We start from the raw sequence: 72,089 nt of genomic DNA, 5'->3' as shown, positions 1-72,089 counted from the left end.
AGTTGTTGTGATCTTCCAGTAACATGAGTTTCCCCAACAGGTTTTTCTGAATCTCCCAACATCATAACACTCAGGGCATGGAGTTCTACTTCCTTCTATTTGTAGTCCAGAATAACTGCATTGATATATATGATCTCAACAGCTGAACTCAGTAAATTGTTCTTTAAACTTTTGCATAGGTAAGAAAACTATGTTGGCCAATTTACCAGGGAAGATGTCCCTGCCTTTTCTAGATATGTGGACCTCATCTCTCCCAGCAGGTTGCATGCATCAAAACAAAGACTAGCAATTCTAAGCCCTGGTTATGACACCAACTACAAATTCAGATATTGATCTGGATAATTAATCAACTTCTGCCTGCTCCCGTTTATCTGACTGGCAATTTAACTGACTAGTTGTTCTGGGTTAAAAAATGGTAAACAAACCCAGAATGTGTTAATATAGCTATTTTTTCAGTACATTACAAATTATTTCCTCTATATCACTGCCTGCTATTCTCTAGTTATTATTTTCTTTAAACTTGTACTACTAGAATTAAACATGGTACTTCACAGAGTATCACTGGGACATGCTCAGTGGTCTTTTTTAGTAAGGCTTTAATATTTTTCTCTTTCAAATGGAAGCAACTTGTTATCTGAGGTCACATTATTCTTCCCTTTTGTGAATAAGCTCACCCATGCAGGTTTATGCTTCAATGATATCTGCAGCTGCTGAGCTCCTAGCTGATAGGAGAAATTCTGCTACTCAGTCCCTAAATTCATGATCTTGCGCTTTCTAATATGGTATTTTCCCATTTGCCTTAGATCACTGTTCATACAGTTCATACTCCATAGGACTCCAATCCTCTTCTGTTTTAACAATATCTCGAAGATTTACATCATCTGACATTTTGTTAACAAGTTCCGGATTTCAGTGTAATGAATTAAAATATTAACAACAGGAGCACTAGTCTACTCTCAGTGTCTCCAACCTGATTCCCACTGCATCAAAATCAATTTTCATATCTTCTGGCTCTACTTTTAGTACAATATCATAATTTATAATATTTAGGCTTTATTTGTGGTAGTAGTAGTTTTTATTTCCTCTAATTCTGTTTGGTTAATTGCAGTTTAATATTGAAGTAAAAGAAAGATTCATTCAGTGTTGTACACACAAAAGTATTCTTTCTTTTCCTGGAGATTTCAATTAGCTGTCAACTACATTCTTTCAAGTTTGAGTGAAAAAAAGTACAAACAGAAAAACAGTGAAAATGAAAGCAATTACATGTATTCAGTGACTGCATCATCATGCTTTTACAAATATTGAACTAGTGCAAGTAATCAGAAGGAGATACAATGTGCTCTCACTGCCAATTTAAACTACTGAAAGAAGTATTGCGAAGAAATCCACAGAAGAGAGCAGAGCAGAGCAGAGCAAATTCCTCTGTGACTGAAATCCGAAAGAAAGCTGCTAGCATATAGAACCGCTAATGTTATTAATCTAAGTGACAAGCAAAAAAATAAAAGATAACAATAGATGCTGACAGTGCACACTATGAGCAGTGAATCAATTTACCTTGACACTGATAGTACAGAAAGGACATTCATCTGATCACATGATTAAATATCATGTTATATTCATCCAAAGGTGGGGCAGCACAACTTTTTGTTTCTCTTTTTTTATGTGACAGCCATTTTCTTTCCTTCCTCCCTTCCTCCCTTCCTCCCTCCCTCTCTTCCCCCCTCCCTCCCTCCCTCCCTCCCTTCCCTTTGTCTTCCTTTCCTTTCCCCAGAAACAAAGAATATCTGAGGTTGTGAGAGACCTCCAGAATCTTCTTGATCAATCACAAGCTCAAAGCAGGATCATCTTGGGGCATTTGCTGAGGACCCTGTGTGGACAGCTTTCGAAGATTTGTGAGGATGGTGACTCTACAACCCCTTGGACAAACTGTGCCAATGCTTGGACACCCTCAGAGGAAAAAAATATGGAGTTTCCTGATATTCAAATAGAACATTCTGTGTTTCTGTTTGGGCCTCTTTCCTCTGTCCCTTTCTTTCTCTCCCTTCCATTCCACTTCCTCCCTTTCTTTTATTCTCATTCTTTCTCTTCCTTACACTTACTTGCACTTTCTGGGGGTTTAAATTTTTTTAATAGTTTCACTATCTTTGAATAATTATTAAGCTTTTATTTTATTTTGATAAATTTCTGGAAAAACACAGAGTGAAATATATTCCTTGCCTCATTATCTTCATCACATCTTCACTACCATGACACAGAGAAATTCTGAAAAATGAGAGCATTCTGTCACAAAAGGTTCGGTTCATGCACTGTGTTGACCAAAATATTTACTCAAATTTGCAAAATTATACATTTACCTTAAATGGAACTCAGATCATCTTTCTGTGTGGTTTCTGCTTTTTACAGCACTCTCCTGGGAGGAAGAGATATTTGTGTTGAAGAAATGAAACTTACTGGCTTCAGAATGAGTTCTGTCATCCTCAAGATATTATATATAAACAAGATATACCCAAACAATTCCTCTACATATGCTTTAAACAAGGGCAAAATGTATCACCTATAGCAGTCGCTACGCTGCAAATCCTAAGAAAAACTTAGTCAGGATTTCAGGTGCTTAGTTTCCAGTGATTTAGCTGGAAAATTTTATACAGAAAATGGGCTCTTCTATGCTCTAAAAAACCAGAAGAGACCTGCACTACAGTTTTTCTCTTGTGTGCATTTGGAGAACTAGAGCAAAAACATAGGGAGAATGAAAGCTCCTTTTTGAGTCCAATTTTACTTGTCAATAATGCACAAATTATTCTTGATCTGTTTGATTTAAATCTGTTTCAGAATTCTGAGGATTTCTTTTCTGAATGCACCTTTACTGTACTTATTATCTATACTGCACTGGTTTAGAGGTTTTCTAGCCATTTTAACAGAGGGGTGAATGTTTTCTATTTTGACAGACATAATCTATTTTTAATAATCAGTACTTCTAATATTATTTCACAAGCTTTAATTGTGTCACATTGTTAGGGGGCACTAGGGGATAACCTGTGCTTCCTGGTATGTTCCTTTATTGTAATACAGTACTAACCTTTTTAGGCTACAAATGTACTTACATATTTTCTGTTCTTTTTTTAATAGAAATTACTGTGAGTAATCCAGTTGACCCCTGCACTAAAAATATCATTCAATTTTCCCTGTAGATCCATTTCCCTAGAATAAATCAATAACCCTTGTCTGAACTTCCTGCTTTACCCAAATTTGAAGCAATACTTAAACCCAATTATTGTTTTTCTCTTTAAAATATTCAGCATGAGGCCTTATTTTAAAAAGAGCTGCCATGTTGCATTCTTTTTTAATTATCATCTGCTTTCAAAATTAATCATAACAAAAATAATATTTTACCAGTAGAGGGAGGTATGATACTGTAAAAATATTTTTAAGATATGATTTATTACTTGCTAGAGGAAAAAAAAATAGGGTTTCCCTGTGTTAATTGATCACAGCTTGAAAATTATTTCCAGGGCAGCAAAAAATGTAAGCATCCAAATGGTAATGTTAATACAATATTTAAAGCCCAAGATATTTTCTGGAGACTGAGAATACTCATAACAACAGAAATGTCACCAGATCCACTGGGATTGAGATCAGATCCTTTTGTCACTGATTTCCTTAATTCATTAAATTAACAGGTAGTACATACAAAGGTTTTGTGAAGGGGATCACATTTCAGAATATGGGTGTCTGAATATGAGCTTGAGTACATTTTTATTCCAATGAAATCATGTCAACCTTATTGCCACTGCATTTAGAAAATTGCATTAAAATATTTATAGTCTTTATAGTGTGATTAGAAACTCTGCCTCTCAATTAAGTGAGATAGGCCTGTGTAAGAAAAATAAGTCATCAAGCTAACACTACTAAAACTACAGATAAGCTACCTTGCCTCTAAAGGCTTAGGCAGTAATGCAGCTCCTTGACTCCTAATTTAGAGTACCTTTGTAATCTAACAATTTAAAGAGCTCAGTATTTCCCTGCTCGCATTTTTTTTTATATTTAAGCTTGTTGGTTTGCTATATCTCTGCAATTGTCTCTCTCTTCTGCAATAAATTGCATCACACAACCTCAGGATCAATAAGGACGCAAATGACATCCCTAAGTAATGCCATAAAAATACAAACAAGCAACATATCCTTTAAGTAGAAAATAGATTGCATTCACTAACATGTTCAACTACAATCTTGCTGTCTACAGTATGTGAAGGGCTACATCAAGATTCTCATGGGACAATATTTTAAGGGCTTGGGTTTTGAGCTTCATGGACTGACATATATTTCAAATGAAATCTGTATGCAAATACGATAGAAATGTATTCGTCTGCATTCCTTCCCCTTTCCTTCTTCCCTTAAAACAATGTAGATTATTTAAAATATGTTAGGAAGGCAAAGACTAAGGAATTTTTCAATGAGAAGTTCTCTAAAAAATAGCCTACCATAGCAGTGATACAATTACTATCCTTTTTATACTATCTATGAAAAAACCTAACCTCCAAAAGCAGAGAAAGTTAATTCACCACATTTATTATTTTAAACATATAAGCATGGCACATAGAACTTCTTTGTTCCTCATGTCTTCTTGTCCAGTTTTTTCAGCTATTAGGCATTTCATAGAATATATCAGAATAAAGTTTAAACTGATACAGCTTTAGAAACTATATATAGGGAGAGGTTTTTTTTTTTTTAATGGGAATTCCACAATTATCTCTGCAGAATCATTATAATAAGAGAGCAAAACCATCCATACGGTTGCATACAGTTTAACAAAAAATGTTCACCCCTATGACCTTTCAAATTTAAAGGTATCATGCTTTATCTGAAACAAACTTTGTTCCATTAGCAAGTAGCTGATACAAATTGTTGTTTTGCAGTCTAAGCTGCCCAGAATAGAGAGTCTTTCTTTGGGTAGCTCTTTTTTACTTTTAAAACAACCGGAACTTCAAAAGCAGCAGAACTGACGGATCTTTCAACAACCTGTCATATTACTTTGTCTAGTATTCTCTGTTAGTACTGCAGGAAGAAGTAGAAGATAAAATTAAAAAGTGATGCACAATATCTTAGGGGCTTCTGGTTTTTTTGTTTTTTTTTTTTTAATAATTATGTAACAGCAATAAAAAATAGTTCTGACTTCAGTATTTTTGTGTGGACTATTCTGTGGACAGCTTTAATAGCCATTTTTAGTACATTTCAGTAAATACTATTTGGAGCTTGAAAAAAACCCTAAAATACTGCTTGAATAAAAAAAACCATAAAATACTGCCTGTTACCAAGAATGTTCACTATAAGATAAATTATATATACAGAGATGTACATTAGAAAATGCTATTAACCAACTAAAAGAAGACTTGTTACAATTATGCAATATAAGATAAATAAACATATATTTGATTTGCTTGTACTGCTTATCTTTCACTCACAAATATATTACACAAAAATACTGTTCACTTAGCAGCTGATTTGATTGAAGCTGCAAATACTGCATCTAAGTGTTGTTGAAGAGTAACCTTTGTTGCTTAGTAACACCACATAAAATCCAAGCAGTGACATAGAAAGCTAGAATCCTGCTGACTATTAATCACTGAATTTTCTATGCTTATGAACATTTTGCTTAGTTCAGTTCAGTATATTTTACTAGTTTTAATATTTCCTCTTGATATTCACCATCAGCATTATCACAGTCCTTTTTACATTAATACGCATCTATTATTATTATTAGGTCTTATATAATAGAGTTTAACACATTCTTTTTAAGTAATGAAAAGCAAAATTCGAGTATATTAAAAAAAAAAAAAAAAAGGAAAATAAAAAGCTTTATCTTCCTATACAGAACATGGAAAAGAAAATATCTTTCATCAAACACAAACATCCTTATTAGGGAGTGATAGGTAAAAAAATGTGGTGCTTCTAGTACTGTGATTTTATCTGATTAGCACACAGTGGTGAAAATTTAGCATCCTGAAATTTAAGTGTTGTATTCTTTATTAGAAGCTGTCCAAGATATAAAGGCAAAAATCTTATACAGGATTTTGAAATAGGGATTTGGAAGTAATTTGAATTAATTGCATAATGAGTTTAAAAACAGATCCCTCACCCAATAACTCTTCATATTTCTTGCTAAGTTATTGGGTTTTCAGCATTTACATTGGAGACCTGAGGGCCTTTGGTGTTGCGTCTGAGTAAGCAACCTGGGACTACATCAAAAGACTCAATTTCTTTCAGATACTTGAAGTAAAAATGCTAACTTCAGGTGGAGAAAGCATCACCATTCAGTTGCTCCATGCAGAGGAGGTGTTTCAGAACCATAACTCCTTCCCTTTTGGGTCAAGTAGTTGCAGCATTATGAGAGAACATAGATTTAAATTAAGATGGTGCAATCATACACTGATACAGAGCATGAGTTGTGATTTCAATTACAAATATCTGGAGTTTCTAAGTTGATCTTAAAAGTTGCTGAAGGCTAAATAGTGATGCACAAGGTAGAATAGAATAATAGAGTAATCTCTTGAAGTTTTATTTGAGAAACAGGCACACAGAAGAACAAGTTACTTCATGAGTAAAATATACTTTGACTATTTCTCAAAACTATGTATATAAAGATTTCTTATTATTTTTGTCATATTTGATGAGGAGAATGGACAGGATTGCCACCTGGACATGATAAACAACAATATGCAAATTGGAAACAATGCCTCTAAAATAAAAATATGTCCATGATAGAATAGCAGGATGATCTCCCTTAGAGAACTCTGGACAACCAATGCATCACACTGTATCAATAAATCTGAAAAGTGATTTGATAAATATCGATGCGTATAAAGAAAACAGAAAATTGAAGTATATACATATGTACAACTCTGAATTTGCTGGTCCTTACGTTTTTAGAACAAATATTTAAGGAAGAATTCTTAAAGTCTTGAAGAATCAAATGCACATGATGTGAGCTTACATAGAGCATACAGTATCATGTGAAAATAGCTGGGTTTTTTACTAAAGAGAAAATATTAAACTGTGGAGAAGTCATACTTGGAATTTATTAAGGATTAGGACCAGTCACAGTATCTCAATCTCGTATTCTGACTTTGGCTCAAAGGTTAAAGTGAGGTAATGAAATTAGATGATATCACAAAGTTGGCAGTCATTTTGAATGGAGGGAAGAAGTGAAATATTATACATAAATAAATGAATAGTCTTAGAGAGTGAAGTAATAGGGCATGGGGGAATTTATGAGAACAAAGTGAAAATCCATTCATTTAGACAGTCAGAACAAGAATCTGTAGGGAAGTCTTGGGCATGCAAACAAACTGGAAATAAGAAATTAATTTTTAAAAGCCCAGGTAACTATCCAATTATAAGGATGATAGTAAATCAATAATGGAATAAAAATGTAAAAAAAGTCACTGTGGTCTCCCAAATCAGTAACCAAAATACTTCCAGCTAAGCAGAAATATTAGTACCTTTGAGCAAGATATCAGTGAGACCTCAATTAGAGTCAGTGTACAGATATAAATACCCAACGTGAGAAAGAATCATGGCTATTATGTAGACTCAAACAATTAAATAAATAAATGAATATCAATTTAAATTTAAATTTGAAAAAAAAACCCCTTGTTTATCACAATGTACTTAGCAAATGAAGATTGATTGAGACTTCTTTTCTGACTGCTGTGATTTTTCAAAAATGAAGGATAATGGTTTAGAAACCTAGCAGAAATTACATTGACCTGTTATAGGATTAGGACAGTGACCTTGGAAACAGGGACAAGGCCAAAGTGGAGATGTTTAGCTCATTCTTTGCATCCATCTTCACCCCCATGACAGACTAAGGGGGTCTCAGTACCCTGGGCTGGAGGACCATGAGTGGTGAGAATGATAAACTTACAGTTGACCTTGAATTTGTGTGTATCTGCTGCTCCACCTGGATCCCTATAAATCTATGAGTCGTGATAGGATTCATATATGGGAATACATAGAGAGCTGGCTAATGTTGGCATGAAGTGTCCCTCCATGATTTTTGAATGGGAACTTACAAGAGAGCTGGAGAGTGACTTTTTACAAGGGCAGTTAGTGATAGGACAAGGGAAAACGGCTGCAACCTAAAGGAGGGTTTGCTTAAATTAGATATTGGGAAGAAAATTTTCACCATGAAGGTCGTGAGACACTGTTGTCCAGAGAGGTTGTGGACTCCTCATTTCTGGAAATGTTGAAGACCAAGATGGATGGGCCACTTAGTAACCTAGACTGGTGGAAGGCTCCCTGCCCATGGCAAGGGGATTGGATCTAGATGATCTTTAAGGTCCCTTTCAACCTTAATTATTCTATTATTTTATAAAAAAATGTAGTCACTAGTGACAGATCCTATTTACTTTCTTTATTTCTTATTTACATTTCTCTTTTATAAATAAATAAATAAATAAATAAATATATGTGTGTGTATATATGTGTGTGCACAATTTTAAATTACTATTGCCACAGGATAAATGTGATCTGTGACATCATTTTTCCTATCTTAAAATATAACTGTTCTCTGCATTTTTAGGATTTTTAGACCCCAAAATTTCAGGGCAACAATAAAGTGAAATTTGTATGTTTTGCAGCGATTTTGGAGGACAAAATGAGAATAATCAAGAAGCCTTTATAATCCTTCCTATTTTCAAATAGAAACTTTTTGAGGAAGATTTGCATTTACTGTCTGGAAGTGCAAGATTATCACAATGACAACTCATTCCATAAGTTTATCCAAAACTCAAACTCTTTAAAACACAGAGGATATAAATTTTCTCATTGGTTGCAATAACATTTTCTCTTCCAAGAATGGTGAAAAATCTTCCAGACTCTTGAATTTGTGTACCTAAATAAAATGTGATTTATTCTTCCATTTTTTATTCCATTATCTCACATCTCTGTAATTTCTTACAAACATTAAAAAAATTATATTGAACTTTCAGATGAAAGATACACAATGACCAGAATTCTGGCTAGGAGGGTGAAAAGTGCTGGAAAGATCAGCAGGACAGAGAAGATGAGGAACACTATTGAGCAGCATTCACTCTCAGATGTTGTAAATCGTGCTTCTGACACTCAGTGATTCAGAGGTGATGACTTCATATTAGTAGAATATTTTTTCCTCCATGAATTTATGCAAGAGATGAATGCAGATAAGTACTAGGGCGTCTATATTGTCTTAGACTTGCAATCCAGCTTTGTGTTACCTTATTGTGAAAGGACCCGCACGAAGAATGGATAACGTGACATCCAAACACAATGATTTTCTTAATTGCTCTTTTCGGTCTGAGTTATTTTCACCATTGTTGCCTTCAATGGATTTACCTATGAGTCCAGCTATCCCATCTGGATTCTATTTCTTGTTTTCAAGCCTTGAGTGGATATAGGCTTTAAGCATTTACAGTGAGGCTTTGGCATTCAGTTTTGTTTTCTGGAAAGATTCAGCCTTCAGTTTTCCACTTAGATGTCACCAGGTTAATTCGATGTTCCTTATTTAATATATTAGAATGAACTATTGACTAATGTGTATTGTCTTTTCGTCAGACTTAGGATTGAGATTTTTTTCTTATTCTCTTCACTTATCTTTTTCCAATCATAGAAGTTTTAGACCTCATGCCTCAAATGAGAATTGTTTTGTGACTTTGACCATCTTTCTTCATGGTCATATTCATGATGTGTTTAAAACAGGAATCCACACATTTGCTTCTATTTTTTGACTACCCCAGAACAGGCTCCAGTTTTTCTTTACTGTGAGGTTTTACCTTTACTGCAAGGTTTTACCTTGGGGATAATAACCAGTTCAGAATGACCGTGTTATATATTTGCTTTTTTCCCAACCACTTTATACTTGCCTACATTAAAATTAATTTTCCATGCTGCTGCAATGTCATAAACACTATTTTTGATCTTTCTGCAGTTCTACATGGTCTTGCTGTATGTCCACATTGTCTAGAACGACTCCATATTATCAGCAATTTTTTCACTTGCTCACATCTAGTTCATTTATGTATACAAATTACAGCACAGATACTTGCTTTTCCTGAAGAAAATTTCATTATTGTCATTGGCTACCTGTGAAAACTGAAAACTACAATGACAGATGTATTAGAATTGTGGGCAGATGAATAAATATGACATTTACAAAGTTATTTAACTACACTGCAAAGAGTCTTATTATTTCTACCAGTATAACAGTGTTGGATGGATATAAACCTGAGAGAAGGAGTTTTTTTCTATTTAAAAATTTAGTTTTCCACAGTGGTATGAAACAAGAATGCCATCAACAAGTAGTTTAAAACAGCTGGGGGATGGAAGAGCTCAAAATTTCTAGATTCAATAATTTTCATACCTGTTTCCTAAGCTAAATTGGAAGATTTTGTTATGGTTTTTGGTGATATTTTCTTTCGTCTGCCCATTACACATTGGGGTGTCCTTAAGTAAATTGTGTAAAGTGCAGCCAGAATGCAAAAGGGATTTGTGTGACCCACATCAATGCCAGAAGGGAAAATCCATTTTCAGTACAACATGAGACAAATTCTTCAAAACACATTCTTAAACACATTCTTAAATTCTAGTGGTTTTAACAATCCTATTCTTCTTGTCATTTTTATGCATTTATTTTTGTTGAGTAGATTGATTCCATCCAGTTTTTTCTCTGCATAATTGTATGCTAAACAAATTCATAATTTTTCTTTCAGCAAACTACATTGCCATGGCTATGCAATGTGCACACTACATCTATACTTTGAGTAACAAGGTCTTTAAGACTTTTTTTGTAATCCATTATTGGTACATTGTAATACCACTTAATAGCATAACACATGTTTTAAGCCTCTTCCAGCTGGCATGGTCAGCTTCTACTAACTCCCAAGTTCCCAGATAATGTGAATTTGATGATTGCTCTCTGTTGCAGAGATACAGGAGTGCATAGCAATGGAGCTAATCACTACTTCTGTAACTATAGCATTCCTATAAAAATTTGTCACAGTGACATGGATAGGAAGGGCCTGACTCTCATTTAAAATGCCAGCTCTCTTCTCTTCAATTTCAATTCTATTTAACACAAAGCAGAGGTTCTGATGAATACTAGCAGAAAGGCAAATCAGGTCAAGATGATGTAAGAATACAGGGAAATGGTAATGGACCTTATTTTTTTTTAAATTTTATTTTTGGCAGACATAGCAGTGATTTACATGTGTACATGAGCATCTATCTGATCCTTTCTTCCAGACAGTTTTTTACAAATTTGTGTCATCCAAGTATGAGAAGACACTGTAAAACTAAAGGATGAAAAGAACCCATATCAATTAAAAAGAAAAGCTTTTTCAAACTGACATATGTATGACACAATAAGAAAAGTATGGGGACAAAATATTGCATTAAGTACATTGAAACCTTGATTCATAGAAGAATCTTTTATATTCAAGATGCATGCAATATAAATATTAGTTTTTTATTTTCAATTAGTTATTTTGCTGATCCAACATTCTGGATAAAAAGAAGTGCTTATAAAGTGACCACATATTTAGAAATTGCTATGTTTAGTCCTAACATGCCTCTGCTAAAGATAGTATGCTATGCTGGGGCTTCCTATTTATTTTTGAGAAAGCAAAATTAAAATGATATCAATTAAATGCAAAAACTCAAATAAGACAGCTGGGGTAAGGATTCTGTCAGAATATATTTATGTAACATTAAGTTGTTTCTAAGGTCTTCCTAGTTTCAGCTATGTACATATCTTCATCTTAATTCATCAACCAGATTCACTATATAATTCAAGGAGATATATATTATTCCTAAAATAAAGTTCTTCTAATCCTTTTAGGTATCTATTCTAGGATGAGATAAAACATATTCTAGGAGTGCCCCTTTTTATTCAAGGAATAAAACCTCTAGCTGACAAGCTCAGATGTAGATGTCTGCACTATAAAAATTTAAAGGTAGATGAGGTAAATCCCACTATATTTGACTTATTTCAGTGGAAAAAATATGAATTGCTACATAATTCTTACTAAGCACCTGGTGTTGTGGAAGGAAATTGCATTATCAATTGTATTAGAAATAGTGGAGCTAAAGATAACTTTTGGCTGCATATGATTCTATGAAATATTGCATCTATTTCCTCTGTGCTACAGCATCATTTTTAAGGTGAAATAAGTGTTAAGATTCTGCCTGGAGAAGCCTGAAGAAGAAGAGGGTTGCATGAGTTATTCCTGCTCCATTAAACTAAAAGTGCCCTGAGCCTGTTCTCTGTCTGTGGTCACATAATAACTGATTTCCATACTGGTAAACATGCTGAGACACAGACCATCAGTAGATGCATCAATATTAGATTTTGATAAAGCTGTCTGACCCACAGTAACTATGGACCCATGCCTAGGAATTGCATGGAAAATGCCAGCAGGAATGGAAAAACATCAGGCCAAGGTCTGTTTTACTTTTTCGAGTCCCAGAGTCATGGAATATCTCCTAAAACTATTTGTACTTCTAGCATATATACTCTTTTAAAGCCCATAAATACTTCTGAGCCATACTTATAAAATGGGAATAATGACTGCATCATAGTTCTTTATGCTGTATCGCATTTCTAGTTCCTGTTTTGGGTATAAATATTGTGGGAAGTGAGAGTGCTTCATGATTTAGTTGGTATTCACTTGTTTATTCACGCATAAGAAATAGTATTTTTAATTCACAAACCCATCCAATTCAATCGATCAGAAAGAGGGGAAGAGAAGATCAGAAAGATTTTTATATGTCTCCTGATAAAGAATGACGTTATTCATAAAAGATGAGAAAACAATTCAAGTAGAAACAGTGGTCAAAATTAAAATAAGAATTCTGGAAACAGAATATTCTGGTGAATCATCAAAGGTATGGCTGTTTTCAGAACTTTATGGCATATAACACAAACATTCAAACACCATAAAACCTTAATCTTCATAGTTTTGACAGGAGAAAATGGTTGGCTGGAGATAAGAAAAAGAAATTATTGACAAATATACAAAAATTGCAACTTCAATGTATCTTCAGATAAGAAGTTGCATCAAATTAAAGCCTCTTAGGAAAAAGGAGCTCATACATATGCATTCTAGGATATCATACGTCATATCACAGAATAGTTTTTTCCTATCCATAGCTAAAATACATGGAATGTTAAATAGTCATCTGTTCCTTAAAAATTCCATCAATTGCCAATTTATTTTCAATTATAAAGTGAACAGTTTTACCAGAGTATTTTTTGCTAAGTTTCTTTTTCACTGTTCAGTGTCAAGAAGTATAGAAAGTCAGAAGTATAGAAAAATTCAGAGAGTATAGAGTTTTATAGAGTTTTTAAAATAACTCTCATATTTTTAAAGAAAGGTAATTGTAGCAGATAGAGTATTTTAGAAGAATTTGATCTAAGTTCCCTTTCACAAGTCCTTTAGAGCACTTTTCAGCAATTCTTTTTGAGATTCTTTGCTTATTGAGGGAAAGTTGTAATTAAGGTTTTAGATGTGTAACTTATTAACTAAAAAATCTATTTTCTGAATACTATACTACAAATTTTCATTTAGTTCACAATCCTTCCTTTATTTCTCAATGCTACTGCACATTTATTTTTATGGTGACATGGGTTTTGTTTAGGGTTTTTGTTTCTTTGTTTCGTAGTTGGGCTTTGGGTTTTATTGTGGTTTTTTTTTTCTGGCATTATTTGTAATACACATTTAAAAGTGATTAGATACAAACATAAAAAATGTCTTATCCCCAAAGTTTAGCATTTGTACTAAATCTCTACTGCATGTTAAGAAAAATTAATAAAATAGTTAGGCCATTCTTTTACAGTCCAATTAAAAAAAAACACTAGATTTTTTTTTCATTTTGATAGTATGATATTTTCCTACTTTCATAAAATTTTTTTATTCTTGGTTTCTAAGTTATCCATGCAGGTTCTAGGTTAGAACAGAGTTTCTTTGAGTTAAAATGTGACTTTTTTTTTTTTGCCTAATAGAGTAAACACAATGCTTAGCATGATGAAACATCATAAAAGCATTGTAAATCCTGTCTATGAGGTAGAGGTTTGGGGGATCTTTAGCAAAAGTCATTTAGGAATAACCAGTATAAACATTTAGTCATAATGATTGTAGTCTTTAGAAGCATATTTTCCAGCTGATATCGTAGAGCTGTCTTCCAGCTCATTTCAGGGGAATCTAAATTAGGCCTTATGAGCTCTTTTAATTCTGGTACTCTGTTCCACCATGTATTTACACATCCTTCATGACATCTTTGACAGAGCCAAGACAAAATGGTTTTTAAGATAAATTTTTTTTGGAAGAGAAAGATTTTTTTCCTGTACACTGGGATATAGAAATCATTCCACCACTCCATTAAATAAACTTGAACATTATATTTGTAAGCAACTAATATTAAATTCTACTTTTCTCAGATATCCATCTTTTGTTCAATAAACACAATTGCTTTATGAAAAACAAAGCATACTTTCTCACATCAGTGAAATGTCATTTTCAGAATGGCATGCAGTGTCTGCAGTCAGGCTCACACATAAAATTCAGCTGCAAAACGACTATTGTCTATTTTTTAATGACTCAAGTTTTGGTCCATAGTTCCCAAGGTGATTTATAGTTTATATTTTTCTACATATTTAACTACCTAATAAAGATAAAATAAGCATTTTGGGATAACAAAGAATAGAGGTTGAACCGAATAAATGTTTATTGCAGAATTTACTTGCAATATCTTGCCCTTTTAATGTCCTTAAATATGCCCCAGACCCCTTCTATAAGTTCATCTGACTTCTCTCAACAGTGCAGTCCATATGTCTCCTAATACCCAAAAATTAACAATGATAGTTATACCAAGCAGTCTGGCAAACTGTTGTCTGTGTATGAGGGAACAATTTCTCCCTATGAATTGCAGTAAAAGGCAATTTTGTCTAATTACATTGAGCATATTGAAATGCTAGCTTTTCCCTCATGAGTGCTAACACCAGATTTGTAATTGTTGATGGGACTGAATTTTAAATGTCCCTCCACTTGGGAATTAGAAGACACAAGTCTGCTCTTGAATATATGACCCTTATTTGTTAAAGTTTTAAATATCTATACTGTGTTCTCACAATGCTTATCTCTCTGCTATTATGAAAGAAAGACTTGATTTTTTGGAAAGTATTTTCCACATTGATGTTTTAATTAATTTTACATGATAATGCATACACTTTTAAAATAATTTCTATGATTGAAAATTTTGAAATGTACAAATATTCATAACAATTTTTAGTAATTTTAAAAAACATATTATTTTAAAATCTTGTTGAAATGCTCTTGACCAATTAATTGGTTGGTTTTGAAAATAGTGATTCACCTAAGAGTTTATATAAAATACATATATGAATGTACAGTCAATGTATGCCCCGTTACCTGTACTGTCCTGGATTATAAACTATAAAATAACCTTCCAGCATAAAAGGCATGTAATTTTCCCCTAAAAAGGCATTGATTTTCCCCTAAAAATTTCCCAATTTTATTCATAAAAATCAGGGAAGAAAAAGAAAGAAAGAGAGCGGAATAAGAAAACAGTGGTTTAATTTGTTCACCTTCGAAACAGTTCCATTTACAAAGACATGAGGTGATAACTGAGTTTTCTAAAGTTATTTTTTGTTCATATAGTGTTAATAGTAAAACTGTTTAATAGTAAAACTGTTCCCCAATATAGTCTGAAAAGTAGAATTTCAGTCAACCAAATTATGTTAAATAATTTTTTGTTAAATATGTTTTTTTCATTTACTTCACAAGCTGATCCATAAAATTTGTGGGAATTGATACACATATATAAGAAATAACAATAGGAATAATAGTAGGAATGCAGCTTTATTGTGTTCACTTTAATGTGATAATGCTTATGTAAAGCACATATCTACAAAAAAACTACAGTGACCCACACCAAGCTAATAAGATCTTAGCAGTTAGCCCAACAATAAAATTTTAAAAAGAACTATTTCATATGCAAAGAAAACTGAATATTTTTAATGAAGATTGGTAAATTCTGTACATGCTTCTAGTTAAATATGGGCAAAATTCTAGATGATTATCAAGAAATATTTCACTAATTTAGTGGTTTAATTAATTTAAAGTGGTTTAAAGTTCAGAGTAGGTTCTTGCTCAAATCATGACCCCACATTGAGGCATGCTATATATATACATTTATCCTTATATACCTAGAAGGGAAATAGTTCTATATTTTTCCTGGAATATTCTGGTTTCACTTGTAAGCAAGTATAATGCAGTACAACTGCATTTTCATCCAGTAGCTCAGAAACTCAAAGGAAGATGACTGAAATTATAGAAGGTCTCAGAATGAACTTAATAGCCCAGATAAGCACAAACACAAGCTGCTGTCCAGATTCTAAATAAAGATTTTTTGATACTTAGGAAAGTTTTCCATTTTCTAATTTTTTTTTCTATCATGATTAACAGTAATATTTTTACTGGTCCCACTCTTGCCTTTGATATAAGGATTAATGGACATAACAGATAAAAAAAAATGTTAAAACAGTCTGCATTCTCAAAATAGAAGTCATAAATAATTAGTATGACTAAAGGCAGATGAACACTAAGGCTGTCTTTATAGTCAATAGGAATAAATCCCCATGATGGTTAAATCAATAAATCAATATTTTTTATATATGCTGTGTTCTCCTTTGTATGCTTTTGCTGTATTTTTTGCATTCATTAACGAGGCATTAAAGCATTAACTCAAAAGTGGCTATTAGTGTAGATCTGATCAAATAATTCTTTATGGGAAGGTGGAGGAAGAAGAATGTCTGTGAACACATTGACAAAGCAGCCCTGTAGAGGATACCAGATTCCCAGATTCTGAATAGATATTGCTGAAAGTGTGTTCTCATATAAAGGTGTTGGGTAGGGTGGTCTTGTGAATATCTTTATTCCATCACAGAATTAATGTTAGAAAAATTTCAGCCCTAGGATTTTATGCCACATGTCCTCCCTGTTATCCCAGATTCCCGGAGTTATTGAGGCTGGGAAAAGCTGCCCAAGATTGCTGACTCCAGCCTTTCACCGACCTCTGCCTTGTCAATTGGATCATAAAGCTAAGTGCCACATCCAGTCTTTGGTGATTGGATCCACCACTTTGGTGATTGACTCCACCACTTCCCTGGGCAGTCCAATCTAGTGCACTGTCTTTGCTGAGACATAGAACATATATCAAGCAGATATTGAGGAAAACCTCATCTTTTGCTCCACATTTTAGTGGGTCATTAGATTTTCATGTGCGAGACCTAATGTAAAATATGTCTTGTTTAGCAGGTAAGATTGAAGCAGCCCACAATGGTCGGTCATGGGATATTTTTTATTCACTCTTGTCCCCTAATTAGTGCTTCCTACCATCAAAATTAGGGACATCAGCTAATCAGTGCTGATTTGCATACCTTGCTTTGACTTGAGTTGAACTACTCTTATATCTCATTTCTCAATTTAGATTAAATTACATGACTGTCCATACTTCCATATTACTTGATAAGCAAAATGTCAGAAATTTTCTCATATCCCAAGGAGAAAATACTCAATTTGAATGCTTTAAGGCAAACTCCTGACCAAAGTGATTAATGAATTTATTAATGACCGGCTATTTAACTGACAGTTGGTGAACCATATATTCAAAATTAGTAATGAAACATGCAAACTATAACATTCCTTTTGCACAATGAAACACTTGGGTCTTATCATTCTGCTAAGTGGGACTAGGCTACTCTCAGTGATCCTTGTGGAGGGTGAGCTACCAAGCCTGAGCAGCTGTCAGATGTCCTGGGTACTCGGGATAGCAGGGAAAGAGCTCTGAGATTCTTCCTTTCCAAGGCCTCTATCTCCGTGCTAGAAATGTTCATGCTTCTTTTCTATTTCTGACCAGACTGATTCCTCCTTTGCTTCAAAAGTCTCTTTGGTATGTCCAGGTTCTGTTCAGTCCAGATGATGACCAGCATTCATTTTAGGCTGATGCTTTTCTTCCTCTTTAACAAGAGTTTTTGGCAAATGCCCTCCAGATGGTTTTATTTGCTGTGGGTAGACCATGTAGGCACACTCACACCCTTCTACCCTCCTATCCCAACTATTTCTTTGTAATTTACAAGTTATCCAAAGGTTTTAAAAAAGCAATGACTACCCAAAGAAATGTCTGAGAGGTAGAATAATTATCTCTGGCATTCTTTTTTTTCTTCTCAAACCAGTGTGCTTGCAGACATACATGTACTTTTTGGCTGTCGGGGAATATTTGAAATATTGAATTTGTAGAGCTGGAGTTGATGGCCTAAAATAATGGAATTTTAAACATTTAACACCATATCAAGTTAAAATGTGGTTATTTTAGTTTCTTCTGTCTAGCCATCACTTGCAGAATCAGGAAAATTAAGTCTAATTCCATTGTGTTGTAAATGCTGCCGAATGTTTTATAAATTTGTAGGAAGGAATGGGAATAAAATAATGAAAAAAGAAAGGTAATTTATGCTAGATCCTAAGATACTTGGTAGTAAGAAATCCAATTAAATAATACTGAACTTACCTGGAAAATTCACATTTAAATATTGCTACATTAGTAGACACACACACATACACACACGCACACTCACTTTTGAATAGTTATTGAAAGGAATGTGTACTGTTTCAGGATTATATTCATATAACAACATGACATGTGCATCAATTGCTTTTTGATCAAAGTTTTTTCCATTGGACAGTTTTTTTGATGTAAAATTTGGGTCTTCATTTTAAGTGGTGGGACACATAAACTTTTTTCCAAGGACAAAACTCTAGACAGGCCATTGCAGAAAGAAATATAAGAACTATCTGAAGTGTTCAACAGACATTTCCAGAAAATTGCCAAAGGCAAGGTTTAAATGAACAGCAGATTGGTGCTGTTTAAGTTCAATGGACACAGCATGTCACTTTGAGACACTTTCTTATCCTGTTAGTGGATTGATCAGAACAGAGCTCTGTTCCTGGTTCTGCCATAAAGGATAAATGACATTCTCTACCTTGTCAACCTGTCAGTGTGGCTTGACCTATAATATAGACCTAACTTTTGCTCTGAGTAACTCTTAAGATATTGATTCCCCAAAGGAGATGTGGCTGTTACACAGTAGCTGGGATTGATTCTGAAAAAACACTGGCACAGTGTTAAGACTCAGAAGCATTTTCTGACCCTTTAGTGGGGGAATAAAAGGTGTGAAAAACATAAAAGCTTTTCTTCCAGTCTATTTAGTAGGCTGCAGCTCAAGATGATAGATGTCACATCAAGTGTTTTCAAATTTTGATCATTGACTCAACACCTTCCATCCAGGAAACATAACACATGTCACATAACCACTGAAATATGGGTGTCAGAGGACTTAGAAAAATCTTCTGATAAAGATCAAGGAAGTCTGACCTTAACTACTGAATATCAAAGTTTCTATTCATTTTTTATTTTTTGTATTCATGTCTATTTTTTTCTGCATTTATGCACTGACTTTTATACTTATAGGAACATTCATTGAAACTTATACAAAACCTCAGGAAGGCTTTTGGAGTTTTTTGTTTATATTTTGCAGTTCTGACAGTTTTCTCTGCATCGCATCAATATTAACAAAGACATTACAAAGAATATTTGAAAATATCCATAATGTATTAGAACTGGATTTTTTAATGCTTTAAATTTTTTAAGAAAAAAGAAGCTTTACCAAACTTTTCCCACATAGAATGAAGTTCTTGGTATCTTTGATTCTTTTGAGCGTGAATTAAATTTTTCATGTGATGTGAAACAAAAAATATGCTTAATTATGACATAAATTTCAAATAATTTCTTAGATGTGAATTCCAACACTGACAAAATCCATCGCATGAAGGTGTCCTTCTTCCAGCCAGGAGAGGCTTAAATTTTGCACTAGCCAGGAGGGACATGGGTAAGGCATGGAGGATCTGCTTGTTGTTACCAGCTAGCCAAAACATCAAGTACATTATTTTCAAGAATTATACCACTTTTCTCCAAAGGAAAGGTTGGGACTCATTAAAAGATACTACACAGAGATAGGTCTTGCAGACATAAAGATGTATCTGTTTGAAAGACAGAAGAAACTGAATTAAAGGCTGTTCGTTATCATTCAAAGTCAAATACTCCTTATGTAATCAGAAAAATGATTGCATAAAACTGTAATCAATCTATGAAATATTGTCTTTTTATTATATGTATTCAATATGCTTCTGATTTTCTTAATTTTCTTTATAATGTAATAATGATATTAGTAAAACACATGACAGCAACTTTGATGAGAAGAGCAAACAGTTAAGGCAGATGCTGGATGAAATCCCAGTAAAACAAAAAAACCTCATGAATGCACATTGCCTGTTTGTTTTTTGTTTTTTGTATTTTTAAGAGCAAATGAGAAAGTCTAGGAAAACAAGCTTAAGAGAATATTGTCTTGCACCCTAATGTGTAGGTGGTGATGATATTGTTTATATGCCATTTTTAATTTATGTTTTGTTTCATTTTGATGTATTGCTGAGAGATACTGTTTCAAGTTTCTGTTCAAACATGTTCTTGAATTTAGAAGCCTTATGGATTTGAAGCGGGAAGAGAGAAAGGTCTGTGAGGGAAGGTTACTCATGCTCTTCACATGTTCTGGACTCATCCACATCAGACTTCTCACAAAGAGAAATAATCTAAACTGTACATACATGCATATATATATATATATATATATATATATATATATATATATGTATATATATGTATATGTATGTCTAGTTTGTGTATATCCAATTTACATACACATGCTTCATCCCTTATGTGCATTTTGGTCTATATAAAGTATAAATTGTACTGAATATATGCAGTGCCATGTTGCATTTACCACACAATCTACATATTTTTTCCACATACAGATGTATTTATTTGTTTTTAGAGTTATCTTTGCCCTATGGGTAATGGAATCTTTCAGAATATTAATGTGTTTATATTAGAAATACTCACCTAAGAGAAGTTATACATATTCATCAATTACAAGTAGGTACCATGAACTCTAAGCAATGGTTTTTATAACTCTAGGGTCTGTCTGTATTATTATACTGTAATTTACGTGTTCAAAATCCTGCTCTTTTAAAATTCATTACAGCTGGCAATACTTAACATTTTGTGAAAAATTTCCTGGCATTGAATCTGACTTCTGAAACATGACAAGTACATAGTAGCTACTTTATAAACTGTTGTTAACAGGCAGCTTGATATCACCTTAGAGCAAAAGCATGGAATGAATACTTATTTTTTTTTATATTTAATGCTAAGGAAAGTTCTGCCATGTATAAGCTACAGTCCTTCCATTTATGCTGAGAAAAAAAAAATCATTCTTTGTATTAAGTAGTGAAAGAATTCCTGAAAACAGAAAGTACCTCAGGGTACACATGCAAGGAGACTAAATGATGGCTTTATTATATCCTCAGTTATGAGCACTCAACTTCTCAAGCACAACTGCAGAAATCCTCATGGCATGGTTGCTCCATGGGGTGAGGATGTCCCCTTGATTTCATGGCAGGGACTGGCAGGCAGAACCCAGACTCCATCACCCAGCCAGGAGGAGGGCAGCCAGGGAGCACCAGGGCATGTCTAGCCCTGGCATCAGGCTCCTTACAGGGGCCAGGTACAGGGGGAGACCTGTACCTGTTTGTTAAAGATAACAAGCCAAGACAGATCTGGAGGTGTGCCTGGCTTGGTGGGGCACAGAACCAGGCAAAACAGAGCTGTGGGCAGCTGGAGACTGGCTCTGCTATGTGTCACCAGAGCAGGGGCTGTGAGATGTGGATACAAGAGTCCAAGAAAAGGCTGCTAAGAAGATTAAACAATTGGAGCATCTCTTATGAGGAAAGGCTGGGACTGGAGAGAAGAAAACTCCAGAAAGATTTTTTCAATTTGTACAACCACCTGAAGGGAGGGTGCAAAGAAGATACTAGTCTCTTTTCAGTAAAGCACAGAGAGAGCTCAAGAGGCACAAACTGAAACATAGAAGACTCCCTTTGAACATCAGAAAATATTTTTACTTTGTGGGGTGGTGTCTGAACACTGGCAAAGGTTGTTCAGAGAGGTCATGGAGTCTCTCACCTTGGAAATATTCAAATGCCATTTAAACACAAGACTGGGCAACTGGTTTTATGCAGCCTTACTTGAATAGGATAGTTCCACACTCTAATTAGAACTCCAGTACAATCTCAATCATTCTATGATTCTCTGATTTATCAATTTTTTTTTCTTCTTTTTTAGTTTTCTGGAATTTCTTTTATTTTTCATAGAGAAATGGGAAAAAAATAGAGTGAATAGTTTTTGCACCCAAAAAAGTATGCAAAATGTTTTCTTGTTTGAAAGCCTGTAAAATTCTATTATTATTGTTATGAATAATTATAAACAACAGAATTATTAATGCCTTGTCCTTTTTGATAATTTTAATTTTCAATCAAATTGGTTTTAAGATTAACATAAATGAAGGCTGCATTGTTGTAAACTGGACAATTATGCATGGTTTACCTGCTTCTGTTTCTCAGTATCTTAGACTTGCAGCTTCCTAATAGGGCATAATGCAAGATTTTATAGAATAAAATGCCATGAATGAATCAACAGAATTAGCTACTTTGAGAAATCTAATCACCTACATTTTGCCATCTGATTATGCTTATCATTCTCCTTTAGAAATATTATTATTCCAGCTGTATTTAATACAGTGTCTATGACATTTGATTAAAAGTCATGTTTAATGCTGACTACATAAGACCATGACATTTTCTAAAACATAAGAAACCAAAAAATGTGCTTTGTTTTTGAAATGATAATATATTTTTCACCATTGTGTAGAAAAATAGTCAATTTTAAAATATATTCTACAATTATTAGCATTTAATAGTATTCCAGTAGTAATTATCTTATTGAATGGTAAGGAACTTAGAAAAAGATTGACAGCAAATGATGATAAATAAACATGTGACATTTTGCTTAAGTGTCATAAATGCTGGACATAGGTCTATGACAAAACATACTGTCTTCCTTTTGAATGAAAAAGGAGCTCAATGATTTCTCCACCATTATATTTGGGAACTCTGAAAACAAATGTGAGAGTCATCAGTAGATAGTGTTTGCTTCCTTGGAATGGAGAAAACAAATATTTACTGATATTAACCTCTTGCTTCACTGAGGATCAATGATAATTGCACACCAACTGTAATGAAATAAGTGACACATAATTAACTTTTTCAAATAAAACAAATTGCGAGAAAAGTAGCAACAAAGTAATATAAGAGTGTCGTAATTAAAGATAGAACAGATAATCATATGATCTTAATTAAATGATATGGTAAATGATAAATACTGCCTTTTACCTTGTTTCTTATTTATTTTTCTCTTTTGTTTGTTTGTTTGTTTTTTATTATTATTCACTTTTTTGTATATTGACATTGAACTAACCCCTTAGCAAAAGAGAAATTTCCTACCAATTACATATGGACATTTGTTGTGAGTTTTTTATTTTATTTTTCATGCAACAAAGGCAACCAGATCAGTCCTTGAGGTCTTTTTATGTCCATTTTGATTTTGTTATTTTTAGACTTAAGAGGAGAGGAAAATAATATTAATATCTGAGAAATACTAAATTTGTTAAAGATAACAACCCAACAGTCTTGAGTGTGATTTCTGAGCTTCATAAATGCTTGAAAATAGTGGGGCAATTGGTGCCTATCTTTCTCATTTAATTTTTGCAATTGTGTACCTCATGCTCCATAAGCATATCTTCCTCAGACTCAATTTGCTACATGATGGTGGTTTTCCCTTCCCTGCCCTTCTATCTTTCTTCTTCTTCCCTTTCCCTTCTTTTTATGCTTCCCCTCCCCTTTCTCCTTCTTTCACTTCCCATTCCCTTCCCCTTTTAATATGCAAAATCCTCTACAGTTCTGGAAATCAAAACATCAGAGTTAAAGTAGGTCCATAAAGCACCTACTTCCACTGTGTGTGAGTTTGCAGAATCATGGAATGGTCAAGGTTGGGAGGAAATTCTGGAATTTGAAATTCAGCACCCCTGCTCAAGCATGAGCTCCTTGGGCAAGCTGCCAAAGGGTGGAGGCTGCACATCCTCTTTGAGCACAATGTTCTCATGCTCACTCACCGTCACAATAAAAAAGTGTCTCCCGATGTTTAAGATAATGTTTCATGTTTCAGTTTGTGCCCATTGTCTCTGGTCCTGTCACTGGTCACCACTGCAAAAACATGGCTCCACATTCTTTGCAGAACTTCGAGTTCAGTGTGCTAAATATGAGGTTTTTTTCAATAAAAGAAGGCTAATCAGAGACAGTAAGAAATATTTACTTTTCATGTGCATTCTGAAACTAATAATCCAACAAAAATGAGGAAAAAGAGGAGCAGGCTCACATGTTTCCTTAAAAAAATATTGATTAATTGCTTCAATAAAGGTGGGAGCTCTTGACTTTTACAATTTTGATTAAAGAAGCAGAAAGCATCTGGATTGATAACACTGGGGGGAAAAAATTGCACTAACCTTTTCCTTGAATATGTCATTAAAATGGAAATGTAGTAAAATTCAACTTTCAAATGATCAGATGATAATTGAAATTTCCCTTTAGCACATCGAGTGAAAGAACCATGGCATGTATGAACAAAATGAAATCTTGTAAATACTATTATTTACTGACTGACTTATTGAGCCTATGCTTTCAATGTCACAGTTTTTTAGCATTTTAGCAGACATTATTTTTTATTATCTTTCCATTCCAGAATTAATTCAATAAAAATCAGATTTCTTGACCTGGAGAAACACCCTAAAGATTGTTTACTTATTTGAGTTTTCAGTGGAGGTAGTATCTGCAGGAAAGATTTTCATATAGACATTTGTAACTCCCACACATCTTTAAAATGAAGAAGTGCACAATGTAGGCAGCATACAAAAGAAATTATGAAATTGTTTTCTTTTCCATAAGAAAATGAAATACAAAATAAATGTCCAGTCTTTCTTTTTATGAGACATTACACTGTGCCTCTGAAACTTGTTACTAACAATTCTAAATTCAAAATACACAAATTATACATATTTGTGTATTTAAATTCTAGATGTATACAGAATTAAGCATACCTTATATTCTTTGGTACCCACAAGTAATAAAAAATATAATTTGTTTCTGTAAGACTGACAAATTTGTCAATTAGCTGAAAAAACAGTTTGAAAAAATAGATAGTAACATGTTAAAACCAAATAATTTTGGACCAAGAAACAAGGTAATTCTTTTGTATGAAAACACATTTTATGCAAAGAGAAATTTTATGCCATTTTTTTAAGAAAAAAATTGAAACTCAGATTATTTTTTGCCACATGTAGTCCAAGAGAAGACACTGGAATTGTCATCAAAGATGGCAATGTATTTCATTGCTCTGGAGAAAGCATTTGGTGTATGATTAAGTATGATTAAAAATCATGAAGGGAATGGAAGAAATTACTGTATATGCATGGATTTATATTACATAAAGCAAAACTGGCTGCATCAGTAATACATTTCATGTTTCATATGGTGACCCATTATTTGAGTGAGATGAGCAATTAATATTTCCATAGTGTCTGCATGCGTCAGTTGGCATCATTTTGTCAGGTGGTTGTGTAAAAAAAATAATCTTTTGCTCTCTTCATCGTTACTCACATGATTGTTCGGTGTTCAGATTTAAGTCTTAAAAAATGATTCACTTAATATTTAATATTAAAAGTAAAATTTTCAGTCTTGCTTTTTGAAATGATAAAGACAAAGGCTATGTGTATCCAGTTCTAGTGGTATATGTGAATGAAATTCAGTATAAGTATACAGGATTGGAGCGGAAGGAGAAGGAGAAATGGAAGAGGAAATAAAATAATAAAATCAATCCTCATGTAGTAAAATAACACTTAAGAAGAGATCTTTTCCTATGTTTTCCTATGACTATAGCAGTGAAAATTAAAATAATCATGGAGCAGATTTTTTGTCCTGTCCTAAATTAAAAGAATTGTAACTCTTTATTAATGTTAGGCTGACAAGAAGATGTCAAAAGCATTTCTTTTATAAAATACTAAGTAAGAAGTGACCAGTTACAGGCATATACAAATGTCTTCTAACTTGCCCTCTGCACAATGATATTAGGCACAAGTACACAGTCTTGTACTTATGCTTTAGCCACCTGGAAGCCAAATTCAGCCTATGCAATTAAGGCTCAGAGTACAAGGTTATATCTGAAGGAGTTTCCAATGTTTAACTTATCATCCACTCCATCTTACTCTTGCTCGGTCTAATGGTGTCACGCATCTCTGAGAGCATTTTATCAATATACATACATGTCACGTATCTGTAAGACGTCCCACAGAGTTCCAGCTTCAACTTCTGTTCTTTATGTCTTCATCCAAGAAAAAGAAAAAGGACGTGATAAATGATCACTCTATTAACATATTTTAACAAATAATAAAGTTTATGTGCAATTATACAACTAGTATATAACTATGATATAGTTACTAGTCAACAGACTCCAAGGAGATATTCAAATTCATATTCTATATTTTAATGACTTTTCATAGAAGTGCTATTTCAGTTTTGCTCAGTCACAGAGTTGATTTATTTCTAATAAGCAGATCACTATAGTGAGCTGGCTGATTTAATTGTTTTATTCATGGCTCATAGATTCCCCAATATATCTCCATATAATATGTAGAAGAGGCAACTCTCCAGTAAATATCAGATTGCATGTTTCAGAAAAATAAGAAAATAAAGAATTGAACTGCTAACATTGCTGCTTGATTATGGAAGTCTGTCTTGAAAACTTTACATTAACAGGATCCTAATTTCCTTGAATATCCCACATATTCCCTCACAGAGATACTGTGAGTTCACTTGTATTTAGTAGATAAAGAGATTCAGTATTCTACAGCTTTTACTCACACAGGGGTTACACTATGGTTTATTTTGAAATTAGTCTTCTTTTTTTTTGCTGTTGTCTTGAACACATTGAATCATCTGTTTATTTCACCTCAAAAATTTACAGTGATTTGACTCAATAATGGATTATATAATAAACCTTACATAGTAAAAAAAATTGGAATCAACATTTTTTTCTAAAATTGAAGTAGAAATATGTTTCATTTGCAAAAAGTTTAATTTGTCTTTTATTCATTATCTCAGAGCCTAATGTGCATAATAAAGAACACCTGGTGTCATTATTTTATATGGGCAATATTGCATAACAGTCTAAAACGCTAGACTTTATTAACTAGAAAAAACTATGGTTAGATGACAGATGCAGGTATTTCAGCACTGTGAATTGTTATATTTTCATAATTAAGTAATGAACTTTTTTTAAAAAAAGAAAATATGTATTCCTCCTAGGCAGAACTAGACACAGCATATGGAATTTTATTTTTAAATGTTAGGTTTTGTAATAAATAAAACCCCTGTTTTTCATTTTAACAGGACCATTATATCTTTGGTTCATTGTGCCTTTTGTCACTTTGCTTTTTACTTCAAGTTTGTTTAATTAAATGTATCTTAGTTGAGTTACTACTAAGGGTATTGGGTTTGTGTATCAGGTTTTGGTAGAGGTGGGGCTATGGGGCTGGCTTCTGTGAGAAGGTGCCAGAAGTTTCCCTCGTGTCTGGAAGAGCCAATTCCAGCTGACTCCAGGATGGACTCACTGCTGGCCAAGGCTGAGCCAATCATCAATGATAGTAATACCACTGTGATAACATATTTAAGAAATAAGAAAAAAAAAGTTGTTGCATGGTTGTAATTGTGGCCAGAGAAGAGCAGAGTGAGAATATGTAAGAGGAACAGCCCTGCAGATACCAAAGTCAGTGCAGAAGGAGGGGCAGGGGGTGCTGCAGGTGTCAGAGCTGAGATTCCCCTGCAGCCCATGGTGCAAATCGTGGTGAGGCAGCTGTGTCCCTGGAGCCCAAGGAGGTCCATGGGGATACAGAGATTCACCCCTACTCCTCAGAGCCTGAGAGAAGGCTGTGACCCTATGGGAAACCCATGCTGGAGTAGGCTCCTAGCAGGGATCTGCAGACCCATGAAGAGAGGACGCCACAGTGGAGCAGTTTCCCTGGCAGGACTTGTAATTCTGTGGGGGACCCACACTGGAGCAGCCTGTTCTTGAGGGAGAGCAAGCTGTGGAACAGTGACCCACATTGCAACAGTTTGTGGAGAACTGGGATGGGATGGACTCACATTGGAGAAGTTAATGGAGAACTGTTTCCCATAGGAGGCACCTCACAGTGAAGCAGGGGAAGGACTCCTCTCCCTGGGCAGCTGAAAGAACAGCATGTGACGATCTGACCATAACTCCCATTCCCTGTCTCCCTGAGCCACTGGGAGAGGAGATAGACCTCAGGGGAGGGAAGGATGGAGGGAAGGTGTTTTTAAGATTTATTTTACTTCTCATTATAGAGTCCTGATTTATTAGTAATAAATTCAATTAATATCCCAAATACGAGTTTGTTTAACTCATGACAGTGTTTTGTGAGTGATCTCTCTGTCTTTATCTTGAACCCATAAACCCTTTGTTATATTTTCTCTCCCTTGTCCACTTGTAGAAGGAAGAGACAGAAAGGCTTTGGTGGGTACCTGACATACAGCCAGGGTCAACCCACCACATCAAGAAAAAATGAAGAGGAAAATTTATCCAACTTTTTAAAAAAAGCAGATTCCTTTTTTTCTTCAGATTACTTTGCAGAGACTCTAGAAGTTTGAATGCCACAGAGAGCTAAGCAAGATTTTAGAGAAAGTTTACTCTGAAGTCTTTTATTCTTTTAGTAATGTGTATTCTTTTAGTAATAGTGTGTCAGAATTTCTAACTTCTGCAAGTCATGGTTATATATTCATATTAAATATCTGACAGATGCTAGCAGGTTTTTATTGCAATTATGAATTTTCAGACAGCATTTTTAAAAGTGAATGCAATGTTTGTATAATTGAGCTGTCCAACAAATCATATGCTTGTATCTGTCTTTTAGAAGTGATCACAAAATAAATGTACCAAAGTGAATAATAAAATAAAATTAAATACCTGGAATTATTATAAATGAACTATTATAAGAGCATAATATTTATCAGACTCCTTGTCCTCATACTTCTTTCCAATATGGACCAGTTAAAGACTAAGTTCTGATGCATTTTAATCGGGAGATTTAGGGGTTGGAGTAGAATTTTCTAGTGGAATTTGTACTTTCAGTTTTTGATGAATTTTATTTTATAATTATTCCTGGTTCTTGCAATACATTTACCTGAAAGATTTACTAGTCCACTATATACAATCCACCTCTTCAACAAGTGGTTCTAAAACAGACATTGTATGGAAAATTTTTTAGAATATTTCACTCCTTAATTGTTTGAACTAAAGCTAAACAATGTACAATGCAAAAACCAGGAACTTGACACTACAGAAGAATAAAAATTCCATTTGGTTTTGATTATATAGTGAAAAGGATGCTTTTCTTAAAGATGGACATTCTAAGCCTACAGTAAGAATCAGTCCTCTGAAAAACAAACTTGACTACTCAAACAATATGACTATGGCAGCATAGGAATACTGATAGGATTAAAAAATTAGTATGGCCAAAATATGATTTGTTGCTAACATTTTAGTAATGACAGCGTTCCAAAACTGAACTTCTTTGTCTGCTCCCCTCACCTGAGAGGTTATTTTAATTTAAATTGGGTTTTTTTAAATCCTGGTTTAGTCTAGTTTGGGGTTTTTTTTTATTATTTTTCAAAGCATAATACTGTGTTTCCTCAGCAATTTGCTCCTAGTTAGATCAGGAGTTTCAAGTGCTCTGCTTTTAAGCGCCTCCTTAAAGAGTGGGTTCTAATATGATGAGGATGTTTCACAAGATTATTCATTGTGAAAATGGAATGCATTAAAAATGCTGAAGGTAGACAAATTATCCTTTCTTTATCCTTTATTTCTTGCTAGTTTTCTAGCTGTTCTAATAATTCCTTTGCAGTGACTTAAGCTTGCAGAACACAGCTAATCTGTGTGGTGTCTGAACATTTTGCCAAAATAGTTCATTACTCTGTTGAGACCCACATCGGTGAAACAGAATTAATCTTGTCCTTGTAAGTCTAGATTTCACAGTTTTTATATTTCTATACAGGGCTCATGTGGCAAGGTTTTGATAGTGAGGATAGGGTTGGTTACTGTTTGTTGGTTACTGGTTACTGAGAAAGCACCACAGCTGCCTCAAAAGAGAAAGAGAAGAGAAAGAGAAGAGAAGAGAAGAGAAGAGAAGAGAAGAGAAGAGAAGAGAAGAGAAGAGAAGAGAAGAGAAGAGAAGAGAAGAGAAGAGAAGAGAAGAGAAGAGAAAAGTTTTTCAAGTGGAAGAGATCCACAACGATCATCTAGTCTAACTGCCTGACCACTTCATGTCTTATCAGAAGTTAAAGCATGTTGTCCAAATGCCTCTCAAACACCTGCAGGTTTCAGTCATTGATCATCTCTCTAGGAAGCCTGTACCATTGTTTGACCACCCTCTCAGTTAAGAAATTCATGGTAATGTCCAGCCTCAATCTCCCCTGGTGCAGCTTTGAACCATTCTCACATGTTCTATCACTGAATTCCAGAGAGAAGAGATCAACATCTCTCTTTCCACTTCCTCTCCTCAGGAAGCTGTAGAGAGCAATGAGGTCTCCCCTCAGGCTTGTTCTTTCCAAAGCAGACAAGTCCAAAGCCATCAGTTACTCCTCATTGGACATTTTTTCCATGCCTTTTACCATTTTTACTGCCCTACCCTGGCCTCATTCAAGAAATTTCATATCCTTCCTAAATCTTGGGGCACAGAATTACATAATGCAGTCAAGGTGAAGCCACAGCAATGAGGTCACAGAGGGAAAACCATCACTTTTGACAGGCTGGTGATGCTGCATTTGACCTGCTGCCAACCAGCAACACCAGACCAAATTCTACAGGGCTGCTCTCCAGCCACTTCTTTCCAAGTTTATACTTGTGGAGAGATAGAGCCATCTCGAGCAAGACTCGATGCAGGACAGAGCTGAACCTGTCGATCATGATGGTGGTTCTTCTTTGACTACATGTCTAGGAAAGGGCAAATGTGAGAGGGGGGTGTGAAAAAGTATATCTTATACAGAAGCAAAAATTGACTGCTGGGCAACGTCACAGCAGGTGTACACACTGCAGCCCATGAAGGTCCCCACAACTCCCACCCTGCAGAAGGTGGGAAGAATACATGATGGAGCAGAGAAGGAGTAGGAGGACTAAGGAATGGCAGACAGGAACAGTTATGCACTGACCACAGCCTCCCATTTCCCTGGGCTGCTTTGATGTGGTATCAGTATCAGGACTGAAGTTGAGTCTGGACAGAAGGGGGCTGGGAAAACATGTTTTGAGCTTTGTCTTCAATTAAGTCTGAAACTCTGAGGGCAATAGTGACTCTGCACCTGACATAGAACCACAATTTAAGAGAAACCCGAATATAGTAATAATAATATTCCCCTCTCCTCCACCTATTTGTCCTATTAAAAAAAAAAAAAGGTAGAAGTACAAAGTACGAAAGGAAATTACATGTTTTTTCTTCATCAAACATTTTTTTCTTTGCCTGAATTGGTTCCTTTTCAAACGGTATATTTCCCCTATTACTCTTGATTTTTTTTTGGTGTGATAAGGATTTCACAAGACAAGATAATATACAATGTGCATATCAGATTTGTTTACTTTTGATCCAATTATGCATTTGATAATTTGAAAGATAGAAATTTTGTTTATCTGGAAATAGGACAGAGAGGAAAAATATCTCAAGGTTGGGAGGTGTCTAACTCCTGTCCAGATTGCAGTATTTAATGTTTGAATTTAGTTTCATTGCTTATACAAAATAATATTTAGCTAGGAAACTAAGAACACTAGCTCTTTGTGTATCTAGTGAAATCAAACACAGCAGACTGATGAGATGAGAATGTCATCAAATTTTTTAGTGAGAAAAATCTACCCTAGAGAATTAAAAAGATGAAATTGAGGGCAATGTTTTGGCGAAAAATTTATGTAGCCCCAGCTGAACAAATATGCTCCTATGAAATATTAAGGAACTATCCTTTTGTGAAGGAAAGAATTAGTGGCTGCAAATCTGATCTGTGCTGTCCCCCGGTGTTGTTCTAGTCTCTAGGCACTGTTACCTGCAGATATAAATCAGAGGATACTGTTGAATTGGAAAAGTCGTTATGTATTATTTGGCCACTAGGTCAAAGTACATTCTAAATTTCTTTGCCTGAAGTTTTAGCAGGTATCTATTCTAGCTTTCACTGACAAGAAACAAGACATTTTATTTTCTACAATATGAATTAATGTCTGTATCTAAACGTATAAAAAAAAAGCACTGAAATTGTCCCTTTTGAGCCCTTTTACAATCTTTCATGAATAAAATTTGTCCAGAACACATAATAATAGATAATCATAAACATCTACTAATTAAAATAGAACTTTGGAGTCATTATTTTAAAAAATAGATTAGAGATTTTCAATGGTTTTTTAACCTTTGCTAATAATGGTGAGTTTGTATTGATTAAAAGGGACTATTTGAATTGCTGCTGAAACGGAATTAATTATTTGAGCTGTCTCACCAGAACTATTATGTGAAGACTAGTAAATGACACAAGATTTGAAAAGATATTAGTACATGAATTAAAAGATAGGACAAAAACAAAATCCATGATGCTAAAGAGGAGAGAGAGTTAATTAAGTTTGCATCCAGCTATTATTATATTTTTGTCTTGCTTATTTCTAGTATATGTCACAATCACAGGAATACATTGCCATATTTCTAAAAAAGAAATTCAAGAGGAAATTTCCCAGCAAGGAAATTATTAGATCAAAAATCTAATAAAACCTGTTCTTATCAAACTTCTCTCTTTGCTCCAGAAGAAAACACTAACTCGTAACCTGTATTTTTAGTATTTATAATATGTTACCAGATGTGTGACTGTAGGCTTGCAAATTATTGTAATACAATTTTTTTATAATTGGGATAAATTAAACAGGAAGTAGTTTTTTCTGAAACTTGTTCTAAAAATATTTTCAAATAAATATTGATTTGTTTGCTTTGATTTATTTATTTTGTTGGTCTGTTTTAATAGGAGCACAAGTATATTCTATTTACACCTCTTTTATACTTTATATCAAGTATATGATTCAGACATACTTCACAATGTTTTTGTTGATAAAGTATCAAATAATCTAGCTTGGTATTTAAAGTCTGTTAATGTACTTACACATTAAGCCATCATAAAACTTTAATTAATATGAAACAAGAGAATAAATCCTGGAGTCCTTCATAACATAAAGGAATAATAAAAGCTTGCAAAAATCCAAATCCACCATATTCTTGAGATTGTTACCATTCTTGCTGTCTTCAACCTTTTACTTTTCTGGTCTATGGAAATAGAAGAGAATAGAATGGTTTGGATTGGAAGGGACATTAAAGATCAGCTAGCTCCAAACCCTCTGCTACAGGCAGGGACACCTCCCATGAGACCAGATTGCTAGAAGCCCCATCCAGCCAGGCCTTGAACACTTCCAGGGATTGGGCACCCACAACTTTTCTGGGCAACTTACTTGTGTGTCTCATGGCCCTCACATGAAAGAATTTCTTCCTAATATCTGATCCAAACCTATCCCCTTTCACTTTGAAACCATGGGCCTCATGGGCCACTCATGGGCCTCTTGCAAAAAATCTCTTTCCATTTTTCTGGTAGGCACTCTTCAGGTGCTGAAAGATTGTAATCAAATCACCCTAAAACCTCCTCTTCTCCAGGCAGAACAGTACCAATTCTCTCAGCTTTTATTTATAGGAGAAGTGTTTCAGCCCTTTAATCCCTCCTCTGGATTTGCTCTGATAGGTCCTTCCTGTGCTGGGAATATTTAAAATAAAATTTACAAATTATTCCAGACTTGGGAGTGGAGTGGGCAAAAAAGGTACCTAGGCAGGCTGGAAGAATAGACTGACAGGACTCTAATGAAATTAAAAAGCCCTGGCCTAAGGAAGAAAAACACTAGTAAGTCCAATCAGAATACTTCAAACAATTTATCAGCACACAAAGTAATCAGACATTTCAAAACTCACTATAAATTCACTTATTCTTTCATCTTTAAAGCATTTATGTCTAATATTCCAAAACCATTACATCTTTATTTTGGTTTTATATGCACTGAATTTCTATTTCTATAATCAGTCATTTCATAAACTATCAAGTAATTTTTTTTAGTTGGCATTTACTCAGGGACAGGTGAATCCTAAGAAATTTAACCATATTCTGTGAGTATTGCCAAAAATAGTAGAGTTGAATTTTGAGAGGTACATGTCATTGTAAGCACAGAAATAAATCATGTGTTTGCATTGCATAGTAATTTCTTAGTGGTTTTGTCTTCTGTAATTTTGTATGATTTCTGCTGAAGCAAAATGAAGTTCATTTTCCATATCGTTGTGAAACAGAACATAGCATCTGTATAAACCTATATTGAATAATCAAAGATATTGTCTAATCCACATAACTTTTAAGCAACAAAGCACAAGAGCAAATAACTGTTAATATAGAAGTAAAGTCACTAAGTTCTTTGCTTGGCTAAGGGTTACACCACTATTTCTAAATACAAATATTTTTTATGCAAAAGAGAACTTACAGCAGAATTCTCTGTAGTCTCTTAAAAGAGGAAATCAGGAAGGTGATTCATCTGGTATGAAAATAAGCTGCTGGAAAGGTGCAATGACTCACCTGCAGAGGTGTCAACACTTCACTGATTTCAGGGAAGAATAGAATGATTTATGCTAGATGACTTAAGATATGTGAAATGAACCTCATCCTTATTTCCACTGTCAATAATTACTCTAAGGAGAGGAGGGATGAAGGAAGAGAGAGGAAAAAACTAGAGGAGAAAATAGCAACTATGATCCTTCTCTTTATTCCTGATTCCATTTGTCGTCAGGCTAGTCCATGTTTTGCAGACAAGTGGGGTAACATACAACATATTCTTCCTTTTCCCATAGAGGAAATCAGAAATCAATACAGAAGTGCTCCTGTTATTTTTAGCAAGAGAACTGTGCAGGCATAACAGAAATCAACTTGAGGCCTAATTAATTACAACATAACTTGAAACAGAAACATATGTATGTGGGTTTTTTTCTCATGTAATTGCTTTTTTATTGCTTTGGTTTTGTTTTGGTTTCTTTTGATATTTTATAGCATTGGAAAAAAAATTGTAACTTATTAAAGAATTAGCATCAGTGAACGTCAGAAAAGAAAATCCAGTAATGTGTATCTCAAGTGTTTTATGTTGATTATTTTCATTACTGTAAATGAAAGGCATATCATCAGCTTTTGATTGAATGAACCTTCTCTTTTCTTTTCTGCTTCTGTAGCAAAAAATATGTACATGGACTTTTCTGTGTGTTTGCACTTTGTTCAGATGTTTTAGCCAGTACTTTACTGGAATTAAGGCTGCTTCCAGTAGCAGCCTAATAACTTAAAAGCAGCCCAAAGAGCCCAAAGTAAGCAAAGACCCTAAAAAGATCAAAATATTAGAAAGAAACACATTTTTATTTATGTTTTCTGCTCATGTTTAGTAGTGCTCATAAAGACTTTTAAGATTCTATGCTTCCAAGCAAGATGGATGAACTTATCTCTCAGTATATGAATATAGTAAAGATGATATCTGAGTCGGATGTCAGCAGTTCGAAAGTAATTAAGCTTGAATCAATAAACAGCAAGAGCAGTAAGATTCAAATCATAGGTCTGTTTTCCCAAATTAAACACAAAGTTTGCTTGCTTTCTAATATTGAACTTCCAACCTTACAGTGGTATTTAACTCTAAATATATTCCTAGATATGTTTCTGTAATTCCTATTAAAATGCAATATACAATGAAAATTCATAAAAGACACAGTAGTGAAGTCAGTAGTGAATTAAAAAAAAACCCAAAAAACCAAAAACCAACAAACAGCTTTTTATTGCACCATTTTATTGTCAGACAGTCTGGTCTGAGGGTTCATTCCTATCTGAAGGCATGCATAAAAAAGAAAAACTGCTGAGGAAATGTAACTTTTAGAAAATTTTATTATTTTATTGTTGTATTTTCACATTAAATGAACCCATATATTTTCTGATCAATTCGAACCCCTATTTGGTACTGTTTCTAAAATGGTTTTATCACTTTGTACACTGTAGACTTCATCTTCGCTGAGGAGACAGGCAGAAGTTGCAGAATGTTTGGGGATACTCAGACAGTTTCCTGTATCTGCCACTATGATTTCTTGTGGTAGATTGACTAATGAAATACAGTTGCATGCTGATGTCAAGAAAAATATTGGGAGCTCCCATTTAAAAACTTTCCAAGAAAAGTATTTCAGACTTCTTCCTTTGAACAAGAAGTTAAAATGTCAACATAAATCATCTAGCATAGATGAATTTTTATTCACTATTATATCAAAGAGGAACAAAGTTCCAGCAATTTTACCATTCTTGTTAGGTTAATTTAAATTGCAAATAGAACTTTAAGAATATAATTCTACTATGGTATGTTGCTTTACAGTTCCACTAATAAATATGCAGGATGGTGGTGCAGGTAGCTGTTTTGCAATTTTTAGAATTACATTTACATACCAGAGCTATTTAGTCTGAAAATATACAAGTATTTAGCATAAAAGCCTTTTCTGAATTCTCTATTCAGGAAATCAAAAGTAATTTTATTAATATAGTGAGCAAATTAATTTATCTTAAAAAGCCAACTTTGTAAACCTAGGATTTAATAACTTTCTCTATAGCAAACAGCAATGACCCCTCAAATTTCTTACCTGTCATTTTTGGTAATTAAATGCATTTACTGGGTTTCTATGTGAATATTTTCTTTTCAGTCTCAGTATTTCCTTGTGCCTCTATAATTGTCTCTGTAAAATAGTAGTCTTCTGTGAAAAGGGCTAGCAATTTCTTATAAAAGAAATAAGTATTTTGATTGTGGCAATGAATTATGGACTACATTAAGAGCTTTTCTGCTTTTTTAAATTCTGCTTTATGTATGCTTGCATTTCTGTTGTGAAAGGAACAAAAGTCCTGCTGAAGAATGTCTTTTCTTCATTTTTTTGATTGCATGAGGCTTCTATTTTCTTTTCTGCTTCAGTTGTGGAAAATATGTACATAATTACAAAATTTGTAACCTTTGAAAGGTGCAAACAACATAAAGCCACATCCAAAAGTAGGTGGCTATCTAATGTAGAGCCAAAAGAGCAACTTTTCAGCTGAAAGTGTGACTACTAGTGTTTCTTTGGTTTGGTTTTATCTTGTTAAAAGTTTACAAATTACTCAAATAAAGGAAATACGCCTTTTGACAATAACGGAAGTATTAAAGCTTTTCCATGCTGAACAAACATGTTTCAAACAATTCAACCTGAAACTGACATCCTTTCCTCTCTGCCCTGTTCCTCCTCTCTTTTAAAAATATATTAATGGAAATTATGTTTTATCTACCTTCAAGATCTGCCAGAGCTACAGTGCTACTTTCCATGTCCATACTCCTGCAGTTCATATGCAGTGTATATCAGCAACAGGTGTTTGGACAGCAAGTTTTCTCCTCAAAGAGAATTGGATATCAGATAAGAACTAACATTTCTGAATGCATAAATGCAGTTTGGATTTGTACTGACTTATAAGGAAATGGGTACAGACTAATCCAAACCACCTGACATATTTAATCAATTGTGAGAACTGTCATAATATATTGTACTCTCTGGATGAGCCAATTTGTGATACACAAATAGGAAAACATACCCACCAATTTTAATCAAGTTTGGAACAAAAATACCCCAAATTTTTGCAAGTAATGAAAATTATAATTTTCATTTACCTTGGTTGAAATGAAGCATGTTTATAAATATATGTGAAACTGTTTTTTTATTATTAAGAACAGAACTGTATATAGTAGGTTTGTTCAAAATAAATTTTGTGCACACTTTTGGCAATACTCAACCAAAAAATCAGGTGTAATGAAGTACAATTATTTGCTGCGTATCCTCTGCAATATTAAAATTTCCTCAAGGATAGATTAATAAGACCACACATTTTTAAGAAAAGAATTTGGAGAAGTTGGTGATCCCAGAATACTTTAAAAATTTGTATTGATTACCTAAATGTCTTAAATAACACCTGAGTATTTAAAAAAGCCACTGTTAAAAGTTGATCTTCAATCTTGTGACCTTAGAAACTTTTTTTTTTCTTATTTGTATTGAAAAAATATCCCTAAATCTCATATAGTTTAAATGTTCATATAAAAACCCCTAAACAACAAAACTGTCACACACTCATTTCACTTAAAAGAATGACAAACAAATGTTAGTGATTATGGATTCATGCAGATTTGCTTCGTGAAAGTTATGTCCAATGCTTTCTTGGAAAATGTGTCTTATCTTTCTATCAGACTAGAACATTGTTTACTATACATACTTTAACGCTACAAAATACAAACAAAGTCAACAAAAAATTCTAGTTTTTTTTCATTATTTGAAGTGTAAATTCACATTTGATTTTTGATTTAGATAGATGCTTTAACTAAAAAAAATGTATACTTAATGGCGAATTTAATGAATTTCTGAAGTCTGTATTAAACAGACAATAATAACATAAATAACAATATTCTACAAAGTAAAATACTAAACTTAACAAAGCATTAAGGGTTTTATTATAAGCTATGTCCAGGTTATTGCTGTACCGACCTCCTTGGCCTATCTCCTTACCTTTCTTCCACTTTTAACCATACAATGTATCTTATTTTAGGTTTTGATCCATTATTATTCGTTTGGAAAAGGAGTGGCTGAAATCCATCAGCTTTATTATGCAACCCTGATAGAATAAGTCCTCTGAAGCAATAATTCAAAGCCTAAAACTATTCATTGAATCAAGGGTTTTACCAAGACTTTTGGATATACACAATTAACTCTCTGGACTTGCTGACAAAGGACTACAGCAAATGCCTTTAATAATACGGCAATTAAAACCCTGACCCAGGTAGTGGAAAAAATAAATTCAATTTATTCCTGTCAGATTGGATTCACATCCCTTTTTTGTTTTTAGCAAAGAAATCCATGCTGGCAGTGGTTCATGTTTAGTCTGTATTACTGAATACAAACAAAGATTGAAAACTCAATGGACAAAGAACAAGCGCAATCATGAGTGCAGTCTGGAACGTAGTAAGGTACAGGCACTGGCTAAGGGTTTGATACACCTCATTTCTGCACTGAGCATGTCTCAATATCTGATGGAAGAGCCTTGCTGCTCTAAGAACAAGAGGCTTATTAGACATCTGAATCTTTCTCTTCTCTGTTTAAGCAACAAGTTAGTTTGAGTTGATGGCACTATAAGTTTAAATTCAGTTGACTTAAACATTTCAGTCCATTTTCTTTACGTATTTAAATTATTTATATAGAATAGAGCTTCTAATCAACTAAAAAAATTACAGAAAGAGGATACATTCCCTCAATAATGAGGAACACTGGTTTGAAAATATCTTGTGTTCATTATTATTGATTAATCAAAATTTAGAGAAATAATATTTAAAGCCTGTAAACTCAACTTGGAATGTTTTTGATATATCAAGTTACTTACTAGGGCAAGCAACCTATCCTACCAAGTAAATAACTACAAGTTACCTATTGAGTAGGTCTTTTAAGCATGAACAATAACAGCCTGGCTTACTCAGTAGCTCATGGATCATTAACTCAATAACATTAACTGTTATTTCTGAGGCTTTAAAAAAAACCACCTGAATTATACCACATTCACTTACGTCTTTTCTCAAGTGACAAAAAGGAAATATACATGTGTATATTTATGTTTCACAGCATTCCTGTATTTTTTTTCCTGAATGTCTAACATTGTTTCTGGACTAGAATTATATGCATCTAAAAGTGATGCCAGATGATTTTCTCCTATTTAAAAATGATTATTTCTGCAAACTTTATAGGCAAAATAAAATAAAAACCATATCCCTAAAAACCTGAAAACCAAACAATGTTTGCAATAAAATATATACTTACTGCAGTTATGCAGAACATTTTACTCAACTTCAATAAAGATCTGAAATTACAGTAGGTCTTGATTTACAATTATAAATTTTTAGTAGTGCTTATCATCATTGAGTTTACAACAAATTTTTAGGAAGAAAACAGTATTAAAGAATCTTTTCAAATGAATGAAAATAGACATGCAATCAGAACACTCTCTTTGGTTCTTCATTTTTTTGTAAAATTGGACTATTAGAAATAAAATACAGAGCCATTACTCTTGTGTCTGATTAAGAGAAACACAAAAATGCAACATTAAGGAACATGGAAATGTCCAATTAGATACATATAATTAGCAAAAACAAACCCCAGAAAAAATGTTGCAATTAATGCACGGTCTTATTTTATGGCTACTGATTATCAATTTTCTACTGAAATGCAGGATCCTGTGATAAAGCCCAAATAAAGACATTTCTGAACTTACCAGTTGAAAATGTCTAACAAGTGAAACAATACAAATTTTTAAATCACTTAGTCTTCTGTTTGTTCTATAATATTAATCTGCATACTAACAAATACTTCAATTAAGAAAAAGCAAAGAGACAAATAAAAAATCCCACAAAGCAGTTCTCTTCAGGTAACGAAGACAAAAAATTCACTTCTGAAGTTAATTTAACCCATATTATTTTTTTTTCACTTCGCCTAAAGAAATTCTACGCAATTCTCTTACAGTTTTACCTTCTAGACAGCTGAAATTCAGGAAAATGTAGCTAACAATAAGTGCATTTATAAACAGCCATTTTTGAATTCCTTTATCCTAATCTATATAGTTCCTTTGTTAGTTCAATAGGGTTATAAAAAGCACTAACTTCTTCAACAAACTTATGTAAGTTTTTTAATCTTTAGCTTATCCCAATATTTTAATTACCTATGTAGTTGTGGAAGTGGGGAAATAGAGTCCTAACACCTTGATATCCTGTTCTGCATATTAAGGGATTTTCTTATTGCTTTCCAGTGGTTGGAAAAAATTGACTCTATTCTTCTTTATGATAATTATCTTACATGATGGAATTTCTTCATATTTTGCTCCTTTAGGTCTTCTGAACCTAAAAAACACATAGAATTTTTTTTCCTCTTATTCTTTTCGTATTTATCTAAATTCTTTTGTGAAATACTCTCTCAAAATAGCCTCAAATAATTCTCTTGATTTTCAAGTTAAGCATCCTTGTTAATTCTTTCCTTAATTAATTAAATCTGTCATTTGTTTTCCAGTATCATGAAATTGACTAACATTTAGCTAGCACTAAGCACTTTTCATACCGTCCTAGATGAACTCCAGTTTTTCCTCTCATCCTGATTTATTTTGTAATTCTTTATTCTCTTCCCTGTGCTGCCAGATGTAATTATCTTTATTTAATGATTTTATCATTGCCTTTTTTTGCTGACACTTTTTCACCTCTCCCTTGTTTCACCATACAAATGAGAATTTCGTCTTAGTAAGTGCAAAACTATTGTCTTTTTTAAAGGGATACTTTAGATGTACCAATGTTTGCAGTTCTTCAAAAGGACATAACAGTTGTGCATGCCAAATTGATACAAGTTTAAAAAAAAATCACAATTATAGCTGGTGTTTGCATGTCTTTTTGCACTTCTATCCACCAACAGATCATCCATCCGTTAACTAAAGACAGAGACAATTGAAACAGATACATGAGTAAAAGAACTTTGAGAACTTTTCAGTAGAAATAGCAACATTTTGACAGAATGTCTTGTGTCTGACAAAGATGATCAACAGTGTTCTGCAATGGCAGTATCTTTTAATGGAAGGTATTTCTTTTTTTCTCACTGATCATTGTAAGTTTACACTTCTCAAACATTTGTATGACAACCCTATGTGCTATTGAAAATTATACATCTCATTCTGTAAAGAGGATAAAATTGTGTTCTGATATTCCTCAAGTCTTTAATTTTCTAAAAAGTAGGGTTTGCTTTCAAGATTTTTCTTCAAACCAATAAAGGCTAAGAAATCATGACTCAGTTTTATAGTGTTTAAGACATAAATGACAGCAAAATGGAAAAGGGATTTGCACATACAATAGATGTCTTTTCTGTCTATCTATTATCTACTTGTCTGTCTATTGATCCATCTGAAAATGAGAAGAAAACAGATGCACTGGTACAGGCTTCAGCTTATATTAATAATCAGAGTGTAAATTCAAGACATTTAGAGACCTTGACTTCAGTAGCTTCCATCTGCCACACTCCTTCTCTATACACAGTGTGCCAGCCCATCCTCTAGTGATCCTTCTGTGAAGAAAAGTTGAGGAAATTTGGCTTATTAAAGTGGGAGGAGGCTCCAAGAAGATCGTAGAGCAGCCTTCCAGTGCCTAAAGTGGGCTTATAAGAATGATGGTGACAGATTTTAGGAGGACTGATGGTGGTAGGACAAGGGAAAATGGATTGTAACTCAAAGAGGGTTGATTGAGACTAGACATAAGAAAGAAATATTGTATCATGAGTATGGTGAAACACAGTGACAGGTAGCCCAGACAAGTTGTAGAAGCCCTATTATTGAAAGTTTTCAAGGCCAGGTTGGATGGAACTTTGAGCAACCTGGTCAAGTTGAAGATTTCCCTGACCATTGTAAGGGAGGGTGGACTAGATTCCATTCTTCTATGATTTTGTGGTTTTTATACTTTATTTGTTCATTCAGCAATTATTTTTTTTTTGGTGATATATGGAAAACCATAGTTATAGTGTGAGAATGAAAATATTCTGAGAGTTAAATTGTCCATATGGTAAACAGGAAAACCTTAAAACCTATAAAGGTTCCTAATTTTAAATCCATCATCTAGGCAGATTCATTCTTCATCTAATACCAATACTAATGATAATGATGATAATGACAATGATGCTATGATGATGATTAATGTTAGTGCTAGTCCTAATAATAATGCCCTACCTTCTATTAATTTTATTTGACATTTTACTGAGCATTAGGATACTTGAAAGTATTGACTCATTGTAAGAGGATTCATTCTTCAGTAGTACAATATAAGTCAAATTTGACAATACTTTTAAATTTGGAACAACATTCTGGACACATCTGTTGTTGGATAGGATTTGTAACTCCCATAAAAAATCTGTAAAAAATAAATGTATTGGAATGCAGTCTTGCAGTTTATCCTATTCTAATTCAGTTAGTGCAATTACATTTCTTTCTACTTCAGAAAAAATACCAATTACAATTATTTTCTTCTCTAGAAGGCAAAGTATTTACTTAAGGGTGATGAAATTTGAGTTGCAGATTGCAAACACTTGTGTCATGTTTTTTTTCTTGTGAAATTGTATTTTCCAAAGAATAAGGCTGCCAGATCTGATATTTAAGGAAGTGCAATGAGTCAATATGTTCCATGGTTATTAAATTCAGACCACTAATGGACAAACTTGAAACAAACAATTTTGATATGTCAGAAATTATGCTTTACTCAGCAGTAGAACAAAAATACCTACTGTATTTGCTAGGTGACTGGAATGAAAAGAGCAAAGAATAAAGGTTAAACATCAGGGAGTTGCTACTTATGTTCAAATAAAGATTTTACATTTATAAAGGAAATTGTAGCACTGTAAAGACTAAGAATCTGTGACCTGTAAAAGATGCAAGTGAAGAGTGCACCACAGAAAATATAAAAACAAAATGATGTATAAAATTTTTGATTATTTCTGTGATCTTATTTACCTAGTTATATAAGCAGTAACATTATTTAGAAGATGCATATTTTTCACATAAACTAATTAAATGACATCTCTGGGTGCATTCACCAGGAAATTATTACTGATGTCATATAATGTACAATGTTCTCTTTATAAATATATCTGAGTCTATCAGATGTGTTTAAAAACAATTCATGGGTTTGTTGGTTTTTTGTTGTTTTTTTTTTGTTTAATGTATAAGAATAATTTATTTAGCCTCATTATTTCAAGTTAAGAATAACCTTTAAATTTAATTAATTCAAAGCTTACATTTCTTCTGTACATGCCTGAAAGGTCTGTAGCACCTGCATCTGTATTACTTGGTTTCCTTTCTCTTCACTAAAAGTGCACAGTTTTCAGAGGTTTGAGAGGACCAGCATGTTGGGTTATCTTCTGTTTCTCTTCAGTGGTTTTAGTGGCTATGAGGTTGGGGTAAGGCCTAGTGGAAGGTGGTCAACACTGAAAGCTAAAATTAGCTTTTCCAAACAGACTATTTGGTAGTACTGAGCACTGTTACAGTATAGGTTTGCAATTATATATAGAGTATTTTCCTATATAATAAAAAAAAATCTTTGTCAATATTTTGATGTATTTGGTTTATCAGGACATGCCCAGTGCTGAACACAGGTGGTTCCAGCAGGCTCCAAGGGACCGACTGCATGGCACAACTGAATGTCACAGTCAAGGTGGTACATTTCTATTGTAATGCAAGAAAAAAAAAGAAAAAAATGCTGCCCAGCAGACAGAGAAACAACCCTACGGACAGCAAGGTAAGAGCAAAAGGAGAGGGTGAGGGACTCCAAGAAATGTAGATATTCTCCAGCAGTCCACGGAGAGGACCAAAATGGAACAGGTATTTCCATCCAATGCAGGGAAAAGACCACATTGAAAGAAATAACCACACTGCAATCAGTGAAGGGCTCATTCTAGAGCAAATTTCTGACAGTAACAGCAGTCCATGCAGAGAACACATCATGGAGTGGACTCATCCCAAAGGACTGCAATCTGTGGGAAGGACCCACCCCAAAGCAAAGGGAAAGTATGATGAGGAAGGAAAGGCAGAGAGGAAGTGTTACAAACTAACCGTAATCCAATACCTCTCATCCTTAGTGCTGTACTTGGGAAGCAGCAAAAGCAGGGAAGGAGATTGAGGATACGGGAATGAATGAGTGAAGTTCCATTGGTTTTAACAAGGGCAAGGGTGACAGGAAGGTGTTTCAGTTTTTTCTCTTTTTTTCTCACCACCCAACTCTATGTTATGTCTATGGTTTTGTTTTTTTTTCCAAGTCTTGCCTGTGACAGAAATTGATAAGTGATCTTTCTACCTTTATGTCACTCTATGAACTTTTTCATCTATTTCTCCCATCTTGTTGGAAAAGAGTGAGCCAGTGGGTGTATTTGAGAATCTGGCACATAATCAGTGTTAACCTACTGCATTGGTGAAAAAGACTGCAACAGACAACGCATAAAATGTTAGTTAGGTCTTGGGTGTGTGTGGTGCGAAACAGGTTGAAAAACAAACAAGCAAATAAACAACCAAACAAGCTGGTCAGAATTCTTACTCTTATCTTTAGCCTGTTTAAGTCAATGAGAGGATGACTTTTGATAGGATTTAAAAATTATGTATTGCCTGTAAGGAACTGGCATAGTGGTCTGTGCCTGGCACTTCATCTTTTCACTGCCTTACATTGACAGGACAATAATTCAGTTGTTTTTATTCACTTCTTTATCATTGCTTAATATCTAGGTTCAGTTTTGGGTTTTATTACTGCATTAGTTCAACAGTGCCAAATACTAATGAAAATAAACCTGGTAATACGTTCACTGTGTTTCGGTCAAGGTAAAAAACGTAAACATACCAGAAATATTTCTTTCCACCATGAAGAAAGGAAGGATTCAGATTTGAATATATACGGTAGATATGTTTTAAAAATACTTTTATTGGCCTTAGAGAATTAAAAGTATCAAATATGGAAGAATGCCAAGTTATATTAAGAAGGAGAATGAGATGAATGTGTCTGCTCACTGAAAAAAATTTGTGCTAGTCATTTGACTACATATTAAACTCAGTTGCATCAGGGGGAAATAACGACATTCCCAGAAGCCATTAAGTGAAAAGCTACACTATGTCTTAAGTACATAGCATAGTACTTATTTTTAACATCTTGCATAAATTGGTTCATTAAAATATGCTTCTGTTGGAGATGCCAACATTTATGATAGACACTGGGGGATGAAAAATCTAAGTGCAAATAAAGTAGTAAATAAATCAATAAATGGTTAAAGGAGTTTCTACTCCTTATGATCTTTTAAAGAGATGTTGATAAATACTCTTCAGATATGACAAACTACATATAATGTTTTGGATGGTGTAATGAAGAAACATGGGTTGTTTCTTCTCAATGTATGACCTCTAGTTTATTGAAGGAACACCTGACTAGTTGTAAGAAAAAAAAATCTGTGGCCTGTTCAGTTTCTCTTTCTCTTTTGCCTTTTTTTTTTCTCTTTTTCTTTTTTTTTTTTAATTGTTGTTTCCAGATAGCAGAGGCAATCCAAAAGTTATTTAACATTTAATTAAGAATAATGTTCTTTCAGGGAAAAAGAAAAAAAACAAAGGAAAAATTAATTTTATTACTTTGGCTAAAACATTTTTAAATACAACAATAGCAATAAACCCAATGTGACCTGCTTTCTGATAGTTTATCTTTGGCAGACTTCATCAGATGCTTGAGAATAAAGTGTAAATTTGGGTGTATCTGAAAAGCAAGTAATCACAAAGAGATTTTTACACCAGGTATTTCAGGTGATTGGCTAAAGCCCTCTGGAGGCACTTGTCTCTCCCATCTGACTATGGAAGGAGCTTACACAACTAGGCAATCTGCATAACTCTAAAATAGCTAAAATTACAATACTATTCTACTTGTGCACCACCTACAATGAATTATAACTTCCCCCAACCCCTCTGGGGAGTCTGAATAAAACTGAACATCTCAGCTAATGCTTGAGAAGTTTGATTTTGATACTTTGAAGAGTACCTCTAAACAAAAAGATCCATATAGAAATTAAAACAGAATCCTGATCAATTTTTCTGACAATAATTAATGATGTACTGCAAAAGGAATGAAAATACACTACACATAACTCCCAAGGTAGACTTAAGAATTATCAACACCATTTGTGGTTTTGTGTTACTGCCAAAACCAAAAAAATCAATGAAGTTTCCTTTAAATTTTTTTCCTTTACGGGAAAACAGAATATAAATGAATTTTGATTCAGATATTTGGCTTTGTTTGCATAAATAATTATTTTCCTTTAAAATAATTATTTTTCCTGAAACTTTGTTTAACAAGATATGTCTCCCTTGGCTGAGTCAAAACTTGATTTTTAACCTCTGTACCACTTTATATGTCATGTACAAAATACATAATAATTTGCAGAGAAGGAGACTAAACCCTGAGAATGCAGAAGTCAGATATTCAGTAGTTTTTAAATACATAGTTTTCTTGTGTTTCAGAAAATTTCTTATCAGTTTTCAAAAATACCTGTGTGTATTACTTGGAGACCAATTACAAAGTTGTATATCTAAAAATATTATTTGTGTTTAATAAAAGATAAGAAATGTATACACAGAAGAATTAGTAATGGAACAGAGAAATGTTATGCTGCTTTGAAATGAAATTAGCAGAGAGCTTTACATTTTGAAAAGAGACCTCTTAATGGTACATAGCTATAAAGGATGCACTCAGGAATATATGCAGATATTCTGTCCCAACAGCAAACTTGCAAATAAGGGTTGTATATGTGGTCAGTATTGCATTTATTGCACAACTATCAAATGTTTCTCTCCATAAATTCCTGCTGTTATTAATTATTGCCAACCATGATCAAAACCCAAAAAATAATATGTATATTCTCTCAGGTGCATTTTCTTATCCTAAGAGAATAAAGGAAAAAAAAAAAAATAGAGCACTGTAATGAGGACATAATTTAATTTGAGGAAGACATTTTTTATCCTAACAGTAGTCACATGTTAAAGTGACTAATCTTTGGTAGAGTTCTTGGACTGCTCAGGTAGGTAGATACACTCAAATGGCTCTCTTAGGATTCAGTGGATCACCTGGGGAGCTCAAGTAGTTGAAATTAGAGGCTTGAAAATTTAATTGCTCATATTGGATCAATCTTACTTTACAGGTGAAGCAAATAAAATGATACATTCCTACATGTTTTTGATATTTAAGTATCCAAACACCAACGCTTTTGCTTCTTGGTATTCAGCTAAAAAATAAAACTGTGGGTGCAGACCATTTCCTGAAGGAGTTATGGGTTGGTAGCAAAGGGTGGCTTCTGTGAGAGGTTGCCAGGAATTTCCCCAGGCCAAACACAGTTGGCTTCAGGCAGCTTGACAATGGACATATCACAGAACAGAACTTAAAATCTGAGAAAAGATGGTGGTCTCTCAAAGAGAAAAAAATATTTAAGAAGGATTAAACTACTATGGGTGGGGAAGGGGGGGTGGGGAAAGGAGTGAGATGACAATGAAAACTGGCTGAGATGTTCTTGCCTAGAGAACACAATTTCAGTACTCCTTTATCAAGTCAGTTTACGTGGTCTTAGTGTATGTGGTTTTATGGACCATGAATGGACCAACTAAACCACTGAATTAATTCAGGTTAATGTGATTTGTGGAAACAAACAAACTCCACAACTTTTGTGAAAGTTGTAAAGCCGGTATGTTTATTACAGCGCTGGACACATGTGGGGATCATTCCCCTAAAATGACATGTGTGCCTCTGGGAACTCCAGATCCTTTTTTATCTCCCTCTTAAATACATATGCATGCGATTTCACAACAGGTTCATACATATTCATTCTATTGATTTCACATGACATTTGCCACTAATTCTTTCTTTATCAGAAAGAATTCCTCGGTCATTTTGACCCTGTTTTTCACAGCCTCTCTCTTTCAGAGTTCAAGGTGTCCCCCCCAACCCTTATCTCAGTCCTTTGGCTGAAGAAGTTTCTTAGAGCATAGCCTTTTTGCTAGAACAGGCAATCAGACTAAACAGCTATGTTTGCAAGCTACAGACCTAATTCAAAGATGTACATTTCACCTAAATCAAAATGTATTTCTACTCCGGAAAAGTTCCACTCTGTCTCAAGTGGTAAACTTATATTTTTTAAATAGCATATGCTCATATAATTTTAATAAAATACTTTATGATGCTATTAGTATCTTTGTTGACAGTTAAGGGACAGCAAATTGTGTCATTAATACAGAAAAGATTGCTGGAAGTGGGAGGCAGAGACAAAATGAATCAGTTCTCTTGCTGAAAAAAAAATGCCTTACAACACAATAATCAGTAATTCTCTTTTCTTTCACTTTTCCTTTTCTCTTCCCTTTCCCCTTTTTCTTCTTTCTTTTTCTTTTTCTTTTTATTTTTTTCTTTTTTCTTTTTCTTTCTCTTTTTCTTTCTCTTTTTCTTTTCTTTCTGCTTTCCTTTTTCTTCTTCTAACATTCTGAACTTAAAATATCATCTTTTGGGATTTGAGATAAAAATGAGATGAAGAGCACAGACACTGTGGAAGATAATAGGGAAAACATTTGCTTTTTAAATTTTTCCTCTGGCAAGTGCACAGCAGTGCATAAAGTCTTCTCACTGATTTCTCAGTTTCAACCAGATGTGACAGGAGGAATACCATCTCATTGATAGATTTCTCCTATGGAAATGCAAATCTGCTCTACACGAAAACAATTTCGAACTATCAACTGGGTGGGACTGTCAGAAGTAAGTCTCTTGGACTCATTTCAAAACAGTATTGGACCCATTGGAAACCACCTCACACTACCCTTCTGCAAAATAAACAAAAAAGTCAAGAAAGTGAGATACTTATTTACTTATGCCTATTCTTACTTTTCTGGGAGGAAAAAAAGGTCTAACACTTACAGAATCATATCCAGTAGAAGGTTCAGCAAGTTCAGTATCTTATTAAAAACTTGCAAGTAATAGCAAAGAAACTAATTAAAGCCTAAGGGATACAGAAATCACTCTGTATAAATATGTAATTAGCAAAAGTGTTTTAAAATATCCCAGTAATGCATCATGTTTCCCTTGTAATTACAAAAATTTCACAAAAACAACAACAAGATAGCTAATATTCCTGTACTGTGCATTTTAAGTTAAGAATGTTGATATCAAATGAAAATGTCAATGCTTCCTCTTTTGCAAGAGAAAGCTGAATATTAATATTATATCCTGTTTCTCTCCATGTCACTGATTTAAAAGCTAATACTATGAAAATAACAAATTAGAAATTTTTAAAAATCAGGGTCATCATAAAATTATAGTTTTTTTTCCTTGGGAAAAAAATTACAGCAAGTTTATAAATGAAAGGAACAAATGCAAATTTCTAGCATGATTCAGAACCTGATAAAATGTGTAGCAAGGAGAGAGTCATGGTCCATGTTCATCAGTGAAAAGAGAAATGTAGAAATTATGTTGCACTGTGCCTACTTAAATATATGGCATGTCCAAAACCCAGTGTATATAAATTTAAGAGAAGTAAAAAAAACCCAAAAACTAAACTGAGCAGAAGAGTAATTTGGTAGTGCTTTAGAAATTGATTTTGTATCATTTAAATGTTTCCCTATTGAAGAAAAAGGTAACTGACTATTGTCTGAAACCTAACACACAGGCAGTGGTAAATTACATAACTTTTTGTGCCTTAGTGTTCAAATCAGAGACTTTTCACAACTAGTGTGGCTTCAGGTTGGCTCCAACACAAGGGAATTTGAGGCAATGCAGTCCCAAATCTGCCTGAAGGTCTAGCCATTGCTGGAGCACATGCTTGACTCAGAAACTGATGGGAGATAGGGTTCCAATAATTCAGACACCAGCTTTGGACACTTTCCTAATGCTACGGAAGCTTTTATTGACTTTCACCATACCTCTATAAATTCTTATACACCTAACTCCAACAAAATTCAAAAGATTTGTGTTACTGATATTTCACAAATTGAAAGCTGGCAAAAGATGACATTTTGCACCATCAGAGAATTGAAGCATCGGAATTTTGAAACTATGTATATTTTACAGATTACACTCTGAATTCAGCCCAGGAGTGCATCAAAGTCCATTGAAAACAAAATATTTCTCTGTATGGATTTTTCTAAGCTGGTCCCAAGACAGGAAATTCGATGACTACCAGAGATGTTTTATACAATAAACGTATTTTGCATGTGGTAAAATGGGACAACTAAATAAACAGTACTGATAGAAATGAAATTAAATCTTAATTATATTTAATTTTTTCCTTCTTCACCAACAGATTTTGGATTGGGGAGCTCTAGGTTCACCTATCAAATTGTGGCATAATCAACCTCAACAACCTTGATTTATGTTCTTATCTTAGGGGAGTTTTATACAATTCAATTCAATGACACTCACAATGCTTTCAATTTCTGTAATTCATAAAATGAAAAAAAAAATGGAAAGGGAAAACCTTGGAACTGTCTACTGTACTTGAGGAGCAAACGTGCAGAAGCTAAAGGCCTTAAAATCATGAAACAGTATTAAAAAACATTTCCCACATTCAGGCCACAATTTTTACATGACTTTTCCCTTTGGGGCATTTTGACCCACAGGTGCAACCCTGAAAGAGAATTTGAAGGGCTTGACAAGCTACCTGGTTCCAAAGCTAATTCTCCTCTATTTTTTTTTTTTTAATCAATCAACTCTACTGAAAATAGTCTCTCCAAGAAAATATATAACAGAGTCTGCTGATGGTCAGCAGACAGAAAGTGCAACTCAAAGACCCACAATTTGCATGTTCCCTGATAGGAACTTGTTCTTTCACACTGGAATTTATCCCTTTGAATATTCTATACCCCTTTGAATATCCTATGCCCCTAGATCCTTCCAATGATCTGAAGGAGCCCCAGGGGCTTTCAGGAGTTGCCCTGAAACATCACAGAAACTACATTTAGGCCCTATTCTGAATTTGCCTAGGCAAATTTTGCCTAAATTTGCAAGCGAATTTCTTCTCATAGTATCAATAGCTCAAATTAATTGTAAGGAGTCTCAAACCCCATTCTAATTTATTGAAATAACAGATATCCCAAGTTTCAAATGCAGTGGGAATATAGGGACAGTGCAATTACTAAAAAGAAAAAAGTATTTTCTAAAGCATAAGAAGGGAGAATCTGTAAATCAGAAGCTTATTTTTGAAATTATGAAGTCAGGAGACAACAAAAAATGCAGTTTCATGAATTTTGGTAGAAGTCCATGAATCGTGATTTTAGCCTATGATTTCTAGCTCAAGTTTATTCCTAGGTGAAATTTATTAAGGCATATTGAATATTTCAGTGACCTGAGAAAAGACAAAAGCTCTCAATAGAATTTACATTTAACCTGGATGCCAATTGCACATTATCACATTTGATCTTTTTTACATGAGTAATGTGTTGCACAGGAACACAATACAGGCTGCAATGTTTCAACATAACTTTAAGAAGGAGAAAGAGGAACTAGAATTTCATAGTGCATTTATATGTCTTGTTGAATATTTTATTTTCTTTTCTTTAAATAAAATTTTAATAGAGCAGAGCACTGGGCTCTTTTCTCAGGTAGCAGACCTGGTAATCTTCATATTTCATATTCATATTTCTAAAAGAAACATAGTAGAAAATATTTTCACTCCTTTTCCATGTAAACCAAAAGATTTTCTTTTCTTTTTTTTTTCTTTTAACAGAATCTATGAAAAGAATAATAAAGGTATTTAATCTCTTGCTGTGTTGTTAAAGTTTCTGGATGTCGGTTTGAAACACATTTTATGTCATACCAATTTTTTCGTAGCTTGTGGTTATTTCTGCTATATCGTGAAATTCAGATGTATAACATGAATCTAAGTAATAAATATGGCATGACCTTGGTGGAATAAAGATTTTATGCCTCTTGCAGAACTGTGCATGAAAAAGGCTTTATCAGATACTCGTATCTAACTGCAAATCTCATATTAGAGCTGATTGAAAGAAAATATTTAAATACATTATTTATAAGAATATTTGAAATTTTTGTCTGCAAAATAACTTCCTAAGAGAAAAATAGTAAAGGTTGTTTTAAAAATATGATAGTTATTGTATATAAGTAAAAAAGTGTCCCATGTCCTGTTGTCTCTTGACATATCTGAGAGGCAACTCCCTGTCATGACTTCATTTCTTGTTGACATTACAGAAAAAACTGTTTTATTTTGTTTATACTTCCGTGAAAACCTGAAAGAAGTTTCAGTAAGACACAAAGTTAGTCACTTATTAATCAAACAACATATTAAGAGATCTCCAGAAGTCAGAAAGAAATCTCTTCTGATACACTGTGTGCCACATCCTCTGACTATGAAAGCTCTTGTAAGGTCCTGCAATGTTACCAGATACAGCTGAGGCCTTCCTTGGGCAGCCACCCAGTGAAAATCACATCAACTTAAATGACTAGTAGTAAGAAAAAATGCGCTAGGTTAAAACTCTGGGAAAAGATTGTTTCATTTGTTTTAGACACTTTTCTTTAATTTAAATGCTTTAAATCAGATATATCTTGTTAGAACAGTTTTTAACTTGAAGTCCCTAAATTCAGAGAGGAAGAATGGGAACTAACAGTTTTCTCTATGTGAACGAGACAGTAAGGAATTGTGAGTACTGAAATGTAAATATTAGTAACTGCATTTCATATTTGTGATGTACAATGGTGTTGCCATCTGCTAAGGTATTTCTGCTTGCCATAAGCATAGCTAATAAGTGTTGATTGTAAAAGTGCAAACTCTCATCTGCGGCGCTCCAAGACCTTTTGTTTGCAATTATTAATTTCTAACTTTACATTTTTACCATGTTTTTAGGTAATGGTGTTCTGAATAATTTGCTGACCCTTTTTAAAAGCTATTTTACTTCAGATGCACTTAGTTCACAGTACTTTGTTATTCATACTCCTTTAAGTTTCAACAATTTTCTTGAAGTATAATACTGTTTATTGCCTGCTTAGAATTTAGGCATTTATTTCAGAGAATCCTTAAGCTTTATAAGGGAATCCTTTTTATAATGGATTCAGTTAGCATAGATAACAACAGAAATAGAAATTCAATAAAACAATTTTAGAAAATAAAGCAATTTCAAGAGACAGTCTAGAGATTTTTAAAGTAATTGGGTAGCAATGACTTTAAAAGAATGAGAAAAAGAAAGAAAAGAAAGGAAAGAAAGGAAAGAAAGAAAGGAAAGAAAAATAAAGAAAGAGAAAAAGCAAGAAAGAAAGAAAGAAAGAAAGAGAAAGAAAAGTTGAAGTAGTTACATGCTTAGTGAAGGAGATTAGACAAACTAGAAAATTCTCTTTCATAATTGGAACATAAATCCTGTCAAAGAATTGTAAAGCCATAAGGCTATATAAAAAAGAATTAATGAGCAACTAGCAATAGGCATTAAAACTAATATTAAAATCTTCTAACACATCAGAAATAGAAGGTTTTGAAGAGAGGTGATAGGATTGACAGGTGATCATTTCAAAAATAGGCAATTAAAGAAAAGATAAAATGTAATAGAAATGCTAGATGATTTGTATTAATGTTCACAGCAAATGAGTTTAGGCAGATTCTTATTCCACATCGCAGTCTTTATAGGGTAGAATATAATAAAATACCATAAACTAATAGTATACTTTTAAAGCATATCAATAAAAGGAATAGAACTAAGTTATTTCAAACAAAAGTTCTAAAATAAATCAAATATGGAATTACCAAAGTGTTGACTGGTATGTTAACTATCACCTAAATTTTCCTTATTTTTAGATGATAGGGAGGAAGCAAGAAAATAAATTTTAGGAAAGGTTTTTTGTGGATGTGAAGAACAGACTTGTGGGGAAAACAAGGAAAACTGGTTTATGATATAATGCAAACCAGAATTTGTTTATAAACGAAGAAAGAGAAGATAGTGGAAGAACTAATGCTAGTTTTTATATCAATAAGTTATGTTTTAATAGTCTTTCAGAGTTTTCTAAAGTAGTCACTAAGTATTCAGATAAACCTGAGTGTGATACAATGAGCTTGGATTTTCAAAAACTTTTGACTTTTAAATTTACTCTCATATGACACCAGAAAATTAAACTGTTTTAAGAATTACTAGACGTAAAATATACTGCCTTCTCGCAGATTAGTAACCCTATTGCAGAAAACAAAGGGAAAGATGGAGAAATTTAGTGATAAAAAGAAGCTTTAGTGGTGATCTGTGCTAAAAATTATCCTGTTCATCATACCCGTAAAAATAGGCAAAAAATTAGGACAAATAACAAAGGTAGTTTTACTATTACAACAGCAAGTGAGTTTTAATATTACATTTTCAAACTAATCAAAACTAAAATAATCTACGATAAAATGAGCAAATGAGAAGAAAATTACATGAATTAAAGTTGTGGATATATAGAGAAAGGCATTTTTAACTGTTCTTACTGAAGTGATGGATTTCAAAACTTCATTTGTACATTTAAACCTATATTTCCATAGTTAAAAAAATATAAGGAGGAATGAGATTAAGTACTAGAACTCTGATTGTTAGCTTATTCCCAAAATTTGTTGTGGACCTTTTGAAGGAAAGAATAAAAAAAAATTAAAAAGGGGAGGGGAAAAATATTTTAAACATTAATAGTTTAACGTTTGTCTTAGGTTACAATATAAAAATGTATTCTATTCCTACCCTCAAGAGCTGCTGAAACTAGGAGGAGAATTATTATTTTCTTTTCCTTATCTCCTCTTAATGGCCCCATCAATGTCTTGCCACATGACTCAGAGATAACTCCCTCCAGAAGCCATTTCTGTTTAACAGGTAATCAGGGACCCACTGCATGACTCAGAACGATATCAGCGCATTATGAGATGCTCCTGCAGGGGGGAGGAGCTAAGCATCCCCACCTGGATATAATCCAGGTTTTGGGACAGAGCAGTCAGTCTTTCCACTGGATTCCCAGAGGAATGGCAGTCCTTATCCACTGGTTTCTAGAGGACAACAGCTACCAGATCTTTTCTACAGGATCACCACTTCAACAACACTGTTACATCTGGACTGCTACCACCACCCTAACTAGCAGGGTGTCAGATTGTATTCTGACTCTGTCAGTGGTTTTTCTTTTGTATTATTGCATGTATTCTTTTTTTCTCCCTTTTTCTAATAAATTGTATTTCTGACTTGGAGTCTCTCACTGATTTTGCTTTCAAATCAGAACATTGTTTTAAACATTCAAAATGTGCTGGGTACTATACTATTTATCTTTGAAGCTAGGAATGTTGTTCTAATTCATTCTGCAATATAGATATGGTCAAAATTGGTTAATATTAATTAGAAAAAAAATCTTACAAATATCCAAGAGTTCTATAAAAGCAAATGCTTAATTGTTGGCAGCACAAAAAAAAAGTAAGAGGCAAGAGTTATTCATTGAGTAATAGACTAATAGCTCTGTGAGTCTATTTTCCTGTGTTATCCTTTAATTCCATTTTTCATTCAAGGCAGCTTCTCTTAAAAGTAATTTAGTAAAACTGAATATAATAAGTAGGGGAAACAAAGATATTTGGAGGTATATGATGAATTCTATATGAGATAAGATTAACATGAATTCACATAAGGAATTCTTAAAATTAAAAATTATTATAGGTTGCGAAACAGAAACAAGGAAATAAGGGGGGAAAATTCTTCATTACTTCTTCTACACAACAGTTAGTAGACCAAGTTTACCAGATTGATAGTTAAGAAACAAACCAAAAATGGTGATATGTCACACCACATATATAAATGAATTGAATCAAGAATTCAAGTAATAATAAACTTGAATGTCAAATGTGTTTACATGAATTAAAAAGAATGATTGCATGCAATCAGTACAATAGGACTTGGTGTCTTTCAGTATAGCTATTCATTTTATGTGTTGTAAAAATGCATTATTTCTCCAACATCAATAAAGAAGAAAAATTGTGAGAATTAATTCTGAAAATAATTTTTCAGTAATTTTCCAACTATAATCTAATTAATTAATTAAAGGGGTATACTTTTTAAAAAGAAATTATATTACAAGGCTGTAGCAGGCTGTAGTATAGATGGAGAACTGCAAGAAGGTTAAAACAAAAGACTTATTATTTAACAGTGTGTGATTTTCTTTAACTTCAGAATTTGTGTGAAATTCACATACAAACCTGTAATGTAATTCCTAGTTTTCAGTTCACCTGCATTTAATGCAGATCATTTGTCCTATATTTTGAGCTGGCTGTACTTGAAGTTGTTGCTGCTCCTGAAATCTCAGTAACAGATCTGTCCACAGACCAAAGCTTTGTCAAATATAATACTCCTGAATAGGGGAGTGAGCTGTTGGGAGAAAACTGTTATCTTGCTCTTTATTTACAAAAAAAAGAAAGCTTACAATATGTGTCTAGATCTGCTGCTTCTTTCACTGACGTCTTCACAATTATCTCTCACCCTCCTTGTCTCATCTGAAATTTCTTGCTTTATTCTGACAAACAAGCATTCTGCTGCTTTCCTCAAAACTCTGCTTCTTAAAGAGGATGAGAACAAATAGAGAGATACAGGGATGGCCTGAGATGGTTCTGTTCACCACACAGCTCCTGGCCAGGGGAACATGATTGCTCAATGCATCCACAATAGAGTAAAGCAACGAATCTCAATTGATCCCAGCGAAAGGAACATGGAGTAAGGTAGGGCAACTGAGACTTTTGATGTAGTCTGCTTTCTGACAGATTCAGAAAAGTTAGAATAGTAATGCTCAGTATCTTCAATACCATAAATAACTTATCACTTGGTTTTGCCGAAGGCCAGAAATAGCAGTAACATCACTACCTTCTGCTTAGGGCCTTGTTGATTTCCCTGTGATGAATTGTGTTTAGAATTGCCTTTTGAATAGTGTTTTTTGAATGAATTGCACCAATTCTGCCTAAAGATTAATCACTAACTACAAAGCATATTTGGTTTTATACAGTGCTCAGAGAACTGTAAAATAGAAAAAAAAGACTTATTTAAAAGCAATAAAAATAACAATGAATTAAAGACTAAGAAAATAGAACATCCAAAATAAAGGAGAAGAAATAGTTAACAAGATTCTCAAGATTCTTTCTTCTCAGATTAGAAAACAAACAAACAAACAAACAAAACCCAGGAAAAAACCAAAAAACCTTTTCCTGCTCAACTGTTCAACAACCACAAACTGAAAACAATTTGTAATACAAATAAAGCTCCATGGATCACCTGCTTCTTTGTTCATTCATCTCTTTTACCCCTCCACCTGTTTTGCAAGGCATATGTTGTTGGATATTACTGCATCAGCAGATAGAACTTGGTGCGACATAAATACTCGACTTTGTGAGCAAATGGTCTAACTGGAGGACAAATCCCCAGAAGGTTAAGGTCTCACACAGAGCTTTGCTACTTCCACTTGGAATAACACATAACACATGAAATTTTAGATGTCTATCTGACACATGAAATGGGTGAATATGCCATGAAAAGGCAGCACAGCTTATAATACTACTTATTTACTTCTGAGAAAAGACTTTATATGGGTAATACTAGTGTAAAAACCCACAACATAATAGCATTTGCTATCCTTCTAGGTCTTCAGAGAGACAAGAAATTCTCCAGAGAAGAACCACATCTTAGTCACAAAAAACTTCATCAGGCTACTTGGGAGATGCTTCACATCTGCTCCAATCCTCTTACATAGGAACTAGTAAAAAACAGCTCTTGAACACTGAGAATGTGATGTTAGTGGTGAGTATCATCATTAATATGACAAACAGCTTAGAATGAAAATGGTAAAGGAAGTTGATGAAAATATAGATTGCTGTTTATTTCTTTTTGCACAATATCTCAATATTTAAGAAACTCAAGTCAGAGAAAGGAACTTACTGCAGCATGGAGGATCAACAGACTATTATGCTCTGGAATAGTCTATTTAATATAAAATTAAAATGTGGTATGGTTTTCTCCATGTGCTGAAATTATAAAAAAATTTGTTCCAAATGGCCAAATTATTTACCTAGGAGTTCTGGGTTGGGTGCAGAATGCTTTCTTTTACTTAACTGATGAGAAAACTATGAAACAGGGCTATTTTTTCACTTCTGCCTCCTCACTGGTTCCACTTGGTATTTCAAGGGCCAGTAGTGGGGCAGGAAAAGGAGAAACAGCTAGCTAATAGAATTTTTGGGTCTTAGCATCATACTTCAGAAAAATTTGTAAATATTTGTGAATATCTAAGTCTTCTGCTTAACACAGTAATTTCAAACCTAAGATGTATGGTGCTTCTACAAAAAGAAAACGGAATTTCTCAACAATGACTATGCTAAAAAAAACCTACTCCTGTTCCCTATCTCCTACTATTTCACTTTGGTTTAAATTCAGTGACAAAGAGAAGTGTATTTTGTTTAATGTAGATTTAGTAGCAGATTTTTGGTTCCAATTCCCAAGGCTGCTTTAGACTGAAGAAATAAACAATGTGAAACATTAAAAAGGAAATAAGGTCTCCTGTGTGCACCCAGAGATTTAATGCATACAGTGTCATTGTTTCTGCCAGTGAAATCAACTTAGTTGCAGTCCTTGCTGAATACAACCATAGCTACCAGCATATCAAATATCAAAATATAATAAATGCATTTAATTGGGAATTATATGACTCTCTAAGAAGGATTCATCCATGAAGCTCACTATTTGAAGTTGGATGCATGGCCATGGGTCATCCACTATCAATATATTCATAGGTGTATAGATTGACCGATGAAACACAAACAAAATTTGTGACCTTTTTTCGCCTTCCTTTATGTCTTTTTTGACAGCTCAAACTGAAAACATTCTGTGTCTCCTCTGCAGCTGATGTACAGTGGGTACTATGTCAAGATGCAGGGCAGCTGTGAGAGGCTGTGCAGCTGCTGCAAGGGGAGTGGAAGAAGGAGCAGAAGCATCTGTCACTGCAGCATTTGTTTCATGTTGGAAATTCAGAAAAAAAACTGTAAAACAACGCTAAGCATTGTACTTTTGGCCTGTTTAATTTTGAATGCTGTAAAAACTCCTTATTCACAGAATTTACTCAATCCCTTCCCAAAATGTCAGCTGTGAAACAATCTTCACTCTACTCAAACTGTAACACAGGTATACTGGAGGCATTGTTATTTCCATTGAGTTTGTGGGAACACTTCATTCCCATTGGAATGCTCAATCTATTGTACAGAATTTAAGATCAGCATTTTCATGACTCATATTCAAATGTGAAGGCTAATATTTTCATGGTATCAAAATATTTAACAAAATAACCAATCAAACAAAAAAAAACAACAACCCATGTCTAACATAAATTACCATAAAAAAGAAGACACAGTTTCTCAAATAATAGACAGATTAGCATAAACTATTTGGTGCTACTGTTTTTTTTCTAGCAAAACAGTATTAACATGTATTTGAGTTTGGCTTCACGTTATATTGTTCATTGTTACTGTTATTTCCATGTTCTGTCTCTCAATACTATGCCAACATGTCAACCATATTAACTGCAAGTTTTTTTCTACTTTATCTTTAGAACACTGGAGGTTTTAAGGTTAAATGTGCTTGCATAGTACCTTTTTAATTAAAAGTGAAGTTTAGAATCAACTCTTAAATTTGAACATAGAATCATCTCATTAACAGATAAAATCCCTATTTCAGTTTTGTGTAATTAGCTTATTGCCATTTTTCACTGACCAAAAAAAGAAGCTTTCTACTAAACACCTGAAAGAGCAGTTAATGTTTGCGATTTCTATTCTTATTCTAGATAACCCAAGTCCATAATCTAGTGAGGACTAGATTAGGATTGCAACTCCTGTAGCCCGATTCTCACTGTTAGACTGTGTTAGAAAAATGGAAAGAGAGGGGTAATGATAATGGTTTCAGTTTCCTGAACAAGGAATAATAGTCTTCCAACAAGTAAATGTCCTATAATTTTATGAACGATTTTGTACATGGTGCTTCTGTATCATATTGTCTCAAACAATCCTGAGGTACACAAGTAAGATTTTTGTGAACTTTTCTGTATGCATTTGCTTGATCTTCCATAGGATTTGTTTTTAAGACTGAAATTGTTAAGCAAAAAGGAATAATAACTGAGCAAAAGCTATTGAAGTATTCTTTAACTGTATTCATATAAAATCAATCAAAATAGTCATACCATATATCAGCAGAGAAAGACATATCATTAAGAAAGATGGAAGTCTGATTCAGCAATAGTGACATGGCATCAATTAATACATGTCTTGCATGGGTAGTTGTACGATTAATTTTTGATAAATTTTTGCTCATATTCACTCCGAGACTAAAGAGTGATAGAATTCTTAAAAGTATTGTCAAAAAACAGCAAAGAAGACATGATGCTGTTGTGAACATAAAGGAGTGTTGAAATCTGGGCTCAGAGATAAGGAGTCAAAGGCAACTACTCAGACAGATGGGTCTTTTAAATAAACAAAGACATATTTGTTCAAGCACAAATCCTCTAAGTGTCTGCACTTCTAATGTCTAATGTAAACCTTTGAGTGGATTTAAAGCAGCACACTGAAGCCTAGGGGACTTTAGGTGCTTCCTGGTTTGAGTTCATTACAACCAAAAGCAATTCACTGAAGTTCAGAAAACAAAGTTTACTCTCAATTTGCTATTGTAATTCCTTATTTTTTCTCCTATTAAAGTATTTAATAATCTATGGCCAAAATCCTCAGTGTCTTTGTGCTTGTTTTTTCCTAATTTCCCTTTTTCTCTCCCTCCCTTACTTAATTTCCTTATTCCTTCTCTTTACCCAGTAATCTCCTCCTGTTACTTTTGGAACGTTGGATGAGACATCCACAAGGTCATATTATCTCCTGTTTTCCTATTGGGCTGTTAGCTTCAGAAGAACCAGCTGACAGTGAATGTCTGAAGTTTTAACATCTAACTGTACAGACATCTGCTGAGGGTGCTCAGTTGAGTAATACAGTCCCTGTAGGCCACAATTCTGAAAAGCAGAGATAATTGGCAATTCAGAGTGTTTCTCAAATACATCTTAATTCTACTCAGTACTTTCCCTCTTTCCAAATTCTCCCACTGATTGTCTTCTGTTTCTAAGTGTCTGTTGCTTTTATTTAGTATCAGCTTCTTAAAATTGAATCCACTTCCAAGATCCTAAGCATTTGGATATCAAAGAAATTATACAAGGGGTATTAGCTTAACTGACCACTGTTATCATCTCCAAGGTATAATTAATTAGACAAAATCCTCACATATAAATCAGAGCACAAGAATAATCCTTAAATAGGTTAGAAGAATATCTATGTTAACTACAAAGGGCATAGTGATTAAGAATCTCAGATTAGCTGTGAAGAATGTCAGTTTGAATGCTGATAAATTATATGAAGTAAATTCACGTTATGGGTGAATTAAAACCAGCTCATAAGCAGGTTTTTTTTATTTCTGATGTAACATCTACTGATACTAAGTGTGCTTCCTCTAACAGTTTCAAATGCTATTTGAAGTTCAGCCTTCACAGTGTACTGCTAAAATTTAACCTCATAGAAATTACAAAGATATTGGTTATCAGTTTTCCCTGTAGTTCTTTATTATCTAAGATCTAGCATAACATTCTTGAAACTAGTCTATCTTTAAAAACAAGTTTCCTGCATTACAGTTAAAAACTATAGGTAAAACATAAAAATCCTTAGTCTTACAGTCTCTGTGTGTCCATTTATGCATGTCTATTACTTTCCATGGCTAGCACAAAAATTTTTTATCAGCAGTAAAGTAAAATGAAGTTGTCAGTAGAATGTTGCTGTTTATTTTGGTAGATTACAAGCTTTAATTTTTTAAAATATTTTGTTTCTAAACTGAAGATGTAAAAAAATTGTTCTATAAATCTTGAGATCTAAATTTTTGTTATTCTTTGAGTGCTAGAATATACTTTTAAAATACTTTCAGCCAGTTCCATGAAAAAAAATGCAAAACATATAAAGCTACTCCCTCCTATTTATGTATGAACATAAAAATCTAAAAAAATCTCTAAATTCCCAGCAGCATTTGCATTGCTCTAGATGGATGTAAAATCTATAGATGTCTTGTTAAAGCTCATCTGGCAACTAAACAGCTGTGCCTGCCCAGAGCACATCAGTTCTGAGCACATACTATAATTTACCTGGACAAGAATTTAGAAGGGGATTATGCTGTCCTTAAATGTTAGCAGGTTCAGGAAAAAGTAAATGGGGCAAAGGAGGGGACAACAGCAAAAGATAGACCAGAGATGGGAAAGATAGCAAAAAGTACCCCACAACATGCAGATTCTGAATTAGATTGAGCTAAATAGGGAAAAATCTGATCTAGAAACAGAATGGGGATGAAGAACATTCTCCTTTTTCCCTCTACTTTTCTGGGTGCTCACCTAAATGATGCTCACCTGATGTATGAATTCTGTTCTGTACAGCCTGTTCACTGATACACAATATTTAAAAGACAGGATCAGATTTTAAAGTCTTTTATTTTCATAGAATCACAGAATCATTAGGATTGGAAGGGATCATAAAGATCATCTAGTCTGAAGCCTCCTGCAGTGATCAGGGACACCATCCAGTAGACCAGGTTGCTCAAACCCTGAATTTATCTGGCCTTGAGTACTTCCAAGGGTGGCACATCCTCATCACCCCCACAGAAAAGGATTTCTTTGTGATATCTAACCTAAATCTACCCTCTTTCAGGTTGAAGTCATCACCTCTTATAAAAAGTCCCTTTCCAGAAGTCTTGTAACCCCCCCTTCAGATACTGGAAGGCTGCCAGAAGGGGTTCAGAAGCCTTCCCTTTTCCAGGCTAGGCAACACTAACTCCCTCAGCATCAGAGATGGTCCCCAGCTCTGTGATCAGCTTAGTGGTCTTCCTCTGGACTTGGTTCAAACAGGTCCACGTTCTTCTTATCTTGGGTGTCCCAGATGCATATGCGGCACTCCAGGTGGGATCTCATGAGAGTAGAGGGGAAGAATCACCTCACTCAAACTTCTGGTCACTCTTCTTTTCATGCAGCTTGTAATATTATTTGCCTTCTGGGCACTCATTGTCAGGTCATGTCCAGCTTTTCATCCACCAACACCCCTCAGTCTTCCTCAAGGCTGCTCTCAATGCATTCCCCAGCCAGCTTTGATTTGTGCTTGATATTGCCCCATCCATATGTAGGACCTTGCACTTGGCCTTTTTGAACTTCATGATCCCTTGCTGTATCAACACATTAAGTATTCCTCTATTTTTTAAATAAATTTTTATGAATTTGCTTGTCTATGTCTAAAAAAATTGGAGTGCATGGTAAGTAAAGGCAATGTTTTATCTGTCCTTTCACTTGCATATATTATAGCTAGAATACTATACCCAAGAAATACAAAATGTTTCCTTCCTGAGTAAATGTAACTTGAAAATCTCTGACCTAAATCTTGGCCTAAATAATTGACACTGGGGCATTTGCAATGATAGAAGCCCCGAAGTAAATTTGTGTCTGTAAATAAGTAGCTGACTGATTTTCTCAAGTACTGTGTCTTCACTGCTTACCTGGTTTTTTTTGTTTGTTTGTTTGTTTTTTTTTTCTCTAAAAAGATGCACAATTCATCTGCCTTAAATAAAATACCTTCAACCTGTATCTCAAAGTCTGAGCCAGGCACTCCAAGTCCTTATTATAGTCTCAGGGGAGAAAGAAATACACTGAAAAGGAAATTAATTCAATCTTCGGACAAGCAAAGCCCACTCAATCAGATTGTTATGTAAAAGAAGCTATTTTTGTTCTTTAGCAATAAAAATATCCTTAAGTAACTTTATCAGATTTGGACATCAGCCTTTTAGATACATAAATGTCAGCTTAGCAGTAAATCTAAATTTAGAGCTGACTTTCACTGAAGACCACAAAATGGAAAATCACATGCTATATTTTTTAAATTTTTTTTTGGTGTTACAAACTTGCCCTAATTGAAAGATTCTCTTTTTAATGATATCTTTCTATGTTCAGGATAATAATATTCATCCATTAATACTGCTGTTCTGAGGTAGCTTAACAGAAGCAGCTCAAATCCATATTTATCTAACTCAATGAAAAACCCAAGGTACTCTTATTTTTACTCAGATTTTTACTGATACAGAATTTTAGAAATCTTTTCTCTGGTCATTAAAACCTATCATTAAAGTCTTTTTCATAAATAATTCTCATTTATGAACTTCAAAACACAAAGGAAAGGAAAAGGAATGCCAGGATCACCAGCCTAACATGACCACAATGACTCTTAAACCATATCCTCAAGTGTCGTACTCGGACGCCTCTTGTACTCTTCTGGAGACAGTAAATGTTTGATTCTTCAGCACAGAGAAGTGCTGAATAAAATCAGATGCTTATGTAAGAGAGAGCCCTGCTGCAGGATGAGTTAAAACTTGGTTGGACAATTAAAGAGATTTCAAAAAATCATTATAAAAGATATTATAAACATATGAAGGTTATATTTGTGTAAGCAGATAGTATAGATCAGCAGAATTGCACATGAAACTTTGAAAGAACCTGTGTGACTGTGAAACCACTATATTCTTAGAAAACAATGGGAAACTGTCTTGACTTTTTAGGAGTATTTTCCTTTTTTTTATATTCTAAATGGAGCAGTAGCACTCTATAAGGATATATGTGAGAGCGACTGAAGATGTAAAAACAGTACTGATAATTGGAGAACAGCAAAAGAATATTTACAATAAAATAATGAAGTACAAGCTATATTGCCTTTTGCCTCAAGTATATCACTGCATCAATTAAATGGCATACCATGCTTTATATTTCAAAAGAGAATAAACAGTATAATGGCATTGTTCATTCTGTTTAAAAAAAAAATTGATTGGAGAGCTGAACCAAAAGTCAGATCTGCCCATGTAGTTCTCAATATTTCCGCCAAGTGATATCTATCAAATTATTTTTCATTTTTTCTCAAAGTTATCTTAACCATTTTACTACTAGTGAATTTCCTCCCCCTTCTCTAATACCACACTTTTTTTTAGTAATATGATGGTCAGAATCAAATGAACTAGCAGGGATGTAGGACATTCTTCTGCATATATACACATCATAGAATTCAGTAATGTTCCTTGCATTATAACATCCTCTGTGAATAGAAAAACATGCTCTTTAGTACTTGGAGGTAATATTTGAAAATTACTAATAAAAATGTACCTAAAATTATAGCACTTCATCACTGACCTTCTAGTTTCTTTTTATCTAATATACTCTATATGGGTTTTTTTCCCTTTGATTTTGATTTTGCAATAGTAGCAATGGATATTTCTTTCAGAAATACAAAACTGAAAACTACATATATTGTGATACTTCTTGAATGAAGTAATAGAAGCAGTGGATCAAAATGAAACATTACTATTTTATAGATATAGTAGCTTCTTTTATAGTTATAGACAAAGGTAATAGAAATTGTATCTTAATATCCAAGTTTAAGAATTGAAAAAGAGATGAATACTCTCACAAGCCAAATGAAAATGAAGTTCTGTTAGAATGAAGAGTGTGGACTGAGTATAGAATAGATTCCCAAGAAAATTATAGTGTAGACCCACTATATGTTGCATTGACAATAAAAACACACTTGGAAGGGAATGTAGGAATATATAAATGAATTTTCTATTCAAATACAAGAATAAAATCACATTTAACACTGGTATTTAGAAAGTTTTCAAGGTTTTCTGAAAATTTTATGATAAATAGAAGGGGCAGGTTTAGTCACAGGAAAAATTAGTATCTTTCGATTTACAGCATGGTAAGGGGATTTAATTTTTTCTGTTTTTTTTTTATTATGACAAAACAGATCACAGCATATGTTAAATTTGAAAAAACAAACCAAAACCCAAACATACCTTCAAAATATTTTTACATGAATTGTAATAAATTCTTTTGTTGTTTTCTACAAAAGAAGGAAAAAAGAAGGGATAAAGTATGCATACAAATAAGCATTCACATGTGCCTATGTAAAGAATATTATTATATTTTCCTACAGTCTGTCTAAGTTGTTAAAATTCAAAATGACAGAATTCAAAGCCCATGAAAACATGTGTGAAAAACAAAACATAATATCTGCAACACAATAGATTATTTAAAGGTATGAAAACATTAGTAGATTAATTTGAGGACAGAAAGAAGAGGACTTTGCAGATGATAATAAAACATCCAATCTTTCTGCCACAAAGTATGACCTCAATTTTAAACAGGAGGTTAAAGAAGGAGAATTAAATGTTCTGAGCATCTCTGGCATTTTGAAAGTGAATATTTAATTTATAGTTTACTGGAAAAGAATCAGAAAAATAAGTAATTCTAGTAATTAGCAATAAAAGTTAATTACTGTAGGCAAAAAGCTGGTTTAAGGGTTACATTGATGTACTCTAATATGAAAGAAAAAAGATGAGAAGGAGTAGGTCATGCAGACTGCTTAAGTCACCTCCTGAGCAAAATGTTTGCAGATGGATGCCCAACTGCTTGAGCGCTTGGCAGACATAAAGACAAAACCCAGATAATATTGCTATGCACAGATGTGTGGAATAAGTATAAAATAGGCAATATTTAGTGCATATATTTAGTATATCCATAAATTGCTTCACCATTGAATGCTCATTCCACAGATGATGCAAACCATCTTTTGGAAAAACACTGGAAGCCTCCACCATGAGTAGATGACCTGCTAGGCCTGGGTGTTCCCTGCTGCTGCCCTGCAGGGTGGTCCCAGGGCTTCCCTGTGTTGCAAGATTTATGAGTATAGGGAATAAAGAACACTAATTACAGCATTCTTGTTCCTTTCTGAATGTAAATCCATTTGTGACACATCACACATTTGGTGACAATGGAGAGTTAAAAAGCACTGTAATTCAGACATTAAAATAGGTAAAATGCCAAGATTTTTAGAGTACTTACTTTGAAGCACACAAAGCAAAGAAGTAAAGAAAAAGTTAATATTGATTTTTTTTCTGAATGAATCACAAGGTGAATTCTCAGTGTGTATGTGAGTAGCTGCCTAATGAGAACTTTGGTTTCATACTAGGGGAAGCTGAAGAGGGTTCATCTGGAGAAGATACTGAATCTAAAAATTATGAAAATGTATTAGGAGTAAGCAATATAAATGAGAAGATATTTGGTGGCATAATCTATAGGGATATATAAGTGAAATGACTGCCACTTGATGGTGCTGACCAAGTAGAAAAAGAATTTGTACAAAAGACTAACTAAAAGAAAGAATTAAAAAACCAGAAAGGAAAGCCTTCAAAGAATTGCTGAAAAATTACAAAAGACTAGGAAATATTAGTTACAAGATCTCCCAGAGAAGAAGGAACATCAAAATCAGTTGTGGGTGAATTTTAATAGGGCAGGATGATTGTCTTGGCCAGACCAAGGGTCAGTTTTAGAGAAATGAAAGCCTGCTTATGTGGAAGACAGACAAGTGTTACAGGCTGTTTTTCAGTACTGTGCAACAAAGCACAATAGGTATAAATCTGGGGAGGAGACAAAGAGATATCAGCAATTATAGAGAATAGCTTAAATGTTTTAATAAACAGTAAAAATTTGGCAATGATTACTCTGGGGCAATTTTTTTTTGTCTACTGGAAAACAGGGAAGATGAATTGTTCATGTAATGCACATATTTCATCAAAAGGGAGAAGACATATCCAAGAAAATAAAACCAAGAAGAATGTAAGTGGAGTAAAAAACTACAAGTGTAATACATTTTCCTTAATTAAACAGTAGCTTTAAAAATAAAAGGCAGATTTATAAAGATTCAAAAATTTTTAAAATATATTTTATGCAAATAATTATGTAATTAAGTGCATTTGATTGTGCATTTCCAAATTGTTATTTTGTAATATAATTGACATTGCTGATAAATTCAAAATAAAATCTTCTGAACTATCTTGACTCATGTCAGACACATTAGACCAGTAGCTTGTCATTTATTACTGTGTGGTACTGGTAATAGCTGCATTGCCCCCATATAATGGAATATTTCACCCTTTGGAGTTATTATTTACCAAAATACAATTTTCCAATTTCAAATGGAAATTCTGATGGAAAATTTCTAAGTTCGTCCATACTTCATATTATTGAAGAATAATAAAAATTTGATTTTAATGATTTTAATGGAACTTTCCACAAATAATGATTTGTGGAAAGTTCCAGTCAGATAAGGACAATACAATAAAAACTTTCAGATCCATCAGAATAAAATGCAGCTATAAACTACTTGTGCGTATTGTCAATAAATAACACATCAAGAAGAATTTTTTAATGCACTTGCATTTTATACTTTTGAATATTCTTTTTTTTAGTATATAATTACAAATAAATATGTAATTACAACTAGGCAAGTATGTGACATACTTGCTATGGAATACATTTATAATTAATATTTTTACCTGTCTATTAATACTAATTTGATTCTGACATATGTAATTAAAACCCTTTGAAGTGCCAGTAATTTCACCAATAGTAATCATTGGCAAGTAACTGAAAATTACATTGGTTTTATTTATTAAAAGATACATTGAATTTCCTTAAACATATTACTGATCATTTTAATGTGTTAGAGATTCTGACATATCAGAAAAATATGAGAGACTTGGAACTGCTCTGGATGCAGAAGAGTAGACTTATGGGAGTGTAATAGATTGTGAAATACTTCATGGAGTGAAGTTAAGGAAACAGAGCCAGACTCTTCTCATTGGTATTCATTCAGTAAAAAAGAAAGGAGGTAAAGGGCAAAAATTGAATTTCAAGAAACTCTGTTTAAACATCAAAAAAATAGTTTGTTCCTTGTAAGGGTGATCAAACAATGAGACTGCTTTCCCCTAGAGGATTTGTATCCTGCTCATAGAACATTCTCTTGTGTTGTGGCATGAGAGAGATAAAAAAATTTTTGAAGGCAAATGTCATTAATGTCATAAAGAATTAATATCTATGTTTAAATTACATCTAAAAGAAATTTTTATGGGTAGTAATATGGGATACACCAAAGATGGCTGAAGATAAGTTATAAATAAACTTTTCTCTGTTGAATAAGCCAATTTTCCAGATAAATAAATACAGTAGATTTAGATAATGCTAAACAAGAGAATAATTTTATCCTAGAGATGTTTTCATAAGAGTATCTGTGTTTTAAAATAAACATCAGTCATTTCATTAAAATTATTTTGTGATGTGGATATTATACAAATATTCCCTATCTTGTTTACTTCACATCTAAATTCTCATACACATTTTCTAGCTTCTTTCCCTTTCTCCTTTTCACTGACAATATTAAGATTCAATGTGCACTTGACATGAAAATATTACCAAGAATGGTGAGAGAATTGGTTATCGTGAAATGGCAAAGTTTGAGCAAATGAAGGCAAAGAGAAAAAAACCCAAACATTTCAACACTAATTAGAAAACAGAGTACTAATGATTGAGTAACACCTTGTCTTTGATCTCTCTCCTAGAATGTTGTGATTTACCCATTAATTTACTACTTGGTCTATATTATTTGGTCCATGAAAACTAAATGTGAGCAGACTGGTCTGTGTCTCCAGGCAACAAACTTATCCTTATATTTTAAGAAATTAAAATAGCTTAAAACTCTCAAACTCAGGTACTTAAAAATAAAGGAAATACAAGTATAAAAGGCTATGGTATTTAATATCCTAAAAGATTATTTACAACTACAAAAGCTTTTTAAACTCAACTTTTCCACAATTAATTTGTCAATTGGAAACACCCCTAGCATGGATCTCTTTCCTCCATTTAGTTCCTTCCCAAAACAGTCTCCCATTGTCCTTTACTCATCAATCCTACTCTCTATGAATCTTAATTGCACACCGCAGAGCATCACTTACTCACAGACCCCCAAAAAATATTTAACTCTTTAAACACTGTTACATAATGTTTTAACCAAGATCTTTACACAATGGTGAGAAATATAATTAAATGTGGGAGGAAAGTTCTTAAAGGGAAGAAACAGGTCTTACTGGAAAGATAAAATTTTATGATCAATTCAATATGATTGCATACCTACATTTGCATATTGTAACTGTTGTGTGAGGAAAATATTCCAAAATTCATTTGTCTTAAATCTTGGCTTGGTTCTACAGAGCATCATGGTGCTTGTCTGATGTCCCAGCACATCCTGCCATATAAGAGGACTGGAGTGATTTGCCTACAGTGTTCATGACAAAAGTTGTCATATCTCATGCCTGCCTAGTACACATGGCTCTCAGTTCTCATGATCCTTCACTATACTGTTTCTTCATTGAATACTATGCAAATTAATATGATTATTATAGTTCATAAATAAGAATGCATTCACTACAATCTTACTAAGTTAGTTCTTATGAAGTTTTATTTCAGGTTTCATCTTTCTAGCACTAAAATTCTCACCATATCCTTCTGTGTGAGAAAGAATCCTACTTCTGCAAGTATAAAACATACACACTGTCATTGCATGGAGCTTATTCCAATGAATCAAACACACTCTGCAAAAGCTGAGACTTTGACATGTGAAAACAATTTTTCCAACAGTGTCCAAAAATATACTATGGAAAACTGTATTTTGAAGAGAAGGTATGTAGCTCATAGATGTTGTATATATAAACTTGCATATATAAATTTGGAGAAAAAATCTGAAATGAAACACTGCTGAAAAGAAAAGGAATCACATAATGCCTCAGCTACTTCCATTTACCTGGAGTAACATTCTTAACAAGATTATGAAACACGAGCTAAATTCTTTAATCCCACACTGAGTCTTGTGCATAGTTAGTATTCATATTTTTTCTATGCAGAACAGGATATTTCTATGCTTCTTTTGCATATTTGGAAGGAAGAAATTTCTCCCACTCTGGGGAGAAACCATCAAACATCATTTATGTTCTGTGGTGACTATTGTAATTCTATCTACAGTCAGTATTGATAACCTGTAAATAACCTTTCAAGTTCATCTGACAGCTCTCTAATAGATTAAGACTGCATCTCAAACAGCATCCCTGTATGGGATTGAGCCTGAAGCCCCCACAGATTTTGTATACCAAACAATGGGCTGAATATACTGTTGCTCATCCGTGTTTGTGTCAATACACAAACACTTAATGAAGCAAGGCTGAAAGTCACAAAGCTGTCCTGAATGAT

Source organism: Motacilla alba, chromosome 1 (assembly GCF_015832195.1).
Source record: "Motacilla alba alba isolate MOTALB_02 chromosome 1, Motacilla_alba_V1.0_pri, whole genome shotgun sequence".
In the NCBI taxonomy this organism is placed as follows: Eukaryota; Metazoa; Chordata; class Aves; order Passeriformes; family Motacillidae; genus Motacilla; species Motacilla alba.
Note: the sequence above shows the minus strand (reverse complement) of the source record.